This window comes from Carya illinoinensis, chromosome 5, assembly GCF_018687715.1.
Source record: "Carya illinoinensis cultivar Pawnee chromosome 5, C.illinoinensisPawnee_v1, whole genome shotgun sequence".
NCBI classification, from domain to species: Eukaryota; Viridiplantae; Streptophyta; class Magnoliopsida; order Fagales; family Juglandaceae; genus Carya; species Carya illinoinensis.
In genome coordinates, this window is record NC_056756.1 from 35,879,358 (window position 1) to 35,951,446 (window position 72,089).

Sequence of the window (72,089 nt, forward strand, 5' to 3'; positions counted from 1 at the left end):
ATAGAATTTTAGTCTCAAAAATATTTTTATGATGGAAAAACTTCTCCTTAAAGTCGTCCCAATATCTTTGTTTTAAAAGATTTTTTGAGACGAAAATTTTTAAATCTGTTTGGTAGCGTTCGAATGGATATTTTTGGAAGAAATTATCTTTGTCCCTAATAATCGTTCAAGCGTTAGCAATATCATTCGAAAGGACTTTTTGGGACGAAACTCTTTCATTCCAGTAGTAATTCTAAGGCTTAAAATTCCATCCGAATCGATTGTTTGGGACAAAACTCTTTGGTCCATTTGAAGGCCAAAAATTCCATTTGAACGGATTTATTGGGACGAAACTTTTGTCGGTAATACATGTTTAAACAGATAACTTTTGCCACTACTACTGATCAGACTCGTGATTTTGTCCCTTCAAACTTACTACTAGTATTGTAATTGTACATTTTTTTTATTCGTTTTTCTTTTAAACATTTTTTAAAAAATATACTATATTAATAATCACTTATTATTATGAAAAGAAATTAAAATATCTGAATCATGATAATTTTGAAGAGACAAAATATAGACCAAGTATAATTTTCTTTTGGATTATCTTAACAATAACAAGGATTATATATCCCATCGAAACTACGTGGCATGACAAGAACCATATATTAGCAAAGTAGCCCACCAACGACCACGCGTGTGATCTGAAGCTTTGAAAAATGAAGGTATGCATGCATGTATATAACTGATCGATGGCCTAATATTAGCCATTAAAATCAAAGGCCCTAAGCTTCACGTGACATTCCGTGTGTATATGGAAACCATACTTGCGGATAAGTAATCCTTAGAAGAAAGTTTCATCCTCCCCTAATTAATGCATCCAACCATGAATGGCAGGTACTGTAGATTTTTCTGCCCAACCGTATATTTAATTACTCCTTAAAGAAGTTCCTATAATATTTACGAGTAAGAAATATATATATATATATATATATAAATATGTGTGTGTGTGTGTGTCTATACATGCATGAGTGCACGCGCACATACACACAATATTACTAGGTAGGAGCCTACTTACAAGACACGCAAGTATTCTCTGTTAAAAGTGCTACTGAATTTTTGATATTGTAAATTTGAATTTTACGGTGCTAGAGAAACAAGTATGATAAATGTAAATATAATTTTAAATCAATTTAACAAATTTTATAAATATTTATAATTATATTTGGAAAAGAAATGAAGGAAACATAAAATATAAAATCATTGAATACATAACAAATCAAATGTTTAGAATTCCTTATATTCAAAACATACTAGGACATGTATTGCTCCACTAGTTATAAGCTAGACCAATTAAACATGTATATAATAATAATAATAATAATAACAACAACAAGAACAATAATAATAATAATATTTTTCTTATAAATGAAAAATAAAATAATATTATTTGTAAGTTATTAATATTTCATTACGATATTCTAATTAATATTAGACTAACAGAAAGTTCAATTATATTTTCAATGATGAATTAGAGGATAAAAATATACTTGTGCAAATGAGGATAAGAAGTACCTACCTAAGTGCAAATGTGTATATATATTTATAATATATATATATATATATATTTATGTACACACTCTAGAAGAAGACATAACAAGGAAGCCGAGACAAAGGAAATGAAAATAATAAAAAACAACAGCAACGACAAATTACAAAAAGAAATATATATGGAGCAAGAAGTAAAATCCGAACATGGGCCCAATATTGCAGGAAAACCTCATGATCATTTGCCCGTTGTAGCTGACCTAATTCCAAATGTAATTAAAGTACCTACAAGGACACAATATGAGTTATTAATCTCCAGCAGTCGTCTAATGTTCTGTTTTATATTATCAAAAAATTACATACTAACGACTAGTAAAGACCGGCAATATGTGACATGACTGTAGACCCGACTTGATATAAATAGATTCCGATTGAAACAGGTTGATTAAACAGGCTGATGATGACCTGATAAGAAATAGTTAATCAACGTACAGGCTGATGATGACCTGATAAGAAATAGTTAATCAACGTACAGGCTGTCAATTGTGAATACCTGCGAAACCTGCAAGCAGCTCATAAAACACGAAGAAGTTCTATTTTCAACAAGATCAAGGATGATACTCGATTTATTTTCATCTTCAAATTCTATATAAATGTTTAGGTTTATTTCTTTATTGTGGTTGGGATATAATAGTGATATTATTGTTTGCATTCACTATATACTTATTTATCAAAACTATTAATTAATAGTTTTAATTTTTAAGATATGAACTCTTTTTGTTAATACCTAATCTTCTATTTTGAAGAAGTTAGTGTTTTTTTTTTTTTTTAAGTGGTTCCAATATTGAGTATAAAACTCTCTATTATTAATATACATTACAAGAAAACTGCTTATTTATGACTAATTAATTCTAGCGAAATGAATATTTTCAATTAAAATTAATTACAAATAGTCTTTTAATTGCAATAAATTGATCACAAAAACCTATTTTTTTTATAATGAATCTAGTTGTAAACATGAGTAATTTATATAGTTATCTTTGTGTTATATATTAAATTATGTTAATTAGGTAAAAATAATTATACGGGTCACCTAAAACCATTTGTATAAAACAAGTTAAACGGATTCATGAAGCTGGTCATGTTCAAATTAACCCAATTATAAGAGTTTATTATCAAATTGGTCATATCGGCCTTCATGTCGCATCACCTATTATTTATATGGATCATGTTAATATTTAAGAGTCTAACCCATTTAATTAAATGACTTATGTTGTGATCATCTATATAATATCATTCTCATGACTTGGCATACTACAAATAAGACTGAAGAGAACTAGCAACCCTATCTATAATGGCTTGAAACGGTCGCTTCAATATATATATATATATATATAAATCCGGGGTGCGAGGTATTTAAAACCAACCAAAAGTTTCTAATACCTGCATGGGAAATTTAAAAAGAAAATAATTAAAAACCTATAGGAAGATTCTTGTTTCACGTAAACATCGTATGCATGGCCCCCAACCCATTATTTACTTTGAAAACAAGCCCTAACAAGTCTCCAACGTTTAATTTGCCCAACGTACCACCCACGTACTCCCAAATCATGCCCGCCTATATATATTGAACATTTCCTTGCCATCTGCATAGCATTCAGATTTCCAACTACATAAAAAAAATCCCTCGCTCAACAAAACCTGCTTAGGTCTTCATGATGATGAACAAGCATATTGCCCTACCTTTCTCAATTGCATCTCTTGTAATTCTATATCTTAGGCTAGTGCATGGTGCGATGATTACATCATGCAGCCAAACCCCATACCCAAAAGTGTGCAATCACTTCATCAACAAATACGATCTCCCATCAACGTCCCTAGACGAAACCGGGCTCGAATTTCATGACTTAGTGCATAAGGTGACATTGAGCCAAGCTATTGAAGCCCATCGGCTTATCTCGGTCATGGATTTGAATTCATTCCTTAAGCCGGGAAGGTTGGCTTGGAATGATTGTCTGGAGCTCTACGAGAATACGGTTTTCCAGCTTAACCGTTCCATGAGCACCAACAATCCAACCGATGCATTAACCTGGATAAGTGCATCACTCGCAAATCACCACACATGCAAAAATGGTTTCGTCGATCTCAACATGTCTTCTAATTTAGAATCATTTCCAAATATATTGCTAAGCAACTTCTCAAAACTTCTTAGCAATACGCTCGCAGTACGTAAGGCCGCGGCTTTATCATCAACGATGTTAAATGGCAAAAAGAATATAATTGGTGGCCGACGCTTGCTTTCCGGTGGATTATTCCCAACATGGGTTTCTACTGCTGAAAGAAAGCTTCTCCAATCATCAGGTTCTGCAACAAAAGCTGATATTGTGGTGGCCAAAGATGGGTCTGGAGATTACACCACCATTTCCGAAGCCGTGGATGCATCCGCTAGTGGTTCGGGGAGATCTATCATATACGTGAAAGCTGGAACTTACGAAGAAAGTGTTGAGATCAAGAACTCGAATATAATGATTATTGGGGATGGGATTGGAGCCACGATTGTTACCGGTAATAGGAACGCTGTAGGTGGCACGACAACTTTTAGATCAGCGACTTTTGGTAAGTCAAGTTTTTCGATTATGTCATTAATATTGACGTTAATTGAAGTTTCAATGAATGGATATGCAAATTTTCATAATAGTTTTAACTGGAAAATAGTTGCACTTTCAATCATGCATGGTAGACTTTCACAAAAGTTCTTAAAACTTCTTAGAACCTTGCCATGACTAAGTCAATATATATATATATAGTTACACAAACAATTATATTTCTGGGTCGACGTAGTTTGCGCTCGTATGCGTATATGCCACGTGTAAAACTACATCTGCATACACACATATGTATACAACTGTCTTTTCTTTTTTTTTTATCATGTATTGCTTTTTGTATCTAGGTTTCAATCAACAAGACAACCTGCAGCTACACCAAAACGGATTAAAAACGGATTATAAAAGCCAACCCAAAACGGATTAAAAACGAATTTCAACACTCATAGTTAATATTTACCTGGAAGTAAAATTTCAATAAATTTCACCAACAACTGACTGAGAAAAAAAAAAAAAAGAACTGCTGTTGTTAATTTTCCAGATATACATATACATACATATTAATAGTTCTCATTTAAAATCGTTCTCTTCTCAGCAATTACCGGGGACCGCTTCATCGCCCGAGACATAACTTTTGAAAACACGGCAGGACCGCAAAACCACCAAGCCGTTGCACTCCGGTCAGGTGGGGACTTCTCTGTTTTCTACCGATGCAGCTTCAAGGGCTACCAAGACACCTTGTACGTGTACTCGCAGCGCCAGTTCTACCGAGACTGCGACATTTACGGCACCCAAGACTTCATATTCGGGGACGCCGTGGTTGTCCTCCAAAACTGCAACATCTACGTGAGAAAACCCTTAAGCGGTCAAAAAAACACCATCACTGCGCAAGCTAGAACAGACCCTAATGAGAATACCGGCATCATCATCCATAATTCTCGTGTCACGGCTGCAGGAGATTTGAGACCTGTACAAGGCTCGGTTGAGACTTATCTGGGGAGGCCATGGAAAGAATACTCCAGAACTGTATTCATGCAGAGTAATTTAGACAGTTTGATAAACCCTGCAGGTTGGTTTCCATGGAGTGGAAACTTTGCTTTGAGTACCCTTTATTATGGTGAATATAAGAACACTGGGGGTGGTGCTGGCACATCAGGGAGGGTCAACTGGCCTGGATATCGCGTTATAACGAACCCGACAGAGGCTGCACGCTTTACTGTCGGCAACTTTCTGGCTGGACAATCGTGGATTCCGGGGACTGGCGTCCCATTTACGGGTGGTCTTTGATATACAAGTTCGTGTATAAATATCTATATATTATTTATTTATTTTCTAGAAAGAGAAATGGTAGTGCTTCCTCCACTAGTCTATAACAGATTGGCGTATCTTATCTAATGGAGGGAGTATAAGCTAAGAGCTTTCGTTTTCTTGGAAACGATATTGGCCGTGGGCGTCGTAAATGTGTGTACTTTTCATTTTGACCTGAAAAGGGTTGAAGTTGTCATGTAGTTTATGCTGGGTACTACTTTATGGATACTTGTTCTAAGATGCTAGCTTGGGTCAATTTGTACGTTGGGCCATCAGTACGTCTGAAACCATGGAAATTGTGTAATATATTGTATGGTTTGAAAAGTTTCCTAGATTATATATAAATAAAAATAAATTGATTAGAAATTGTTCTCTTTTCTTCACGATTATTCATGAAAAAAATAACGTATTAATTAATATATAGATATATATATATATATACACGCATGGCTTATTTAATTTATATATATATATATAACTATATATATAGTTCCATGAAATCTATTCATCATTTTTTTATTATTGCATTATGTGGTATTAAATTATAAGTTTACAAGTGATTTTTTTGATACATGGGTACGTACGTACCAAATTAATTAAGGAGAGCTTTGGCCATATGATCATGTTTAATTGTCTTCATTAATTATAACGTACTCGTGGCAGCTGAGATTAATTAATGGGTTATTAACAATTGACGTTTTGATCACGATGACATGAAACTGATAAACCTCTTACTAATCAATTAGCTTAATCCAACTTTTAAAAAAAAAAAAAGCTAGTGCTCAACAGTAAGCATGACAAACCAGCTAGCTAGCTAGCAGCTCATTGTCAAGCCAAAAGATTCTCGTCAAAGGTAATATTTTATCTACTTATTTATTTTTCGACTTATTTTAAACTTAATCACTAGCTAGCTACTTCATTAATCTTATAATTGCATAAATGCCATCACTATTTATGAATAGGTAATATTATAGTCAGTCAAATGCAGAGACACCACGCGATCCTTTTAAAAAGGAATCTTTCCAACTTGATTTTCTTTTTTTTTTTTTTGATAGAGAATCCTTCCAACTTGATAGGCATGCTGATGAGGCATTCCAAAAAGTATTGCGTACTTAATGGTTTTTAAGGTCCCATGGACTTATATATAGTACAAGCTCCTATGCCTAAGCCAAAAAGAAAAAAAAACGTCATGATATTGTTATATAGCATAAAATATATACCATCAATAAATTCTTTTATGTGTTACATGTAGTTACAATCTTACTTATAATATCTATTCTGTTGGTTTTTCTTTTAAATTCAAGATTCGAATTTCAAATTTTATAATTTTTAATGTATTAATATCTTACACCAGTATAAATTATTACATAAATAAAAATTATAAGTACGAATATCATTTTTTATGCAAAATACCTTCATAAATAATTGGTGGGTTTGAGTACCATGGCCGTATGAGAAGTACATCTAACTTCTTACACAAGCTCAAGCGTTTTTGTCTACCAAACACGTACCTTGGTAGTACACGATTAGACTTGCACTAAAATTAAATAAAACAAGACAGCTGGCAAAGCAAATGATGTACGTACACAGGCTTTTTCTCAAAAATTAGAGGCTACGTTTTGGAATCTGATCTTTATACAGTGGATTATCTCCTCCTAATCCTTGTTAGTGACGTGGACTTCATAATCTAACCACGTAATTAAGTCCTTGTATGGTTTGTTTCTACATTTGATATCTTTATTCTAGATGATATCATATGTTCACCGGTGATTGTAAAGTCCAAAAAATTACCTTAACAGGATGGATTCTCTTTTAGCAATGCTATTTGAAAATTTTTACACGATATATTATCTACTTAATATAATTTAATTTATAAGATTTAAATTTTTAAAATTTATCTCTAAATCAAATTATATCACGTTAATATTATAAAGACTTTCAAATCAAATTATTCTTTTTAAAATAGGCAAACAAGTTTAAATTTTAAAATAATATAATATAAGAATTGAAGCTAAATAGAAAAAATGGCTCATAAATTTTGAATTTCATATATATATATATATATATACACATATTCAAGGGAAAAAAGAAGATTAAGGTGTAGTTTAAATAATGGGTTGAGATAAAAGTAGATGGTTGAATAAAATATTATTAGAATATTATTTTTTTAATATTATTATTGTTTTATGATTTGAAAAAGTTAAATTTTTTATTATATTTTGTGTGAGAATTTGAAAAAATTGTAATGATGAGATGAGATAAGATGAAACACTTCTAATATCCAAACGGGACATAGTATACTTAGGTAGTGAAGTGATTTCAAATGATGAGTGAATAGTAGTAAAAAATAATTATAAAATATTGAATAGTAATGAATAGTAATAAAAAGTAGTAAAAAGTAAATGAAAAATAATGACAAAATTATAAATAATAATAGAGTGACCTCAAATCACTCCATTGCCCAAACAACACCTAAAAAATCTAAGTAGGGGACTTCTTTTCAGAAAGATAGTCAATGCCATCATGGGTAGGCCATAGCGACTTAAAATTGGGGAAATTGTGATAAGGTAGTTTGTGTCGGGTTCCAATTTGGAGATGGAATTATATATACGGAGAAAGATGATATTGGCTTCATTCATCAATAATTTTTCAACCCAAAGAGACAGAAAATGACGGTCTATTAACTTAACATTTGTTCCAAAATAATTGTGTTTTAGTATGACTTATAGACTTTGAAAATTTCGCATGGTTAAAAATTATCTCCTATCGGTTATATATTCCTATAATAATTAATAATGTATTGAAATTAGGGTTATAAATGAACCAGCATATATCATTACTCGCTTGATGCTCGTTCGAGTAAATTTAAACCGAGCTCGAATGGTGTGAAAAAAATAAAAAAATCGATTGTGAAAGTAGAGACTTGCTCAATTAGTAAATGACAAATACTCGATTAAACTCAACTCAATTTGGTTAAGGCTCGTTAAGGTCCGATTCAGCTCGTTAGCTCAACTCAATTAGAGTTTATCCATAAATAATTGAATATATATAAATATATATTTATAATTTATTCTCATTGTTAATGTCGTATTTCGTACACCTTTGGGTCAAACTCCAGTTACTTGGGTCTTACTCCAGTTACTGGCGTATTTGGTCTTGGACCTGTACACTTAGAAAAAATATAGAGAGTCGAAGGCTTTGGTGGAAGCTAGGCGTCATAGAGGAATGCCGGGCTTATGTCTCCCCTCCTTTCTTACATTTTGGAGACTTTCCGTATGATTATGGCTATGGGCCAACCTCATCTTTAAGACCGAGGACCCTTTATGGCCCGAGGGGCCTCCCAGTCGGGTTGGGCTCTCCATGTTTGGGCTTATCTTCTAGGCTTTTTACCTGAGGGGAAAAGTCCCCTTACAGTTACCCTGTCAATTCCTTCCAGACTAGTCCCTAGCATGTGGCCCTCTTCCCACGTGTTTGGGCTTGTCTTTTGGGCCATGGGAATGGGCAATTGACGATGAGGTTTACTCCTCACATGTGGCCCTCTTCCCTAGCATGTTCTCCTATGGGTTGAGGTTATCCTTTTCTCGCCCTATTCATGACGTACCGGATCGTCTCGGATTAGCCCCCTCTCAACTTCACCCAAATGTTTGGAGGATTTTGATGTGCTGCTACATTCTATGGCAGCGTGCCTTGTTGAAATCTGACCCGGAGTACAATGACCTTATCAGCCGTGAATTCCTTCTGACCACAACCTCATAAAGCGTGAGGGGAACCTTTGCAGTTTCAGGGCAATGCACACCCTCGTCACATTGGAAATGCACTATCGCAAGGTAAAACATTGGACCAACAAATTCTTCTTACTATCGAGCCGAGGATGGGAATTTCCCATTGGGCAAGTAACTCGCAGTGAGTTCCCTATCCAGGCTATATGGAGGGTTGTCCCTGATGACAAGGGAGAATGACCAACGACTTCTCCCAAGGAGCTGCGTTGTATTGCCCTCATTAAGGAATGGGTGAAGAATCATCCGAATGCTGTCCTCTCAAAAGCCCTTCTCGAGGAGGAGAAAATAAGGGCGTATCTATCTCCCCTCAGCCACACTGTTTTTGGCAACCGCACTATCCCTATTTAGTCACAAGCCACCTCGGCCAAGTAGCGTTCCCCCATCTTTCCTCCTATAGGCAAGGGAACAAAACCCTACAGCTACCTAGTGTCCCCTCATCTATTTCCTCTAGGGTAGTGATCAAAGGTGATCGAGGTACGCTGACCACCACCCGTGATGCCTACTCCGATGCCAACTCCCTCAGTTCACCCTTCGAATCCTCCCTCGAGGTGGGAGGGAGAAAGCCCCGCCATTCATGAACTGCCGGCAACTCCTTTGTCTGTTGTCACTTTAGTCTTTTGTCCATCTGAAGATCACGCAGAAGGGCCTAACCCAGACACGAAGAAGGCGCCTTCACTTGAGCCCCCTTGTGCCCAAACCTTAGAAAAGGGTCTTACTCCTATCCCTGCTGCCATTGAGCCTACAGTGGCTTCTACTGAGAAGTTCATCAAGAGAACTCTTGGTTGTGGTCTCTGACCACGCAGCCAAGGTGTCAATTGCTCCAGTCTCCCCATCACCTATCACCAACTCGCCATCTGCCGAAATGGAGGTGGTTGTGGAGAGGAAAGCTAAGGAAGGAGGTCTGCACACTTCCAACGAGAGGAAAGAGCACTCAAATCCTAGGGAGGAGCATCCTTCCGCCACTAAGGTCCTTTCTCATTCCTAAGTTTCCCTAGGCCTTGCAAAGGGGGTCACAGGCACAACCAAGGAGGTGGAGGCTATTGTGTGGCCACCGCTCAAAGGATTGCAAGTGGAGACTGTTATTGCCTCCACTCAATCTACGGCCAGGGGAGCTCGGGCTGAATCTTTGGAACGAGTGACTAAATCTCTGATGAGCTTCTTCTCTAAGATCTGTTTCCCTCTTTTTCCTTTTCCCATTCGAACCCTCTTGGTGTTTTGCTTTCATTAGTGATAAGGAGCAACTCAATTGGCCACCTTTATATTGAGCAACCAGAAGGTAGTCGAATGGTAGAACTAGGCCCTCTACTCTTTGGCGTGGCAAGCCCTTCGATGCACGAGCAGAGAGATGGAGGCCAAAAAGCACCTGGAGGTTGAGCTGGTGGTGGCCTGGCTTTCCTATACATAGAGCCAAGAGCAGGTTGAATACCTTCGCTAGCGAGGAAAGACCTTGAAGACTGAGTTGGCCTCAATGAAGGATCGGGCCAACTTGGCTCATTGTGACATCTTAACTGCTTTGAAGGCGACAAGCTTTGCCTAGGAGCCGGTCGATAAACTGATTGCCAAGGTGACAACCCTTGAAGAGTTATTGAGTTGACTTCAAGGAGAGAATTCCAAGTTGAGGGGCTGCCAAGACTCTGAGGCTCAGTTGCTCAAACTGCTAAAGGAAGACCATCGGTCCCTCTCAGATGCTCTAAAGAGGTGGGGGGACTCATTATCGGATGCTCAGGCTACCATTGATCAAGAGAGAATGAGAGCTGAACAGACATCGATAGAGTTGGAGAAGACCTAACAAAAGGTAGCCGCCCAAGGTATGCGAAATGACTTATCATAAGTCCAAGAGGTTGTTCAACACTTAGAGGGATAGTTGCGGTCGACCACATTTTTCTGCAGCCAAGTTTGGTCATACGAGTACATTGAAGGTCTCAAAAGGAGGTAGGACCATGTTTGGAGGACCCTCAGGTGGATTTGAGGGCGCTTGAGGCACACTTAAAGGCCTTCAACGTCTGCGATCATCCTCCAGACCCTGATGCCCTTGAGCACAGCTGCAACCTGGGCCGAGATATGATCCCCGTCCCCTTTTCCTCTAACTTTGATACTCCCAAGTCTGATCCCGAGGTGCTTGAGGCAAATCCTAACGCTCCTATGCCCATCCCAACGAGCCTGAGGCAGACCCTAATGCTCAAGGGCTAGATCCTGACGCCCTTCTACCTTAGTTTTTATTTGTGCATCTCGCATTGTAATGTTCTTTGTGAAGATGTAATTTTCTCCCTTTTTTCTTTTTGTAAAGACTTCAATCGTAAATAAACATGCATTTTTCTTCATTGTCCCGTTGTGCATATTAACTTACTTTTTTTTTCCTTTACCTTCTCACTGGTTCGCCTGATGGATCTGATGTGCCCCTGATCTCATTGTCAGCCAAGTCCATGAAGATTAGGATTGAGGCAAGTCCATGAAGACACGATACTTGGCTCCTTGATCTTCTCACCAGCCCTTTTTGAATTTGTCTCCTTCGCTTTCCTTGGTATATATGTACTTTGTATATACATTTTGCATGCTTTGAGGGAGCGTACCGGGTGAAGGATGACCTCATCTGCCCTCTTTATGTAGTCGAGTAATCTCGATTTGGTGGAACTCTTAGGGAGTTAAGCTATGCCGTGGAGAGATTGGGCTCCCACACTGTGAGGAGAAAGGCTGGGATGCCTTGGGCTAATCCCTCCTCTTTGATCTCCCCAGGGGGCGAGTTGTCACGTAGGTGGAAAATTTTAAGACATTGTTAGAGTTACGCGAGATGTGGACTCGATCGCATAAAGTGCATGTGAAGGTGGTCACTTGCCTGCCTATTTGGGCACCTAGGAGGCTCGGCTGTCCCTGACCCTTCCCGCTTGTCGAATTGTTATAAAAATGGTGACAAGCTGGGTAACCAAAAGACTAGACCCGCTTCTTTAATGTGACAGAGGTCAAGTAGTTCATAAGACTAGCCTTGCCTCATTATCCCTTGAGCTTGGCAGGGGGAAGGGGAGGGTGCAAGCATCACATTACGACTGAACTCACCCTAAGTCTTTAGAGGAGGTCGAGCAGTGCGCTCAAGCTCGACTTGCCTTGTTGACCCTTGCGCTTGGCAAGAAGGGTCAAGCAGCATGTTAAGGTTGGACTCGCTCTAAGTCTTCAGAGGAGGTTGAGTGGCGCATTTAGACTGGACTCGCCTCATTGACCCTTGCGCTTGGCAAGGCGGGCCAAGCAGCACGTCAAGGCTAAAATCGTCATAAGTCTTTAAATGAGGTCGAGTAGCACATTTAGGTTGGACTTGCCCCATTGACCCTTGCGTTTGGGAAGGGGGGCCAAGTAGCACATTAAAGCTGGACTCGCTCTAAGCAACATCAGGCAATTGAGAAACTAAACATGCACTTTGCCATAAGGTAGGCCGAGTCACCTTACGGTTGGACCAACCTATTGGCCTTCAACAGGAAGGTAAGGAGGCGACATTTTTTTCATGCTGCAAAAGTCAAACCAGTCAGTGTAAACAATCTCTCAAATTCGCAAACCTAATTTATCTTACTGAAGTGTGGCGAAGGTCTGACGTGCTACTTATTTGGCATTCTGTTGCAGGAGATGGAGTTCTAGAGCAATGTCGGGTAGTCAAAGGACTAAACCCACACTCCTCTAGCGAGGGGTAGAGATGCCTCAGGCTGAGCCTCATATTTGGTCCCTCCGGGAAGGTGATTCATTGGTTGGCTAAGAAGTCGATTTGCAGCCATGAGGGGAGTAATGCTCCACTGCACTGCTACGATAGGAGTTGTGCTTGACCACACTACTATGGGGGGAGTCGTACTCAACCGCCATGGTAGGTTTCAGAAGCCAAACTCACTAGCATAAGTAAGATTTAATTAGCGGGTTTGAGAAAAGAAAACCAAGGGAAAGTTAGCCATTGCTTTCAACTTTTCCTTGACTAAGATTGTTCGTTGTTATATTCCACTTGAGTTACCACGTGTTGCCTTACCGCTTGCTTTTTTTGCTGCCTACAAGATTCTTCTTTTCCCACATAGTAAGCGCTACATGACTCTCACCTACCTTGCTCCTCTTGTACATGTTGGTCAATAATTGTGGTGGGCACGTCGCCCTCAACGTCCTATCCATCATTTTGATGGTCTCTAGCTTTACAAAAGTGGCGCACATTACATGGCTCCCTGTGGCGTGTTCCAACAATTCTTAGAGTGAGATTATATGCCAAAATCCAAATCCATTGCTTTACGTTCACAATCGACTTCAATTTCTCCACTATCTTTGCTAACTCAAAGTTGGTACAAGTCCTTGATCGAAAGTACAACTTCTTGAAACTCATATATACTTCAGCATATCAAGCCTTGCCATGCGTAGTGAAATACTTTTTTCAACCAAGACATCCAGTGTTTTGTGGGCCAACTGTCGACTGCAGAGAGAGTGTCCTTTTTGGCTCAGGATGTCGAGATCCTGGCCACCATGAGACTGGCAAGTGATGCTCTGTACGGGTATTATAGAACAGGGGATTGTCGTGGTTTATGTTTGGCACCATGCAGAAAGTTGTGGCAGTCTCACTGTAGTTCAATCTTATAGTAGTTAGTTACAACGGTTGGTCCCTAACCGCAGCTAAGGCAAGCAGTGTCGAGGATGCACTGTGTTACTTGTGTAACCATGAAGAACAAGGGCTATGCATGGGAAAGGTTGCACGTGGATGTGTCCCTGTGCATGGCATGCACAGGTGCTGGATCACAAATCTCCTTGTACATGCATGGTGTGCCTAGTGTGTTAGCGTGACCGTTTTCTCACCAGGAGAAGTCCCTCGCCAAGAGTCATTGCCCACTATGATCACTTCCTACCATGTGAGCTGCTCGAGGTGGTCTCCTTGGGTGAGGACACTTCTATGGGGGGAAAAACTTCCATGGGACTGTAGCTTCTATGGCATGGCAAGTATCACCTTTGTGGCATGGAAAGATGATGCATGGGGTGAGGCTAGCTAGTGGTTGTTTGCCATGAGGCTTGTGAGATGCTTGTTGTTTGTCATGTGTTTTGCATGCTTATTGCCTGCCACAAGGGTGGCGGGATGCTACCAGAGGTGTTTGTAAGGTACACGTTGTCGGCCATGAGGGCGGTGAGCTATAGAGAACACCAACAAACTTTGGTGTGGTAGCTAGTGGCTCCACAAGCTCACTGGTGGTTGTGAGATTCCGTTGGCTTGCACTAGCGAGGGTGGCAAGAAGCTTAGCGGCAGAGCCTTTGTAATCAAATCCTAGCTTTTGGACTTTGGCAGGTCACAAATCCTAGCTTCTGGACTTTAGCAGCATACATTCTCCATTCGCACCACATACGGTGTTGAGGGACTTTGCTCATAGGGGCTTTTGTGTCCATGGGGGTCATGGTGGTGGTTGTCGATAGCAAGCTTCTTGGTGATGAGCATGGGTGATGGCGATGGCTTCCTTGGTGGTAAGTAAAGCTTCTATGGGCAATGGCAGCAACATCCTCAGTGGCAAGCAAAGCTTTTAGGGGCAAGGAACACCTCACCGATAATAAAAAGATGGCAGTTCATTTTCTACTTTATGCAACCTTACTTAGCTCAATGTTTGACTGGAAAAGGTCTTCCAGCTTACTTTTGAACTCCTAACGGCTAGAAATTGGCAAGAAATCTTTTGTCGACTCCCCTGGCTATTTGGCTGGGTCACCAGCCTAGACTTGCGTTAGGAAAAGGAGGTGTCGACCCTCATGCCCACCATCATGAGCTAATGGGTGCATGGTGATGTGCACCCATGACACCGACTATGCATGGCATGCACATTAAGTGCCTTACGTGCATGTGAGTGTCTTATGTGCACATTGTGCACAATGGATGCAAGTGTTACATGCATAGTGCACTTAAGTACACAATGCACAATGACATGCATCTGAGCATGGTTCTCTCACCTTTTCCTTCTCCTTTTGCAAAAATAGTCTTAACTGAATAAAACTGATAGGTGAAAAGTTGAGAAAACTTATCTGAGAGGAGGCTTATCTGGTTCTTCAAAGATGATCCATAAGCTGGAAAATCATCCTTCTCCCATGTCCAATGTCGAGGATAAGTCAACCCACAGACAGTGCCAAATTTTAATGCATAAAATCACATCACAAGTAAGAATTGGAGAAAAAGTCATCCTCAACCCACAGAGACGATTTGGGCTACAATGATGTGGTCGAAAGCCCATGATAATGGTTTGGGTGTTGGTATGGTGCTCGTATGTACATCCATAGTAGTAAATAATAAATGAAATGCAAATAAGAGAGAGATACACAAATTTTTATAGTTCAACATAGAGCCCATGTCCACGAGGTGCTTGGAGGGAAAATCCACTATAATGGGCGTCTCTGGCAATCCCTCGTGGTTGCTCAGATCTCACAGTACAATGGGGATCCCTTTTAGCCCAGAGAAGATCATATCTCTGGAGTTTCTCGTAGTGAGGTTGAAGAAGCCCTCCCAGTAATCCAGCCAGAGTTGCCCAAAAGCTTCTCTTTGATTCCCTCATATTCAAATTCACTCTAATCCATGTTTTAACTCCTAGAGTGGATTATGAAAATTATGAACTGGTGGTTGATTTAATAGACTCTAAAATGAAAACATGGAAAGAATATTCTTTACAACTTTTATTTTCTCCTCAGGAAGTGGATTTGATCAAGTCCATTTCAATTAGCCTTGGGGGCAGGGAAGACAAATTGGTGTGGATCCATTCTAATAATGAGATTTTCTCTGTTAAGAGTGCCTATCACCACTACAAAGATCTTGAGGCCAACACTAAAGGTGAATCATCGAATGGAATGAGGAACCAGGGAGTTTGGAAAGCTATTTGGAAAATGAAGGTTCCTAATGCAATGAAAATATTCACTTGGAGGGCTTGCATTGAAGCACTTCCCACTCTCTCAAATTTAGTGAAGAGGAAGGTGGTAGAGGATGGTGTATGTCCTATTTGTGGCTTGGAATCAGAATCTTCATGACATGTTCTATGGGATTGTGAACCTGCTAGAGATGTTTGGAGCTAGAGTCGCAAAAAAGTTTAAAAAATGGTGTGCCATAGTGAATTTTTTCTAGAAATTTGAAACCACATGGTTAAAACATTGGAGCAAGATGAGCTTCAGGAGGATGCTATGATCACTAGTCTAATATGGACAAGAAGAAATGAACTCACACATGGGAAAGGATTCAAGCACCCAATTGTGCTTCTCAAGAATGCAAGAGATGAGCTATTGTTGTTTAAAAACTCTATTAATCTGCCCTAAACAGAGTCAACTGGGTTGGTTCAATCACCACTCAAATGGCAAAAACCAATAGAGGGAGTTTATAAGTTAGACTGGGAGGCTGCTACTAAAAGTACAGATGGCAAAATTAGCATTGGTGTGATGGCTAGGGGCTTTAAAGGTTAGGTTCTCGGCACCCTTAGAGCTCCTAGAAAAATGACTAAAAAATATTTCATTGCAGAAGCTTACGGACTATTGGTAGCTGTTATTTTCTGTAGAGAAATAGGTCTCACACAGATCATTCTTGAAGGGAATGTGCTACAGGTTGTTAATATGTTGAACGATGATACTACATATTGGAGCTTAAAGGGCTTATGGATCAAGGATGCAAGGAAAGTCCTACAGGCTTTTACTAATTGGTCAACGATTTACACCAATAGAGATGCAACTATGGCTGATCATTATCTTGCCAGAGATGTTTTTAATCTTGATGAAGACGTGTATATTTTGGAAGATTTTTCTCTATGTATTCAGTCCATTGTTATTAGTGAGATGCTATAAGTCTTCAGTATGCAATAAAGATCAGTTTCTTTTCAAAAATATATATATATATATATATATAGAAATCAACAACCGATAGTCATCACCCATAAGTTTAGCAAACTATTTTAATTTGCCTCTAGCCTTTCCCTCATCTAATTCTAGAAAAAAAGGTTTAAAGGTTTTCAATATAATGACCTAGAGGCAAACTTATTCCTAGCGTTGACTGATATTTTAAACTGTCACACTATTTGGACCTCGTTAGATTAATAACAGGAAATGCTGTACCATGTCATAATCAATTAGAAGAGAACATGTCATATTTATACACAATCAACTTATAAAAAGTATTAAAAAAAATAATCAACATAAATATTAAAAAACATAAATTTAAAATTGATCACAAAGAAAAGGGCAGCAGGGTGGCAACCAAGAAAACTGAGGATGACGCAATGAATGCTGAAAAAATACATGATGTTCTATTTCTTACAATGCATAGTTTGGTTGATGATTGGATGTTGGATTCAAGGACTTCGTTGCATACTATTTCACATCGAGAGATCATGCAGAACTATATTGCTGCTAATTTCGTAAGATGCACACAGCTACTAAAGAATCACTTGATGCAGTGAGAGTGGGAGATGTGTGCACTATACTCCCAAACAGGAACGTGTAGACTTTGCAACAAGTCATACATGTTCCAGAGCTAGAAGAAGAAGAAAAAAAAAAAAAAACATGATATCTATGAGGCAACTTGACAATAACGAACATTCAGTAGTAGTTTCAGGAGAAGCGTGGAAGGTCACAAAGGGCACGTTGGTCTTGGTGTGTGGTAAGGGATATGATACTTTGAATTTAACATCAAGGTTCAATGATATGCAGGAAAATATAGATTTGCGACAAAGCAGGCTTGGTCACGCGAATCAAATGGGGAGGCAAAATGGAGTCAATTTTCCTGTTCCTCATGTATCTATAAGCTTGGGGAAATCTCCAGAGACCACAGTGTGAAGAAAAGGTGTGAGAGACGAGGATAGAGCATTTGTTGATCCAGAATCGTCTTCACCTTCAATTGTTGCTAGCAGGATTGCTAAGACGACTAGACCTCCATAGTGGCATTCACCTACCTTGAATTATATCCTACTAGCTGAAGGTGGTGAACCATGAAATAACAATGAAATCTTACGAGAAAGGAGATTGATCAAATGGACCTTAGCTGAGAAGAAGTTGATTGGACTTCCAGGAAGGAAGCATAAATTACACAAAAGATCGGCACGTTGACTAAAGACATAACAGGATGGCAGCAAAAGGTGGGATCGGTCGCCCAAATCAAAGAAGGGGACATCAGTAACAGGTTCTCTTATGTGTACAAGGGTCAGTGCAAGACCATATATCCCCAGTGCAGTGGGAGTTGTGAGTCACCCAGTAGATGGCTAACTGAGGGCAATGTACATGACAGACTAAATTTGTCCTTGACTTCAATTCATCTTCTAGCTTGAAGATGGGAGTTATGAGCTGCTTAGATGATAGGGCTTGTACTGGAGAAAGTGGCTGGCATGTAAGTGAACTAGTCTCCAAATGGGAAATTGTTGGGTTATGGTGCCTGGTTTTATAAGCTCAGAAGCGCTAAGCAAATTGTTCACACAACTTAGCGCTTGAGCAAAGCTTAGACAAATTATTCGTTCGAGGCATGCACGAGAGTGTGTTCAAGCGAAACTCAATACAAGAGTTCGCTCGAGGTGCACTCAATGGTTGGCTTGAGTGAACATCAGGCAAAGAGTTCACTTGAGGCTTGCTCAATAGCGAGCAAATGTTGGACAGAGGGTTCGCTCAAGACGCGCTCGACACTCTGCTCAACCATGAGTATATATATGTTATGTTATTTGTTGAATGAGCAATATATTGAGAACAAAGAGAGAACAAACGACATTGTTTGAGCATCTTTTAGAGACAAAGGCCCTAGAGAGAGAGTGAGAGAGAGTTGAGATTGTGAATAGATGGAAACTCTTGTAACTCACTGTGTTGTAGATCTCCTCTGAATAAAACCTCATGTAGCTTTGTGAATGTAGGCACTTTGCCAAACCAAGTAAATATTGTGTCATGTGATTGTTTGTAATTGTTTCTACATTTATTATTTCACTGTCTGTCTCATTATCATTGTTTGTGGGTGTGCCGTGGTGTTATTGTTTCTCAACACAAGGACCATCTCCTAGGCAATCGGACAACTCAAAGTAGTGGCCAGCCAGGCCACGCCCCTGCCCCTTTTCTTTTTCTTAATTTTTGTATTGATAGTGTATTTTCTAATCTTTTTTATAAGCTGATTGTGTATCAATATTACACATTCAATTCTAATTGGCTATGAAGTTACAATTATGTGCCACGATAGCATTTTCCAACACTGAACTAACAAATCAGATTTGATGGGAGGATCCAATATGAAATATCAGCCTAACCTAAAAGACCAGTTTGAAAAATTTTTAAAGGATGAGCCAATGTATAAAAGAAAAAATCTACTATGCCACCCATTTGTTACCACTCCATTTGACCGCTCGGCAGAACAAATAAAAATTATTTAATGATTAAAAAAATAATTTTTAATATATTAGTGTATTTTTTATATTTTAAAAATATTTAAATATATTAAAAAATATGAAAACAAAAATAACAACAAAAAAATGCACACCCAGCAATCATTGCTAAGCGACAGCCTAACACAGCTCTTTATAAAATGTCCAAACCCAAGGGATACATCCCACCTTATTTTGTCTTAAACTTTTATTGTTAAAAGAGAAATTCTACATACAACCTTGAAGTGTGCAACTACCGCGTAATTGCTTTAAAAAATAGTAAGGTCTACTATTAAAATATTAATTTTTTTCATGTGAATTCTATATATTTTATTCAATTTTTTCAAAATGATTACGTGACCGTTGCACATTTCACGGTTGCAAATATATTTTCTCTGGTCCAAATGTAAGTACGAAACACCAAATTTTTGAGGAGGACCGCGCTAAATTGTCGTTAGAAGTAAGGTTTGATTTAAGGGTTGAACCAAGGAATGGACCACGCATTAGCGGTAGGCTAAAGTGGTTCAACTTCGACCTTTGAGAGCTCTCTCTGTGTCTATATTGAATGAACATCATAGGAAGTGCTCTTGAAATGAAGTCGAGAAACCATCGTAGGGACAAAGAATCTTCTGGCGTGAAGAGAGTCGTCATGATTCCCTGTCCACATTTTGTGCTTTATTTCTTTGATAAGGTTGTGCCTCTTATTAGTCAAGCAAATGGACTTGTGTTTGCATTCCATCCTCAACCTTTGTTATTTTAGGGTACAAGATTATCTATCTATAGAGATCTTTTGTTATTAAAAAAAAAAAAAAAAAATCCACAACTTTTGCGTTCCAAAAAATATCAATCTCTCTCTCTCTCTCTCCAACCTCAACCTCTAGCTCGATAGGCCCAGGAAAGCTCCTTGACATTCCAAGAACCCAAACTATTAAAAATGATTCACATCAACCCCCACCCCCAAAAAAAAAATAGAAAAGAAAAAAAATAATACCGAGTCACCAAAACTTGTAGAAATGTAAAGCTCGAAATATTTAGATGGGGACAATGTAATAGAACGTTCATATATTATTTTAAGGATCAAAAAAGATATTGCATAGTATTTTCAGTACATCATCCACAACTAGTATGAGAGTTCCAGAGAAGTTTTCGAATTGTAAAGGGAACTGCACCGAGACAGGACAGCCACTCTTTCGTTTTCAAGACAACAAACAAACTTACAATGGCACTGAGTCAAAGTGCATCTATGTAATAACAGTAGGTGCAGTTCGGCCAGTGAATTCCTGCAGCTTGGAAAGCTTCAGTGCAACTTCAACCTGTAATTGCATGGATTAAGGTCAGCGCAAATAATAGTACAGGACATAGGATAATCAGGTATGGATTAGGGATATCTCACAAGAGGAGCAAGTGCTTCTTGCGAATCTCGGTTGATTTTTGCTGGATCCTTCTCATATTGCTCAATGTAAAGACGGATTGTTGCACCCTCCGAGCCAGTGCCTGAAAGGCGGAAAACCTGCATGTGCATAGGAAGGTAAAGCATGAATTAGTGTTGTAAGCAACATTGCAACTATTTCCACCATTGCTTTGATCAAGACAAGAACGAATACGTTTAGAGAGCTACAGTGCAATAGTGTCTATAAGAAACAAGATATCAACTAACAAAGACCTGTGATCCAAGTAAACTATTATTTATTTACAAGAAAAGACCATCTCGATTTCCTAAAAATATTTTGAAAGCCAATAGTGGAAGTCCGTCAGCCAATGCACCCCTGTAATTTTTTTTATAGGTAAATGCACCCCTAAAAACTCAACGCAATGTTTACCACAGCTAGTAATTAAAATGTTTCTTCTGGTCAGGTAATAAACAACGAACAGAATCCGTCAGGGTGCAACTTAGTGCTCAAAGGGCAGGCTCGGGATGAGTTGTAAACTCAGAAATTTGGGGTTAGGTTTGGCACTTGGAGTTTTCCTGGACTACTGAATGCACGATTCTGGTAAATAGGGTCACATATCCAAAGTTTACTCTGCAAGGATAGGTCCCAAACAACCCTACCTTGGTGGGAATCCATGTAATTAAAAAAAATAGAATTATAAATGGTAGCAGTATGAGTCAAGTTACCAATCGGGATCCATCCTCGAATAAATATCGAATGCCCTGGTGCTTAGAAATGGAGCCATCAACTGGATCTTTATATTCAAATTCATCAGCATGGACAACTTTTGACACATCTGAGTGCGTTCCTTTGACAATCCTATATGAACGAACAGTAAATAATCTTCAACAGGAAGCATGAACCTTTTAAGATGAATAACTTTAGGATATTATCCCCAAAAATAATACTTAATTCAAGGTCGAGAATGAAATGGATGTGTACACGTTAACCATATATAATTACTGCAGATTCATTGTCCTACAAAAGTTTCACCGTTCATTTTTAACTGAAATCTTGAACCTAAACAATATAGTTTTAACAGAAATCTATGCCAAAGTTTCAGTCAACTGTATGACCACTAATATCAATGGAATGATTTTCCGAGGTTGTTCTTTGGACTGAGACTGTAAATATAAGAAAAATGTGTCACCAGTTTACCAAGTGTCGTGACAACATTCTAGCTCGTATGTACAGTATTCAAGCCGGTAGGCCAATACTCTTCAGAGCACAGCCCACATAAAACAATTGTGTAGTCTCAAAATCAGCACACATCTCTATACAAAGATCAGAAGTGGACTCAAGAAACATCAGCACAGCCAATGATGAATGGGAGATATTTACATGTAAGAGAAAAGAAGGGGTCATTAACAATGAAACATTCAATTTAAAAACTGACCTGTAACAAGAGGGGCATATGGCTTGAGCCAGAAACAAAACGAAAAAACAAACTATTAAAGAGAAATTCTAAATGGAAGCCTTACACCACACACCTCCACCTATCTAATATGTGATTTGTCATTTTTGTCCTTCTATCTTAATGCTTAAATGTGTGGTTAAATAGAAGGGCAAAAATGACAAATCACATGTTGGTTGGGTAGAGGTATGTGCTGCAAGGCTTCCTTGTAATATTTCTCAGTAAACAAACAACAAAACCACACGGGACTCTTGTTAGGCTATCTTCTACGCACAGGTTATGAAAACCTTTAGCCAAGTGAACTGCAGCTTAGACCAGCTGGAATCTAAAATACTTAACATCATGTAGTTTAGTATCTAAAAGCAGGCACCAATAGGGCTGTACAGGAACCGACGCCGCCGACCGCCACCGCACGGAACCAGCCGAAACCGGCAAGGAACCGGTCGGCCGTCGGTGCTACTTATGTAAAACCTATGTCGGTCGGTTCGGCAGCGGTTCACCCCCCTAAAAACCGCTGAACCGGCCGACTATTTATATTTATATTTTTTTTAAAAATATACTTATCTAAACGGCGCCGTTTCACTCATTTAAGTGGAACGGCGCCGTTCAAAACCCGTTTATTAAAAGCATCACCTAATGAAACGGCGCCATTTGGCCTAAGCCAAACAGTGCCGTTTCAATCTAGGGTTAAGAACTTAACCCTTTTGCTTTCAGACTCTCTCAGTCTCTCGAGTCTCGACCCTCACTTGAAATTCTTCTTCCCTTTCCATTGTTCCAGCCGCCTCTCGCTCACGCAGTCACCCTCACCCTCACAGTCACTGAACCGGCCGACTCACTCTCACAGTCTCACTCTCCAGCGACGAGCGGCACACCTCACGGCTCACGTTCCTGTACAGCCCTACCTCACGGAGTGCACCGCCGCACCTCATCGGCTCGCCGCTCACCCCCACGGTAAGATTACCTTTTATTCTTTATTTTAATTTTAGTTTTTCTATTTTATATTTTGTAGTCCAATTTAACAGAGTATTTTAATTTCTATTTATTATAACTACTCATTATAATTTGTGTTTATATAAAATTATAATTCTAACATTTTAATTTGCACTGGACAGTGGACGGTTTGGCATTCTTTTTAATTTATTATCATATTATTTGAAACATTTGTTATCTAAATAATTAATTGTGTATTGTGTATTGTGTATGGACACTGGACAGGGATATTGAAGTTTTGAATCCACGTAGTAGCACTGTGAAGCCTAATCCGAGACTTATTGAATCTAAATTCACTGTGAGTATTCTGTATTCCTGTTAGATTAAAATCAAATGGTTTGGTTGTGAATTAAATTTTTAATATTGTGGAATGTGAGCCAGTGAGGTTATTTATCAAAAAAAAATCTGTGAGCCAGTGAGGTTGATGACTGATGAGTGATCCAAAATATAGATTAGAGTCTTAGACTTGTGATGTTTGCCATGTTGCAAACTAGCTGCTGTGTAATTGACAAATTGTGTTGGTTTTTTTTTTTTGGTTTGTTTTAATTGTTGTGTAATGAGTCATGACGACGATGACGTGATGTATATGATTTTTCATATGGTAGATGGATTCTTCTTCAAGTCCAATTGATCTTGATTCGAACTCCCAAACAGTTAATTTGGAAGAGACCCAAACACCAAGACCCCAAAGTGGCCCTAATAGTAGTAATTGTCCACGTCCTAAGAAACGGAAGGGAAAAGATCCGTCAATTGTTTGGGACCATTTTACAAAAGTTGAGAGTTGTGCGGTAGATGATCCTAAGGCCAAGTGTAATTATTGTGGCAAATTATATGTTTGCCACTCTAAGAGGAATGGAACTTCAACCATGCAAAACCATCTACCTTAATGTCCCAAGAATCCTCATAAACGTGGGCCATTGGATAAATACCAAAAAACACTAGTAGGTGAAGCAACTTCAGAGGGGGTTGGAGAGAGTGAGAGTGTCATAAGGAATCTTGTTACCCATAAATATAGTGAAGAGGCTGTGAGGTTGGCACTTGCAGAGATGGTAATTATTGATGAATTACCATTTAGATTTGTTGAAGGGCAAGGGTTTAAGAAGATTGTTTGGTTGCTTGAACCTAGATTTAAGGTGCCATGTCGAGTAACGGTTGCAAGAGATTATATGAAACTTTTTTCATCTGAAAAGGCCAAACTTAAGAAGTTGTTTAAGGATGGGGGAATGAGGATTTCATTAACTACTGATACGTGGACATCGGTATAAAATCTGAATTATATGTGCCTAACTGCTCATTTCATTGATAATGATTGGAAATTGCAAAAGAAAATCATTAATTTTTGTTTAATCCCTAATCATCGAGGGGATACTATTGGAAAATATATTGAATCATGTCTTCTTCATTGGGGTATTGATAAGATATTTACTGTTACTGTTGATAATGCTAGCTCAAATGATACTGCAATTTTATATTTGAGGCATTTTTTGACGGGGAATGTGTTGGGGGGAAAGTATATGCACATGAGATGTTGTGCTCATATTCTAAACCTTGTCGTGAATGAGGGTCTTAAGGAGTGTAATGACGTCATTACGATGGTTAGAAATGCGGTTAGATATGTGCGCTCCTTCCCTGCAAGGTTAGAGAAGTTTAAGAGATGTGCAGAAAAGAAGAAAATTGATGGTAAAAAAATGTTGTCCCTTGATGTACAAACCCGATGGAATTCAACTTACATAATGTTGGAGGCGGCTGAAAAATTTGAGAAGGCTTTCAGGCGGATGGAGAGTGAGGATCACAATTTTCTCTCTTACTTTAAAGATGGAAACATTGGACCTCCTAGAGCTGAGGAGTGGGAGACAGTGCGGGTATTTGTAAAATTTTTGAAAATGTTTTATGATGCCACTTGTAGATTTTCTGGGTCTTTGTATGTCACGGAAAATACCAGTTTTTTGGAGATTTGTATGCTTCAAAAAGAGTTGGTTAGGCTGAGTGAAAGTGATAATAATTGTTTGATGAATATGGCCGTGAGCATGAGAATTAAATATGATAAATATTGGGGTTCATTGGATAGGATGAACTTGATGTTGTTGATTGCAGTTGTGCTTGATCCACGTGGTAAGTTGGGGCTTCTTACTTTCCACCTGAAAAAAATTCATGATGAGTGTCGGGCTGAGGAGTTGGTGTTGAATGTGAGACAGTTATTATCAGATTTGTATGCGGAGTATAATGATGCTTTCAGTTCTAGCTCGGTTAACTCGACTGAACATGTTTCCCCTCTGCCATCTACATCCACAAAAGTTAGTGAAGACAATCATGAGTCACAATTTTTTGCTGAGTGGTTGCTAGCATCGAGTGCCTCTGGATCTACATCTGCCAAAACAGAGATTGACCGGTATTTTTCAGATGGTTGTGAGGCATTCATCCAATCTTTTGACTTGTTGAACTGGTGGAAAGTTAATGAGCCTAATTATCCTATTCTTGCGAGGATTGCACGAGACTTATTGCCGATGCCTGTTTCCACGGTTGCATCAGAATCAGCATTTAGTACGGGAGGTCGTGTACTTGATCCTTTCCGGAGTTCATTGGCTCCGAGAACTGTTGAGGCACTTATTTGTACTCAGAATTGGTTGCGACATCCATCAACCCCAATTGATATTCGAGAGGCCATAGATAATGTTGAAAGCTTTGTAGTAGAATCTAGTAATGTTTTTCTCATTCAATTTAGTATTTACATATTCATTTGCTTTTATAATTTAATTTAAATTCTTTTTCATTACCATAATTTATTAATATTGATTATTTGATGTTTTTCTATATAGAGTTAGGAGCATCGTGCATCACAACTATTGATGACTGAAGAGTCGAATACTGCATTGGACATCTATTTGGAATCTTGAAGACTTGAAGAATGAAGATTGCTCTCTTATTTTAAGACAATTTGGAATCTATATTTGGAACAATTGTTGCTTATTTGCTTAAGACAATTTGGTTTTGTTTGTAATGTGTATTAAACATTTAGTGGAGTTTTTTATTTATTTGCTTTTAGTTAAGTAGTAAGTATATAAGTAGTATTAGTAGTTAGTTATTAGTTACTAGTAGTATAAATGACATTAAAATAAAAATGAAATTGAATATTTAAATTTAATTTTAAAATTTCAGCAAATAAAAGCCCACAAATGTTGATGATCTTAACTACTGAATTGAGCCCAAAAAGAGGATGAATTGGGCTTTAAAAAGGCCCAAAAGGTCCGGCCCAAACCGCATAGAACCGACCAACCGACCATGAACCGGCCAGCAAGCGGTCCGGCCGGTTTTACCCCCTTATATGGTCGGTTTCGGCCGGTTTCTATGCCTTTGTAAGGTCAGCCGGTCGGTTTCGGTTTCTCTAATAAACCGAACCGTATAGTCGGTTTTTCACCCCTAGGCACCAATTTTGAATACATAAATACTTCACATGCAGCAACCATAGAGATTGACTATGAGTTCATGATTCTGAAAATGATAAAAGCACTGAGACCACATCAGCATCCCCCTTTCCGGGCTAAAATAGTGTTATCACTACTTGATGTAACCATTAGAGAAGCATGTGCAATCTCAGAAATAAAGTTTTTAAAGTATCAAAATGAACATACTCATTAACTTCTGAAAGGGAAGATTGCAGTTTGACCAAACATGCCATTAGTTCCTTGGCCGCACCTGCATCCACGTTCTTCAAGAAACAATTTAAACTAGTTAGAAATAAACCCAAGATTTTGTATGGCTAAAATAGGACAGAACCCACCTCATAGTCATATCGAGTGTAATAGTGGCGACCATAAGTAGCCCAATGCTGGCGCACTATATCTTCAACAGTCACAAGCTTTTCACCACCAAGATTCTCCTTATTTTTGTGAGCAAGAATGGAGAGCCAAGCCAAAACAGCCCAGATTCCGTCCTTTTCACGTATATGGTCTGAGCCTGTCAACAGAAGAAACAAAAGATAATGCAACAACATTGTATTAAGTTTCTAAAAGTCCCAAATATTAATAATTGACTAGATAAAGGAAATGCCAAATACTAACCGGTTCCAAAACTTTCTTCCCCACAAACTGAGCATAACCCAGCATCCATTAGATTGCCAAAGAATTTCCAGCCAGTCGGTACCTATCAATTAATGGAAAAATAATACTCAAGATCAACAGCAAAGGATGAAGAAATTCAACCTTAAAACTGTGCCGAAGTGTACCTCGAAAAATTTTAAATTCAAATGTTTAGCTACAACATCAAGGGCAGCTGAAGTTGGCATGCTCCTACACGAGGCAAAATCAAAAGATGATATTAGTTTTAATATATTAACTGAACAATAAGTATGCATAAATGGCACCTCAAAGCACCATTGGATTGCTTTGCATAAATTAGTGAAAAGTGCAAAGGGTGAAGATCTCCAAGACAGTAATATCAACCTTAAAAGATAGTGTAGCTCTATATTGAATTTAATTAAAAAAAAAAAAAAAAAATTGCAAGTACTCTTAATGGTATGGTTCATATACATTACAAAAGGAAGAAAGTAGCTCAATCCCACGTTATACAATATGTTTCAAGTAGAGTATACCTTTTTGGTACATTAGAGATCCTTCTAATATCCATGATGAAAATTTAAGCTAGCAACTGGATTTTAAAATATATGTTATGCTCAAGAATCTTTTTTTTTTTTTTGATAACCTTGGGTGTCTGGGCCAGCTTACGCGCACCTCAACTAATCCCAAGGGGCCCTGAAGTTAACGACCAGGTAAATCCTCTAGTGGCCCTGAGGGGACTCGAACTAGTGACCATTGGGGAGCAAACCCAAGGCCTGACCAATTGAGCTACCCCTCGGGGTTTATGCTCAAGAATCTTGATGCTACTAATATGTTAGGAGACAAGACTCTGAAACTAGTCCATCAAATTAATATTTAGAGGTTAATAACTTTGCAATGCTGGATTGGGGCATTTTCAGCATAATTTGGATATAAAGAGTGATCAACCTTACTTCAAAAGAAATAATAACCTGAAACTGATTCGTATCTATATCTCCATTGTCAAGATTTGAGAAATTTCAAGAAGTTCAAATATAAATTTTACAAAAAACACTTCAGCTCTAGATACAATCAACAAGCAAACGCGTACTAATATGTTATGCTCAGGAATCTTGATGCTATATACACATATATACATATATGTGTGGGCGTGTGTGTATAAATTGTATGGAAAAATGGACTCTGAAACTAGTCCATCGCATTAATGTTTAAATTCTTATTCAAAAAAAGAAAAAAATCTCTTCACAGCAGTTATGCTATGGATTTACGTGCATCTCGCACATCTCGCACATCAGCACCTGATTTAGTTTCCATGGGCACAAATTGACGTGTACTGCTCAAACAAGAAGTAACATATAACACCACCCCTATATGCACACACACTTGGATACAGTAGAAGTCAAACAACGCAATATAGAACCTGGCAACTCCCTTTAGACCAGCAGAGAAGTAGGGTATGGCGTCAACTGCATTTGCAGCAATGATGGCAACAGAATCCGACGGAGTAACAAAGAACCTAAAAAGACAATAAAAGTTGCCAATTGCTTGTTGTAAACAAAACAAAAGATCTACTCCAACAAATGAGGGGAAAAATAGAAGACAAATGTTGCCGATCCTACCTTTTTCCGAGAATCATGTTACGATCTGCATCACCATCAGCAGCTGCGCCAAATTCTGGGGGTTCGTCTTGAGGATTAGATTTTCCCAGTCCCATTCGAGCAACCAACTCCTTTGCATAAGTGAGATTAGGATCTGGATGCCCTCCACCAAAATCTTCCTGTTTGCATTAAATTGCACATGAATCAGCAAATGGTAAATATGTTAGGATAAAGGGAAAACAGTTTTGTCAAAAAATGAAAGAAAGTTCCAGGAAGACCTTGGGCATGCAGTTCAGTAATGAGCTTTCTTGTGCACCAAGCTCTTCCACAAAAATACGTTTTGCATAAGCTCCAGCGACTCCATGTAGTGCATCATAACTTTCAACATAAAAAAGAGATATAAGTCATACAATTTACCAGAGCTTGTTTTATATGTAATGCAAATTTTATTAAAGGAGCGAGGGGCAGATCCCAAGAAACAGATATTCTCAGACTACTTCACTACTAATCACAAACTATTCACTACTATTACAAATGATCTAAGATACTCTTAGCATCCAAATAGAGCTGAAGTATACAAAGGGATACACCCAACTAGCAAGATGAAGAAAAAGTGCAAAATCCCTAAAGTCTCATTAGCTGGAGAACTGGGAATTGTGAGCAATAATCCAAGCATACAAATTGTTGAATATTATGGCTTTTAATTCTGGCACAATTCTCTCACGGCCTTCAAAACTTTGGGCATTGTGTTCTTGCCAAATGCAACACATTGTTAAGCACATAAGGACCGTCCTTCAAACATCTGAATCTTGTGACCACCACAAGGATTCCACCATAAGTGCAACCAACTCTACCTCCCTTTCGGGCATAACCCATCAATCCAAAGTGCTATATATCATTGCCTAGAAGCTCCTAGCCAGCTCACAATACAAAAATGATCAATATTTTTTCTACACTACTCAAATACTATAATATGCCTCTTTCTCAAATTATCCATAGAAATATGCATAAATACATTCAAATATGCTTGCATATGTGTATCTATACACCCCCACACACACACACAGAATAATACAGTTACATATCTGATGTTATACTCATACCCACACATAGTATGCATGCATGCATGTATATTTGATAAAAAGATAATGCTCTGCACAAATATGTAGATCAGTAGCTTTCAACATACCAAAATGTGAACTTTGAAGATGAGAGTAGCTTCCTGATTGAGTCGAAATCAAAAATGGACCTGAAAATTTGAGAAATAACAATTGAACATTGTTTTCAAGAAACAGAAATATGAAACTGTGTGCAGAGATCAAAGACAGCAAGAATAATGATTAAAAGATTCTTAAGCAAGGGCAAATGGCTTTAACATTCCTACGGTAACCAAAAAAACTGACAAAACATAACAAACCCTACTACCATGAAAGCAAATTTCCTGAGGAATAGTGCCCTTTAGAAGGCACTGCATGATACAGCATTTGGAACAAGAAGCATTATTTAATAAGACTACAATGAATGGAATAACCCATTGCCATCTGTGTTGCTCATGCAAATATAGGAGAGAAATGGAGATCCCGTAGGGAAAACTTACTTCATCAATTTTAAATAATCATTTGCTGAATCAAAAACCTCAACATCAAATTGTCCCTCAGGCCCCTGGAAGCTGGTTACACCTACTGTAGAGATATCCACCTATATGCATATTTTGAAATGTCAGATAAAAACATGATAACTGAAACTACATATGACAGTCTAATAACAACATCACAGGGGGAGTAAAAAGGAAACTCGTGCAGCACAGGAAGCAAGAAATACATCAGGTAGATTTTCTGCATTGAAGTACTCCTTTATTGCTTTTGTGTTCTCATAGATCTTATCGGTGATTCCCTCTGGAGCAGGTCCACCATTTTCCATATTATACTTAATCCCAAAATCCTGCAATCAAACAAGAGAACGAGTAGAGTCTATACTTAACTGAAGTTTCAAAAGGAGCATCCAAATAGGGGGAAAAAAAGAAGGAACATTTTCAATTTTCATTTAGCATATACAAATGTTTGTTCTTAATCTAATTTGACTTTCTGCATGTAACATAGTTTGCTCTTCCAATAGATATGTTTGATGCATCAATGTTTAGTAAATGCATCTTGCTTAGTATATAGTTCAGTTCTAAGGATTGTATGAAAATTCTCAACTTTAGCATTTTCTAGGAATGTGCTATTCCACGAAGACAGATAATAATATAGCTCACCCAATGAAATCTGAGGATTTTGACCTTTGGTCACACAACACACAGAGAAGGGTAACAAGAGTAAGAAATAGAAGATTTGAGTCAAACACATATTGATACACATGCTAAAAGGGGAATGCATCACATATAACAGGTGGAATTAATTGAGACACTCAAGATGATAGTGAGCAAAAATAATATTTATATAAATTTATAGTTCAGAGATGGGCTTTTTTTTTTTTTTTTTGGTTGGATGGTTCCAGAGTTCTTTTTTGGCATGATCCATGGCGTGGTGGTGGTAGGGTTCTTTGCACTGTTTTTCCAGATCTCTTCCGTATTTCTCAATATCCAGATGCTTCGGTGGCTGAGATTTTGGACTCTTCTAGGGGTTCTTCCCATTGGAATGTTCTAGTTTCTAGAGCAGTTAATGACTGGAAAATTGAGGCTGTTTCTGAATTGTTTGCACAGCTTGGGCGGGATGCGAGTGATAAGATGGTCAGGAGGCACGCTGGTAATAAGAAATTTTCAGTTCGTTCTTTGTACAAGTTGCTGTCTAGGCTGAATGGGGTACACTCCTTTCCTTGGAAGAGTGTTTGGAAGAGTAAGGTGCCTTCAAATGTAGCGTTCTTTTGTTGGTCTGCTGCTTTAGGGAAGATTTTCATTTTGGACAATCTCAAGATGGGTGGATTAATTGTTTTGGAGTGGTGCTTCTTATGTAAGAAAGCTGGTGAATAGGTGGATCATTTATTATTACATTGTGAGGTGACTAGGGTATTATGGCATGAAGTGTTTAATAGAAGCGGAATGGCTTGGGTGACACCTAGGAGGGTGGTGGATCTTTTGGAGAGGTTTAAGGGGTAATTTACAAATTGCTGCTGTTTGGAATATGATCCCTTTATGCCTTATGTGGTGTATTTGGGATGAGAGGAATGGCCGATGCTTTGAAGATAAGGAACGCTCAGTAGCTGAACTTAGACATTTTTTCTTTAATACCTTATTTCAATGGGCTTCGGCTATTGTGTTTAGTGGAACTAGTGTACATGATTTCCTTGTTGCTTTTTCTAGCTATTTTCTGACTTGTAACTAGGTTCAGCTTTTGTATACTTCCTGTGTACTTGCCTTTGCCTTGCTGCTTGTCTGAATAAAATTTCTTATTCATTAAAAAAAAAAAAAAAAAAAAAAAGGGAGGGGGATGGGTGGGGATGAGAAAGGACAGAGATCCACAGAAAAGGTCAAAACATCAAACAGAGGCCAATGGGCAACCAACAAGAGCAATTGTTGTCAATACAGATACTCATATGCAAAAATCACTCATTAGACACAGGAAGTGCACTGTACCAATATAAAAGTAGTCAAGCTAAAGGTCATCTCAGACAAGCGACAAGAGATGGATAACAAATTGGAAAGAGAACCTATGCTCACTATTCCAATATTTAAAGCCATCAAGACCTTTGAGCAGTCAAATCCACATTGTCACTTCTCTTAATGCAGAACACATAGAAAGGCAAGGGAATAACCATTAATCTAAACCATATCCAAATATAACAAGATAATATAAAGAGATTGACCCTACCTCATGAGGACCACCTGGATTGTGACTTGCAGTCAATATAAATCCTCCTGATGCCCTGGATCCCTGTTATCAAATGTTATAATTAGAAAGTTACTCCACTGTTTTCCAATGAACAATGCAGTTCTGCAAATAAATTTGAGATCGAGAAAAAGGATATATATATCCATTCAAGCAAAAAACTTACATCTATTCCAACTCTTTCACGAATAACTGCCGATACAGCAGGGGTCGAAAGCAATCCATTTTGACCAACCCAGATGCGCCTTACTCCATTTGCAGCAGCCATCTTAATAATGATCTGCCAATTTATAATAAAGATTAGAAGTAGATGATGGGATAATGTCATTAAGCACCATAGACAAGATCTGAGCAAACTAAATCAAACTTAAAAAGCAGTAAGCACCAAAAGAACAATGCCAGTTCTCCAAGGATCTGTAATTGGGATGGTTCAGATGATTGATGCACTTAATGCAACCACGGATCTCACCAAGCCCAATTCACCAAGCAAGGATTCAAGTCCTAGTGAAGAGCAATGCAAGCAATAACCTTGGACCGCAAAATTAGAATATCATTGACCTAGATCATCCCTAATTAAATATTATTTCCTCTTTGTCATGGACCCGTGGTTTAGCCAATCTGCATCATGGGCTGTTATTTAGGCTTGCAGCAAGGCATTATACTGGCTCGAGACATCCTCCAAAATCCCAGTGATATACTCTTATACCACTGAATTACCAATATTTCTATATCCTGCTAAGGAGAAAACAATACAACCCTAAATATCATACACAAAATGCCATAGGTGAATAAATTATTTCAAGCTGCCCTAGATTTAAAAAATGTGAATTCAGTGCACAGTAAGAGATTAGTTCAGTGACTCAGGAAAAATCCATATTCACAGGAGCACAAACAGCAGTGTCTACTACAAAATATATTGAAGCATGGAGTCATAATTTCCACCATGATTCTTAACGACTAGAAATAATAAAATAAGTCATAATTAACATAATAAATTTTGGTGGAAAGACAAAACAAGATATTAAACATTTAACATAAATTTGACTAACTGCCAACAGATTTAATTTAAACAATTTTTAGTTCCATGGGAGAACGGTGATATAAACTCTCTTTTTATCAGACTGTTCCAAAATAACCTTCTTTTGAGATCTAGGATCAAAGAACCAGAACCAAGTTCTCATTTTCTTCCAGAACAAAATTCCATACTCTCACTTAGCAGATCATGTGAAAATAGGGCATCTTCTATCTTCTCTATGTATGCATGCATGTGTAAAATTCAGATGTACCAAGCACATTCAGAATCAGTTGATTTATAATGTACCTGAATAGCATCTTTTGAGTAGTAGCGGCCATCACCAGAGACAACAAGTGTAGCACCTAGATGAAGGATAGCATAGCAAAACATAGAATTAGATTAGAAACAAATGAAATAGCATTGTATTAGTGGATAAAATCTCATTTAAAAGGAAAGATTGTTGAACTGTTGCAACTATACAATGATGTCATTTGACAGGGGATATTGGTGGCCACTACAAGAACAAAGGACATTACAACATTGTATTGCTGAAGGCAAAGAAAACTTAAAAAATGAGGGAGCCAGATGGATAGATAACCCATGTTATTACACCATATAGAATAATTGAAGATTGCTTCCTTTTGAATTCAACCAAACAGTTAAGATTTAGTCTTGATTCGGTTGAGTTGCGCCCCATCCATTGACTTGTTTTAGTTCTAGTGCACTTTAGAGGATAGCTAAAGCTTTTTAACTTAAAGAATCTCAGGTATGGAAGCATTCTAATCAATATTGTCAGCAGAGTTGGACCATCTTTTCAATGCCCAGAGCACTAGCAAAACTTTGGCAGGATGAAATACGAGTGACAAACCTCGAGGGGTGAGCCGTGCAAAGATAGGGATGACAGGATGAATTAAGGATCTTTGTTTTAGGCCCAACAAAGTACGAGGAACTGCCTTGGCCTAACCCCTAAGTGGACTACGAATTCTAATCTAATTAAGAAAAGTCAAGTAGCACTAGAAGCGTCTGCTCACCGACCCATTAGGTAACCTCTTCCCCTCTAGGATTCTGTCCTAGGTGACCCAGCTCCCATTATGTTTTATTTTTATAATGAGGAATCCTGGGGACTATGTAAACGCGACATATTATCTTTTACTCGGTTAAACCCCAAACCCATATAATGCGCCCACACTACACGGGTGAAGTAAATCATTGACTTTTCACCAATGGGATGTGATCCCGAAAACTTTTTTGTGCCCAAGAGCTCGAACCTGAGACATGGAGGGGAACATACCCTCAATACCAAGGCCCTTACAATTTAAGCCAACCACTCGAACTAGCCTCAAACCAGGGGAGAACCCAAGCTTTTCCCAACACACACTCTGCCATACACCAGAAAACCATACCCAGCTTTATGCCGCCTATTCTCGAGCTTTTCTAAACAAATCTTGAAGGAGATTCTCCCAAAATGCTGCTAACCACTCTAGTTAACTCAAGGGTTCAAGAAACTTAGTTTTCTCCCCCATATTATGACAGTACACCATCAATAACTCACCAGCTCACTGACTGTCCAGGTTATACCAGAACACATTGCAAGCTGCCCTAACTTCGCTGCCGCTGCATCCTAGGTAGTTTGATGTAGTTGCTTACCGAGTATTGAACTCATGTTTTATTTTCAAGTGTTAGCTGTCCCAGATGAAGGACTGTGAGGATGATGCTTCTAAAAAAGACATGGCTAAGGGAAAAGAGGCAACCATTCATGAAGATTTTATTTTATGTTCAAGACAATTGATAAGTGATTTTGTGATTTCGCAAAAGACTTAGAAAAATTTTAATAAGTGATGCCTATGACTCTCTTTTATTTAATGAAGCTTGGTTTAAATTCTATTTTATATGGCTCATTTGAAAATCTTCAAAACGTTAGTAGCATTCCTAATCCCTAGAGGGGGGCTGCTGCATGTGTGCTTTATTCAATTATGCACACATTTGTGCCTTGCACTTTGTGCCTAGGCTCTAGACGGCATTTGCACTTTAGTACACTTGGTACTTTCACCAACACTATATCGGAGTCAATGAAACCTAAGATTTTCTCTTGATGGTAATTGAGAATAAGTTTTTATTGTTGTCATATTTTCAATGACAAGGAATCCCGGATACCGTGCAAACACAATATGTCTTTTACTGAGTTAAACCCTGAACCTGTGTGACACATCCCCATCACACAAACCAAGTAAATAATTGGCTTTTCACCAATGGGAGTGGCCCCTAGAAATTTTTTGCAACCAAAGGTTTGAACCTTAGACCTAAAGAGAACATGTCACCAAGACCAAGACCCTTACCACTTGACCAAGGTAGGTATCTTTCTATCCTCATTATACAGCTTTTTTTTTATTTTAATTATACTTGTTTTGCATCCTATATAACCTAGTGCCACCACAAAAGTTCGACTAGGTATGCAGTCTGTACTTACTTTTATTGTTTTGTATAAGCTAGTGTCACCATAAGTTCAATTAGGTATGTGGTCTACATAAGTTCATTTCGGCATTTAGTCTCAGCTTTTTTCTTTTTGTTCTGTACAGATTGGTACAAAAAAGGGGCATCCAATCTATCCCTAAACCATCCTAGGGGATTCGACCTAGAGTATTGTGGATTTCAACTCTTACTTCCATATATATATATATATATATATTTTTAATGTTTGAATGGATGAAGTACACCATGTAGTCAACCCAATACTCATTTTAACTATACAATTTGAAAAATAAATGTTATGTACTTCAATAGGAATAATGCTAGGAACCATGATAGGTCTATGCTAAAAAATAAGATGCATCATGTAAAGCGAGATTGGTGGTAAGATAGAAATTCAAAGGTATGTTCCTCTTAACATATATATATATAAGTGCTGCAGCCACAAAGAAATCCCAAAAAAGTAAACCCACAGGCTGGCATGACTTCATATGATATGTTAGATCTACTTTACAATAAAAGTAACTTTATAATCTAACGTATCACATCAAGCCACCTCAATTAATGGTTTTACTTTTGTAGGATTTATTTGTGGCTAAAGCATTTCTCATATATATATATATATATATTTGATAAATGATACAAACATTTTCTAATTGCCATCCATAATCGTTATGCTAACTTTCCAAAACCACCACAGGGTTTGTCATCTTATTTTGTGTTGATCATGCATGGATAGTTATGTGCATTCACACCTGGATTTATGTATTTTTGTAGGAAAATACTCTTCCATTGATACTTTCTTTTTTGATAAGTAAAAGGAAATATATTAAATCATAAAAAGGCAAGGCCCGAGTACACAAGGGGTATACAAAGAGCCTTCCATTGATACTAGATACCTAATTGTAATGACCCAAGGAAAGAACAAGTCATATCTGCATCTTTTCTTGAAAAGGACTACTGAATGTTACAATAGTATCCCACTGGAATCATTATAAAGGGCTTAAACTTATCTTTCTTAAGCAGAGTGGGATCTCATTCACCACTTTCATATACACAGTCCAAAGTATTATAATCTCTCTCTTTAAATCCCCAGCATCCTCATCACTCATCAAACCATTCCATCATATAGATAACACAGCTCAAGTCCCACACTTCTTGTTTGGTTTGGGTCAAATACCATTTGTAAGGATTCATAAAAGACCCCAGCCATATCTAGGCCCATACTCCAGAATGACTAGTCAATGTTACAATTGAAGCCGTAAAGATCATTATAAAAGGCTTGAATCTCTCCCTCCCAAACAATGTGAGATCCCCCTTCATCGCCTTCCTATACACAATTCGAGGTACTACCATAATAATGAAAGGCACTTGCCATTTGAAAAAAGGAGAGACACCACCCAAAACTTTTACCATTGAGCAACAATGACAAAACAAATTTTTATTACTCTTACTCATAACAGAAGAGCTTGATTAAGCTCACTTCTGAAGTGTGGAACAATAGATGGTGAATTTTAGGACAATGCCATCTTATCTATTTGCAAAGCAAAAATCACTGTCATTGCTGCCATGGTCATTCATTATTTGAGTACATGATAGGGAGGATACATGGTTTAATGATTATGAAAGTAAACAGTTCATTTGACAAGTAATTATCATAAATCAAGGAGTTAGTAAATAAATTCTAATCTTTAGTCAGGATGGTGTTCCTAGACACCCAGTGCCAATAAAATAAATAAGTTCTAATATAAATTATAAAGAGAAGATTATCGTTCATTATAAGATAGTGCAATCCTTTTGTGGCATGTTAACCACTATTAAATACGTACATTGTTCATAACTATACTACTTTATTTATGTAATCTAAACGTTGCATATGTATTAGATTTTAATTGCTAGACTTTTTCGTTCTGTTCTTGCATGCTACTTAAAAGGGGAATTTAAAATAATAATAATAATAAGAAGAAATATTCAAGGATCCTCTCTCTTTAAATCCCCAGCATCCTCATCACTCATCAAACCATTCCATCATATAGATAACACAGCTCAAGTCCCACACTTCTTGTTTGGTTTGGGTCAAATACCATTTGTAAGGATTCATAAAAGACCCCAGCCATATCTAGGCCCATACTCCAGAATGACTAGTCAATGTTACAATTGAAGCCGTAAAGATCATTATAAAAGGCTTGAATCTCTCCCTCCCAAACAATGTGAGATCCCCCTTCATCGCCTTCCTATACACAATTCGAGGTACTACCATAATAATGAAAGGCACTTGCCATTTGAAAAAAGGAGAGACACCACCCAAAACTTTTACCATTGAGCAACAATGACAAAACAAATTTTTATTACTCTTACTCATAACAGAAGAGCTTGATTAAGCTCACTTCTGGAGTGTGGAACAATAGATGGTGAATTTTAGGACAATGCCATCTTATCTATTTGCAAAGCAAAAATCACTGTCATTGCTGCCATGGTCATTCATTATTTGAGTACATGATAGGGAGGATACATGGTTTAATGATTATGAAAGTAAACAGTTCATTTGACAAGTAATTATCATAAATCAAGGAGTTAGTAAATAAATTCTAATCTTTAGTCAGGATGGTGTTCCTAGACACCCAGTGCCAATAAAATAAATAAGTTCTAATATAAATTATAAAGAGAAGATTATCGTTCATTATAAGATAGTGCAATCCTTTTGTGGCATGTTAACCACTATTAAATACGTACATTGTTCATAACTATACTACTTTATTTATGTAATCTAAACGTTGCATATGTATTAGATTTTAATTGCTAGACTTTTTCGTTCTGTTCTTGCATGCTACTTAAAAGGGGAATTTAAAATAATAATAATAATAATAAGAAATATTCAAGGAATGATACAATTATAAGAAGAACATAAAACAATAGTGATAAATAAATAATAATTAGTATTTCATAGTAGTGATTCTCGTTAGGGCCATAAATTAAGAAGAGTTTTGCTATATACAAGCACAGTCACGTACTAATCTGTGTACTAATACTGATTCATTAATACTTAAAATTTAAATTAACACTGTTTTCAATAAAATCTACTTTTTTACCAATCACGTCACATTGGTGCACAGGTTAGTGCACAATTGTGCTTGCAACTATATTTTTCCAATTAAGAATGCCAAAAAAGATAATGTGCAAGCCCAAGGCATGCATGCCCCTTACAAGCCTTTTGAAAAAAAGTGGACCCATATGAAAAAACTTGCTTTTTATGATGGGTCACACTTTTTTTCAAATGACTTGCATGGAGCTTGCCAGTCCTACGCTTATATCTAGCATTACTTGCCCAAAAAAATAAAACATAACACAACCCCAGCAAACAATAGTTTCTTATTATTTGTTAAGTCAGCCTTCAGATAGCACTTTCAGACCAATGTCAGAAAAACACTCAGAAAATCAGCAGATTTTTCTCGTGGTTATTTTTAAATCAGTTGTTATTGAAATTGCAGATTCTTTGAAATAAAGCATTTTCAGGCAGTTCTATCAAGTAGATCCTTATAACCCAAGAAAACAGGATAATATGACAAAGATTATTTATTCTTTAATGGGATAAACCAATTTTTGCTTGGAACAAAAGCAACCAAGTTGGTTCACCACCTTAAAAGGAAGTCATCGCATCTTTATAACGCCTTTGGTACATGCAAACTTGTAATATGAGTTAGTCTCATCACTCAGGACGTATGTATATCCCAGGTTGTACTTCAAAATGCTTTGTCTTCTAGACTCACCTTATGGCCAATATAAAAAATAGGCCTTAAAAACCGTTCTTATTGAAAGTATATTTTAAACTTTCCTTGTACATGGAGATGCGAAAACTCCATATGCAACATAACCTTTCATTTTCCTCTTTAATAATTCCACATGTAACAGAACAGTCTCATAAAACATAGACCCAAGCCACCCATATCAGATGGAACACTTACCTCTAACCTTTTCTGGAGTAAGGGCATTGAATGTTGACTGAACAAAATTTTCCAAATAATTAGGTTGTACGAAAACTTTCACCTGAAAAAGGTCACCGACAATAACGCTCATGTTAACAAAGTTGAATTAAGCAAATAGGTCCGAAAACTCTTGGAAAATAAATAAATATTTTCTGGCATACAATCTCCCATCTCGTTGCGTTCAATAAAATAGGGCGTTAGTAACTACTTTCTTCGTTTGAACAGCCGAGAATTAAGAGCAAAAACAAAAAAATTGAAGTTCTAGATCTTAACGACACGATGTATCAAACTACCATGCATTAGATCCACATACTACGGAAAAAGACGATAACAGAGCCCATCCATCCAAACATATTCAGAAATATACAAATCAATCAATAAATACACAGCAACTTAGTAAGGGATCAAAGAAGAAACGGCCTTCAATCTGAAACGAAATAGAGAAATCAAGATGCATTTATCAATACATCAAATGCGAAGGCAGAAATTTCAAAGCTTGCTTTGCATTGATACATGCTATGGGTAAACGGAACTGATCCAAATAATTTCTACCACCATTTCCTATGACCATGAACAATATCTGGTTAGATGTGAATCTCAACAAACAAGAAAACAAGTTTTTCGGAAGTAAAAAATCAGAAGCTGCATCTCAATTGAGCGACTCGATCAAAAACGGATCAGATTGGCAGAGTCTCAATTCAAAAGTACAAATTGATCTATTAAATGTAATAGATCCAATCGGAAATTCCGTCGAATTGTAAGAACGGAAATCGAACCTTCTTGCGTAGACCAGATGTGCCGGGCTTCTGGCCATCGATAGGCGTGGTCTCCACTCGAGCAACCTTGAACACCACCATTTTTAGCTTTTAGAACACGCTCGAACGCACGCTCTGACAGAAGGTTGACAAAGAACGAGAGCTCACTGGTTTTGGATTGGTGGGGTGAGGGTGTTATTTATAACGTGGCAAAGCAAGCTGGCCAAACGAGGAGGGACGAGTGTGAGTGTGTGTGTCAGCTTGAGAGGAAGATATGGAAGGATACGAAACGAATATTGGGGAGATGACGTTTTTGCCATGTTTACTGAGCAGTTTTTAAACCGCACGATACGTATCGTGATTCGTTTGGACCGCCCATGAAATTTTGTCCAAAAGAAAAATATTCTACTCTATATAAAATAATTTCAAAAATTAATATGATCACGTCATTATTTTTATTATAAATTAACTATGATAAATTATATAAAATAATATCAATTTATAAATTTATTTTTATATAATTTATTTATGATTGTAGCCCTCTTCAACTGTATTATTATATTTTGAACTTTTTAAATTTTAAATTTTTAAAACTTAACTTTCAAATCAAATTATATTATATAGATAATTTTTGGTGAAAAGATATTTAAATAAAATTATTAAAACTTTATTAGAGACATCTCTTTAGATTACCTTTCTTTTTCAGTCCAAAGTTTGTTGTAATAATTGGGACTTAGCAATTTGTGGTGTTATGTAAAATTCAAGTGATTAAATGAATTTCTGAGCTCGCTAATTAAATTTATATTACCTAATTCGACTCATCTAATTCACATTGAATCAATTACCATTTATATTAATTGGTACTATACAATTTTTTGTAGGAATAATTTATATGTACTTTGGATAAAAGTATATTTAACACATTTATCCTATAATACTTCAGTAAAAAAAATATTTTATTACTAAAAATAGGTAGGGTGATGGATCGGGATTTTTTACCTTTCATTAATTTAAACGCTCTCTACAATTCGAATAGTGAATCCCATTACATTAAATTTAGGAGTTCACATTGCTTACGATTAACATTTGATCCAGTAGAATCTATATAGTATATTTATTTCATTCCAAATTGTAGAAAATATTTAAATTAAAAAATTATGTTACATGAATCTCTAGAGTATGTCCTCCTAGTCTATATATACACTTGGTACTTTCACCAACACTGTTTCAAGAGAGAAGAAGTGAAAGCTACACTTGACCAGATGCATCCTACCAAGGCCCCAAGCCCAGATGGAATAGCACCCATTTTTTTTCCAATAATACTGGCACATTGTTGGTGATGGTTGTCTCTCCTATTTTAATGCCTCCCAAATGTAAAAGGTGTGAGGTTATTTTTAGGGAGAGTCCTAAGGTCGAATTCACAGTTATTAAAGCTTTGAAGAACCAAATTGAATTATTTAGAACTTGCAAAGCGAGAATGTTTTTATTGCTTAAAATCATAGCGTGAGTGGAGGGGAAATCGCAAAGATCAAAGAATGAAAATATTGAAACTCTTCTTAAAACTATTTTCTACCAATTGAATCCACGTATCTCTTCTTGCTAGGTCTCATACAGTATTTGATAAGCAAAATGTTTAAGTTAGTTATCTTCACCAAATAGAATTGCAAACCAGTTTTTAACGTCTAAAACAACTTTTCTCAAACACCTAGGCTGCAGGTACCCTTTTACAGATTGAATTCTCAAGAGTTTAGAGCTTCACACTTTCTTCAAACACCTGTCGGTCAAGAAAACAAGTGTTTTGATGAGATAGACGATTCATGCACACAAAAAAATAATTTCTAAAATATCTTCCATCAAATTAATACCAAACGACCATAAAATGTACTAATAGAAACTAGATTCTTACCGACCCCAAGGATTCATCATGCCCTTTCAATCAATGGTAAATCAAAGGTTAGTAAGCTAAATCTGGAACAACATCATAACATGAATGGTAGAAACTTTATTGGATACTGTTTTCTAAACATAAGGAAAGACTTCAAACCCTAAAAAACACAACCCAACTGAAGGATACCCGAGCCTAGGTTTATAGATTTACTCGCACATAGTAAATATTTTCACCACACAGAACAAACAAGAGATAGTAGACATAGTATTTATTCTCTGGAAAAACATAATGGAAAAACTCTCCAAATAGCTTCAAAAATGAAAACTTCTCTCCAAAAAAATAATGATGGATCCCCTGTCTTCCCCTTCTCCCCATTCTTATCGTGCATTTCCTCCACTTCCTCTCCTGAATCTTCCATTAGTGGGCAGTTATCCTCTCCTATTCTGTGCGGTTCATCACCGGAGGCTAGGGCTAGAAGTGAAACAGAAAAGAGAATGAGAGGTCAAGAGGCATTAGGGAAACACTTGGGATTTTTTTTCTTTTAAGCACATGTTGTCATGTGTCTTAACTTGAACATATACCGCATGTTATTTTAGTCATGACCCAAACTTCCTTACTTCTATTCTAATGTATTAAACAAGCATGTAACATATTTTTTAATCCAAGATTCCATTTTTTATGTTTATTTAATACATTATTGTCACTCTATCGCACACACCAACTAGCTCTTTGCTAGCTTCTAGCAAATGATGTGGAAAAAATTCCTCCTTTCTTTCATTATTTGAACTATTGTTCAGAGTTCTGCCAATTAAGGGTTTGTCAGGAACATAGGTTATCTCACTTTCTCAATTCAGAATGTAGCTTATCTCAAAAATTCATACAATACCCAGTCACTTGCTTATAGGAAACAGACAATACAGGTGTTTTCCTCAAATTGTGATAGTGTGTGACTAGGTTACTAGGGCTGCATACCATCTTCCAGCAGGCCACTTTCCATATTACATCTGCTCATCACTTCAATTCAACACCAATATCATGGTTTAAAAGGGTTTTTTTTTTTTTCCTTTTGGGTTTCCTAGGGGGAGTCAGACCTCTGAATGTGCGTCTACCCACACTTTCACAAATAAGCTCTTACCGCTAGGTTGCCACACCTCTTGGTTTTCTAGAGAGAATCAGACTTATGAATGTGTGCCTACCCACACTTTCACAGGTTTGCCCTTACCACCAGATTACCTAAAGGATTCTTTTTTTCCTGAGACCTTTACCTCTCTTTTATCTATGTTTCTTTCTAAACCATTAAGAAGTGATTCATTAAGACCTAGTCAGATGTAACATCAAGTGATCTCCATGGAACAGATTGCTTCTCGAGTATCCTAGATTGTAAAAGTGGTAGTTTGATAGTCAACAAAGTTTTTGACTATTTCCTTTACTCAAGTGTCAATTTATTCCATGAGCTTCTCAGTAAAGTTATTTCCTTAACTAATCCAGCATCAAAGTACCCATGATCCTAACACTTCCTTTCCAAATTGATACTTCTAAAATATGTTCAAATCTCTGAAAATCAATTTTTAATGTCATCATGCATGTATATATACTTATTTGCGCCCCCAACTAACAATGAACGTTGTCCTCAATGTGTGTACCAATTCAAGTGAGGAGAAAAAAAAAAAGGAACAGAACTGGGAAGATATTACCTAAGATGTAGACTCTAAGACTTTTTGGGCAGTACGGGACTCAAAGAAAAGAAAATAAAAATAACAGATTCTACAAAACAAGTCAATGAGTGCAGAAGAAGGGAGAAAATGCTGTAAATAAAATAAAAATAAAACAAACTGCTCAATTGAAATTATGCTTCACATTCTACAGTCTCAGTGGGTTCCTACAATGGGATGGTGGACATATATGATGAAAAGTGTCCCAAAAATGGCTTAAGTCTCTGGCCATTAACTTTGAATGTATTTCCATTTTATGAGTTCATGATTTCAGTGGCACCATGATGAAAAACTGTTTTGATTAGTTAAGGCTCAATCCAACGAGATCTCAACTTACTAGGGAATAAATGAAGCCTAGAGTTATACAGTAAGACTTGCTGATTTGGTTCAAATGTTTTCCTGAGTATGCTTTTATCATGTAATACTTTCATGTGTGTTTTAGTTAACTTGGAATTTTCATAAGCATCTCTTTTCAATTCTTCCAACTCAGATATTTGTAATCTTTTTAAAGATCCAGCCTTTTCCATATCAAAATTGAATTTTTTCACTACCCAATAAGCTTTATGTTCTAGTTCCATAGGGAGGTGGCAGGCTTTACCATAAACTAACCTATAGGGAGACATACCAAGAATGGTCTTGTATGCAATTTTATAAGCCCACAAGGCATTAATTAACCTCAAAGACCAATCCTTCGTAGTGGGGTTCACTGTTTTCTCAAGGATATGCTTGATCTCCCTATTTGCTAGTTCAACTTGGCCATTTGTTTGTGGGTGGTATGGAGTGGATATCGTGTGCTGAATGCCATATTTTTTTAGAAGGGATTTCATTAGTTTATTGCCGAAATGTGTTCCATTATCACTGAATATAGCTTTAGACATACCAAATCTAGACACTATGTTATCATTTATGAACTTAAGCACCACTTGGTGATCATTCCTTTTACTAGGTATGGCCTCTACCTACTTAGAAACATAGTCTACAGCTATCAAAATATATGCATGCCCAAAAGATGGGGAAAAGGCCCCATAAAGTCCAGACCCCAGCAATCAAAAATTTCTAACACTAGGACTGGGTGTAGAGGCATCATGTTCCTTTTAGTTATCCCTCCTAATTTTTGGCATGGTTCACATCTCTTACAAAACTCAAAGGCATCCTTAAATATTGTTGGCCAATATAACCCAGATTGTAAGATTTTTGTATCAGTTTTCTTTGCTGAAAAGTACCCCCCACAAGCCTCAGTGTGACAAGCACTAAGTATAGATGGTATATCAACATTTGGAACACACTTACGAATTATTTGATCAGAGCAATACTTAAATAAGTAAGGGTCATCATAAAAGAAATACTTAAACCTCTACCCTGAACCTCTTCAAGTCTTGCACCGTCCACTGTGGTGGTGTCTTCCGTTTCACCAGAAAATTTACAATATCAGCATACCAAGGAATAAGTTCTACTGCTAATATGTGTTTATCAGGAAAAAATTCAAAAATAGGTAGCTCAAATTCTGCTTCTATGAAGGTTATTCTAGACAAATGATTAGCCACCATATTTTCTACCCCCTTTTTCTCTTTGACTGTGATGTTAAATTCCTGCAAGAGTAACACCCATCTTATTAGTCTTGGCTGGGCATCTTTTTTTGCTAACAAGTACTTTAGAGCTGCATGGTCAATGAAAATGGCCACGGGTGCCCCAATGATATATGCTTTAAATTTATCTAAGGCAAAAGCAATTGCAAGTAGTTCTTTCTCTGTGGTAGAGTAATTTTTTTGGGCTCCATTCAAGATTTTGCTAGCATAATAAATAGCATAGGGGAGTTTACTTCTACATTGGCCCAGCACAGCCCCTATGGCATAATTACTAGCATCACACATTATTTCAAAGGGAAGAAACCAGTCAGGGGGTTGCATGATGGGAGCCATAGTGAGTATGTGTTTAAGTTGGTCAAAAGGTTTTTGATGTTCTGTTGTCCACTCAAACTCAATATCATGCTTAAGCAATTCACACAAGGGTTTAGAAATGGAACTAAACCCTTGTATAAATCTTCTATAAAATCTAGCATGTCCTAAAAATGACTTAATATCCTTCATAGTTTTAGGTGCAGGCAGTTTATAAATTAGGTCTATTTTTTATTTATTCACTCCAATCCCTTTGAGGACACTATGTGTCTTAATACTATACCCTCATGAGCCATAAAATGGCATTTTTTTCCAATTGAGCAACAAGTTTTTCTCCTTACACCTGGCCAAAACATCTTGCAAGTTAGTCAAACATTTCTCAAAAGTGTCCCCAAAAACAAAGAAATCATCTTTGAAAACTTCTAAACCATTTTCTATTAAATCACTAAAAATACTGAGCATGCACCTTTAAAAAGTTGCTGGGGCATTACACAACCCAAAAGGCATCCTTCTAAATGCAAAGGTTCCAAATGGGCATGTAAAAGTAATTTTTTCTTAGTCCTTAAGTGCTATTTCAATCTGAGAATAACCTGAGAACCCATCTAAAAAACAGTAGAATGCATGTCCAGCTACCTTCTCCAAGACTTGGTCAAGAAATGGCAAGGGGGAATGGTCTTCCATAGTGGAAGCATTAAGCTTCTTATAGTCAATACACATTCTCCAACCTATAGTTACCCTAGTGGGTACTAATTTATTTTCTTCATTTTTAATTATAGTCAGTCCAGATTTTTTTGGAACCACTTGGATGGGGCTGACCATCTGCTATCAGAGATGGGGTAAATAATACCCACATCCAATAGTTTAAGAACCTCATTTTTAACTATTTCTTTCATTGAAGGATTAAGCCTTCTTTGCATTTCTCTAGAAGGCTTAGAATACTCCTCCAAGTAAATCTTATGAGTGCAAATAAGGAGGTTTATGCCCTTAATGTCAGCCAAGGTCTAGCCTATGGCCTTCTTATGTTTTATAAAGACCTTTAATAGCTCATCTTCTTGTCTATTGGTTAGACAAAAAGATATAACTACAGGTAAAGTGCTATTAGGTCCTAGAAAAACACACTTGAGTGTTGTGGGTAGGGGCTTAAGATCCAATACTGGGATCTGCTCCTTTGATGGTCTTAAAGTTGCTGTCACTAGAGGTAATGGTTCAGCCTTTATCTTCCACTGCATCTCAGTTTGAGTCCCTACATATGAAATAGAGGAAATTTCATTAGATGTGTCATTTGGTTCGAGATCATTCTCTAGATCAAGTACTAAATCAGTAAGCTGGTAAGACAGTAGAGATGTTTATGAGATAATGCTTTTTAGCAAGTTTACTTCCTACACTTCTTCTACTTTGTAGGACTACCTACACAAATTGAAAATATTCAGTTCCAAAGTCATATTTCCAAAACTAAGTTTTAGTTTTGGAAAAAAATGGTCTTCTCAAAATTATAGGAGCTTGAAACATAGAATTTGTAGAAAGTTGCATATCAAAGACAACAAAGTCCACTGGGTAGTAGAATTTATTTACCTGGACTAAAACATCCTCCACTACCCCCTGGGTATTTTTATGGATCTATCAGCCAGTTGTAGTGTAATTGAGGTGGGTTGAAGTTCTCCTAGGCCCAGTTTCTCATACATAGTATAAGGTGACAGGTTCACACTAACCTCCCGATCTAACAATGCATATCCAATCTTTGAGTTCCCAATTATGCACGCTATGGTAGGTGACCCTTGGTCCTTATACTTAGGTGGGGTGTTGTTCTAAATGATAGTACTGACCTACTCAATGAGGAAGGCCTTTTTTTTCACATTTAATTTTCTTTTAATAGTGCATAGGTCCTTCAAAAATTTGTCATATGAGGGAATTTGTTGGATAGCATTCAATAGAGGTCTGTTAATCCTTGTTTAAAAACCTCCAATATTTCAGTTTGGTTTTTATCTTTGTTAAGGAAACCAATAGAGTGGGGAAAGGTGCAGGTGTTATGCGGTGCTCTATTTCAACTTCTATACAAGGTGGGTTAGAAGTCTTACTAGTGGTGTCTTGCTTAAAAGGGGGGTTTTACATAGTTTTACTACTTCTCATGCTTGTGACAGCTTTCACTTGTTTCAGGTTTGAGTTAGCCATTTTTGACACTTGGTGAGCATGTCCTTGAGGATTTGATTGTAGCTGTGCAGGGAATTTCCCTTTCTCCTGTACGCTCAAAGTTGTGGTTAGACTTGTTATTGAACCTCTAATATCACTGATAGCTTGTAAATTTTGGTTGTTTATGGTAGCTTGCCCTTATATGAATTGTTGAAGGGTTGCTGCCATTTGGTGGACTGTCTCTTCAAGGTTCTTCCTCTGTCCAAAAGTTGGAGCAGAATATTGAGATGTCCCTTGCCCCACTGGGATAGATGTGTACTAATAAGGTCTAGATGCCTGGGAGGAGGATTGAGCTGGGTGCTCATTCCTCCAGCTGAAATTTGGATGATTCCTCCATTGTGAATTGTAAGTATTGGAAGATGGACCTGCAAAAGATTTAGTCACCATGTTAACAGCATTGGTTTGGTCCAAAAGGACTTCTTTAAATGTTGGAATTGTAGGACATTCACTAGTTGCATGCCCTATATCCTCACAAATTTACATGTTTTAGAAATTTTCTGGACATCTTGAACCTCCTTGATTTTATTCACATCTAAGGTCTCTAGCTTCCTAGACATCGCTGACAGTCTAGCATACAAATCATCAACCTCCCTCAAATTGTGTTTACCCCCTCCAGAAATGGTTTTCAATGGTTCAGTTCTGTCATAAACATCTGAAGTATTCCAAGATTGGGCATTCTCAGATAGGTAGTCAAAATATTCAAAGGCTTCATCTGGTTCTTTATTAAAAAATTCTTCATTGCACATTGTTTCCACAAATTGCCTCATCTTAGGTTGTAAATTCTCGTAGAAAAAACTGATTATTCTCTACTTTTCATACCTATGATGGGGCAAACATTAAGTAAATCTTTGAATCTCTCCCAACTTTGGTAAAAAGTTTTAGTATCTTTTTGTGCAAAGTTCATGATTTGTCTTTTTAATGAAGTAGTTTTGTGCATGGGGAAAAACCTTTTTAAGAACTCAGTTTGCATTTCCTGCCATGTCCCTATGGATTTAGGTCTTAGGGAGTTCCTGATTCCATCCCATGAAAGTGAGGTATTAAAGGGATCATGACAGGTTTTAAGTTGAAGTTGTTTGCATTTACGAGTTGGATGATGCATGAGAGTGAACTAATCTTAACAGGTTGAAGGTAGTCCCTAAGAATCCTGTTATGATTCACCACTTCCCTCCCATTGTGTTCCTCTTCAGCCATGGTACTAAGACTTTTAGAGGATGGCTCAAATGCAAGGGATTCATAGCTTGAATATGTTATAAACTCTATTTTGACCAAACAAGATGTGTGGTCTCGATCCTAAACAGACATACAATAACCCTACCTAACCCACCAACATACACAAGAGGTATGCAACAATAAGCAAATAGTTTTAGCAGCAAAGCGGAATAAGAATATAGCACCATAAAATGAAGATATGAAGAAAACAATTAGAAAAGAAAAGAAATAAGACCAGATGTCACCAGAGTGTGAAGAGGTTCACAACTCGACCAAAAATCCTCACAACAACTTTTGATTGTTCAGTAAAAAGCGTTTAATCCCTGGCAATAGTGTTAAAAACTTGTCTCTCCTATTTTAATGCCTCCCAATTGCAAAAGCTATGAGGTTGTTTCTAGGGAGAGTCCCAAGATCGAATTCACAGGTATGAAAGTTTCTAAGAACCAAATTGAATTGTTTAAAGCTTGCAAAGCGAGAATGTTTTTATTGCTTAAAATCGTAGCATGAGCGGAGGGGAAATAGCAAAGATCAAAGAATGAAAATATTGAAACTCTTCTTAAAACTATTTTTTACCAATTGAAATCCACGTATCTACTCTTGCTAGGTCTCAAACAATATTTGATAAGCAAAATGTTTAAGTTGGTTATCTTCACCAAATAGAATTGCAAACCAGTTTTTAATGTCTAAAACAAATTTTCTCAAACACCTAGAGCTTCACACTTTCTTCAAACACCCTTTCAGTCAAGAAAAAAGTGTTGGGATGACATAGACAATTCATGCATACAAAAATACAATTTCTAAAATATATTTCATCAAATGTGCTAATAGAAACTAGAATCTTACCAACACCCCAAGGATTCATCATTCCCTTTCAGCCAATGGTAAATCAAAGGTTAGTAAGCTAAATATGGAACAACATCATAACATGAATGGTAGAAACCTTACTAGATACCGTTTTCTAAACATAAGGAAATACCTCAAACCCTAAAAAACACAATCCAACCGAAGGATACTTGAGCCTAGGTTTATGGATTTACTTGAACATAGTAAATATTTTCATCACACAGAACAAATAAGACATAGTAGACATAGTATTTATTCTCTAGAAAAACATAATGGAAAAACTCTCCAAATAGCTTCAGAAACAAAAACTTCTCTCCAAAAAAATGATGATGGATCCCCTGTCTTCCCCTTATCCACCTTCTTATCGTCCTTTTCCTCCACTTCCTCTCCTAAATCTTCCATGAGAGGGCGATTATCCTCTCATGTTCTGTGCGATTCATCACCGGAGGCTAGGGCTGGAAGTGAAACAAAAAAGAGAATGAGGGGTCGAGAGGCATTAGGGAAACACTTAGGATTTTTTTTTTTTTTCCTTTTAAGTACATGCTGTCATGTGTCTTAACTTGAGCATATACCGCATGTTATTTTAGTCATGACCCAAACTTCCTTACTTCTATTCTAATGTATTAAACAAGCATGTAACATATTTTTTTGTCCAAAATTCCATTTTTTTATGCTTATTTAATACATTATTGTTACTCTATCAATGGTGTCAGTGGTTCTATTCTTTAGGCCCTGCAAAATGGTACACTTCTCTCTTTTCTTAACCACACTTTTATTACTTTCATTCCAAAGAAAAGGAAGCTTGAGAAAATTACTGAGTTTAGGCCTATTAGCTTGTGTAATGTAGTTTATAAATTGATTTCTAAGGTGTTAGCTAATAGGTTCAAGCTTGTCCTTAATGATATTATATCTAGTTCCCAAAGTGCCTTTGTGTCAAGACGCCCATTACTAACAATGTCTTAGTAGCATATGAAATGATTCACTTCTTGAGGAACAAGAGACAAGGCAAGGATGGTTACATTTCTATTAAGCTGGACATGAGCAAGTCCTATGATCGTATCGAATAGGGCTACTTATAGACTGTTATGGGCAAAATGGGGTTTCAGGCTAAATGGATTGCACTTATAATGATGTGTATCAAATCGGCTACCTTTTCAGTGTTGATAAATAGTGAGCTCAAGGGTTCTATTATCCCCTCATGAGGCATAAGATAAGAGGACCCCTTATCTCCAAACCTCTTTCTGTTGTGCACAGAAAGCCTTATCACTCTGCTTCCCCAAGCTGAAACAACAACTATCTGGAATCCAAATATGTCAAGTGACTCCTAGAATCTCTCGTCTTATCTTTGTTGATGATAGTATCATTTTTTGCTAGGCTACAATAGAAGAAATCAATAGAATTCAACAGTTGCTTGGAAAATATGTGGAGGCTTCAGGGCAAAACGTTAATAGAGAGAAGACTATAATGGTATTCAGTAGGAATGTGGATTCTATCAAGCAAGATGAGCTTATGTCCTTCTGAGTTGTGCTGCAGTTATTACAATATGACAAATATTTAGGCTTGCCTCCCATGGTTGGTAGAGCAAAACTAAAGCATTCTCAAACATCAAACTTAAAGTGTGGAAAAAGTTGCAAAGCTAGAAGGAGAAGATGTTGTCTCAAGGAGGTAAAGAGGTTCTTGTCAAGGGTGTAACTCTCTCAACCCCCACTTACTCTATGAGCTGCTTCAAACTCCCTGATAGTTTGTGTCTTGAGTTTGAATAAATGATGACAAAATTTTGGTGGGGTCAGAAAAAAGAGGAACATAAAATTCACTGGATAGGTTGAGCTAAGATGTGTGAGACTAAACAGGCTAGGGGATTGGTTTTAAGGATCTTAGAACCTTCAATAATGCTATCTTAGCCAAGCAGGGATGGAGAATTATGCAAGAAATCACTACCTTGCTACACCAATTTTTTAAAGCCAAGTACTTTCCAAGGATTCGGTTTTTGGATTCTAAAGTGGGTTACAATCCCTCTTTTGCATGGAAGGGAATATGGAAAGCCAAAAAAATATGGCATTGAGGTATAGATGGAGAGTAGGTATGGGTAAGTCAATTAATATATGGAGGAACAATTGGATTCACAGTCACATTAAACTAGCTAACAGCATGAGAAAAGAGGAAATCATTGACAGTAATGCAACAATGGACAATCTAATTGACCATCATACCAAGTGGTGGGATGTTGAGAAAGTGAGAACAATGTTACCTACAAAAGCAGCTAATGAAATGCTAAAACTGATCCTTAGTCCTGGATCACTAGATGATAAGTTAATTTGGGCCCTTCAAAATAATGAAAATTTTAGTGTGAAAAGTGCATACAGGTTGTTCAAAGAATCCAAAAAGATCAGCATGGAAGGTGAGTGCTCGAAGACTATATCCTTGCAAAAATTGTGGAGAAGTAAATATTGAACCCAAGGTTTCAAGTTTCATGTAATTATATATTTACATATTGATTTTGATGATAACAAATGAATTCAAAGAATAAAGAAATATCAAGCTCAAGTTATCTACACAATAGAATCAAACACATCAAGTAACCAAGCATGAGCAAGAAGAGAACATACTCAAATTAAAGCCCATAGAATAATTTTGTAAATCTCTTAAAAAATTCTAAATTATGATGAATGTTCAAAATTAATATTTTCTCATAAAGCATTAAATTACATTTTCCACATATGCATGATATTTTTGAAATTTAAATGTAAATTTTTAAAAAATGATTGATTATTATCATTCACGTGTGTAAAATATGATTAAAAATTTAAATTTTGAAAATATTAAAAATGATTGATTGTCGTCTTTCGCATGTGCATATTTTATTTGAATATTTTCAAAAGTGATTGATACTCTTTTTGACTTATGCAAAAGGTAGATGGTTTTGTTTGAAAATTTTAAAAAGTAAACAATGCTCCTTTTGTCATATACGAAAAGTAAAAATATTAGGTTTGAATATTATGAAAAGCAAATGATGTTATCTTTGACAATTGCAAAAAGGAGAAACTTTTATTTGAATTTTTTGAAAAGTGAATGATGTTGTCTTTGACATGTGAATCTTTTCAAATTTGAATATGAAATCTCATATGTCTATAAATAGCTCAATTGAGATATTCAAATTCACAACAACAAGAACGTACACATATCATTACAAGTTTTGCAATATTCATTCAAAATTTTCAATCTCTCTTTTTTAAGCATTGAATCTTAACCCTTGTTCATTTTGAGAGAGATATAATTTTTACTGTATTATTCTTATTTCACTCATTGAGGAGTATTTTATGATAACTTACCCACTATCAACTCTTATATCAGTAAAAGGATATGTATAACTCTTGTGTGTTTAAAAAGTATTTTACACAGGGAATAGTTGAATCATTACGTGTAAAGTGATTGCAAGTGTAAAAGGTATTCTACGCGGATTTTTTGTAGCAGCATTGCTCAAATGTGTAATAGGTTTCTATCTTTACTTGAATGAAGTTGAAAGTGAATTTAGGAATCATCAAGGGATAGTTTGACGCAAGGACGTAAGCAGTGGGGTCGAACCTCATTAATATACTGAGTTTGCTTCCTTCTTTCCCTTAATCTTTATATTTATTACTGTTTTGTATTTTGTTCATATTTTATATTGTGTATTTGACTTATAATTGTTAATTTTTTAATACAGCCCAATTCACTCTCATCTCTTGTGTTAGTCATCTAGGCAACAGTATATGGTCTATGTAGCTCCCTAGTATGATTAAAATCCTTGCTTGGAAAGCTTGTAAAGAGAGTCTACCTACCAAGCATAATTTGAGGAGGAGACGGGTATTGACTAAGGTGATGTGTCAATTCACTGGTTTCAAGGTTGAGGATGTGGCCCATGCTCTTTGCTACTGCCCTGCCATCCAAGAATGTTGAGACAAGTATCGGCCTATTGTTAGATCAGAAGACTCCTACAAACAATATAGTGATATTGCAGGCCACCTCAATGGAATAGGGCGCAAGGATGAAATTGAACTTTTCTAATATCTTGGAGTTGTTGGTACAGAAGAAATCTATTGACTTTTGAGAACAAGTGCCTATATCATGAACAAGCTATCAAGCATGCTTTGGCTGTGTAGAAGGCTTTTAAAGAGACTAAGGAGAAACCTTTAACATTAGTGAGACACCACTACCGGTGGGAAAACCCCCCATCCAGGGGTGTTTAAATTAAATGTTGATGGAGCCATGTTTGCAACACATCACAGTGTAGGTATTGGAGCGATTCTTAGAGATTTCTAGGGTGAGGTACTTATGAGATCTAGTAAGAAAGAGAAAGAGGTCAGTGATGCAGTAGGAATTGAGATGCTAGCTATTCTCAGGGGTATTTAGCTGAGTGTCCAATTAAGGATCAATAATCTCATCATTGAAAGTGACTCTCTGATCATGGTGAAGGATTTGCAACAGGTTGAGCCTTCCATGTCTATGTTAGGTAATGTCATAAAGGATACAAAGGAGTTAATGTCACGATTTCAAAACTATGAAGTTAGACATGTGGGAAGGATGTGTAATGAAGCTGCGTATAGACTTGCAAGATTTGCTTGGAATGTCAATGACGTTAGCTTGTGGTGGGGATCTTTCCTTGATGTAATTTCTCAAGTACCTTGGACTGATAAACATTTGTAAGGCTGATGTCTGTTAATAAAGTTCATTTTCTATAAATATATATATATATATATATATCTTAAAGTATTCTAATTTGATAAACCACACTCTCCCTTAATCCTTATAGTTAAAATTGTACTGCATTTCTTATATTTTTATTTATAATAAAAAACACGTTTGATAATGTAAATTGTTAAGAGAATGGTTACGTTTACACAAACATTTTACAAAAGGCCAGCAATTTACATGCTAACTTGATAATAATAATTAGAAAGGCTTTTTTATCTTCGTTAGACTAGCCCAACTATGCCAAGTAAGAGGCTCATATGATGAGCAATGAATTAGAAAATTGTAGGTGCACCATACACTCACTACCATGTGATTATACCATCCAATGGGAGTAATATAGTAACTCTCACCAATCAAAGATATTTACCTCTAAGGAAAGAGCAAGATATTCGAGAAGTTTATCCTCAATATGTTAATAATTTCCTTTTGAAAGGATATCATAAGATTTTGATGATCAAGACCCTGAGATTTGGGGAAGAATTGAACTATCCTTATTAGCAACAATCCACCCCTATATAAAGGACCAATGTTAGCAGTTTAAGGTAATGTATCTCTAACTTAGGCATCGGAGGTGCATTAGGTACACCTGGCTCTTTCCTTATCTCAAATTAGTAGTCGAGATCAGTTGACAGTGAAACACATCCAAAACAGTGGCTCCGTCTGTGGTATCTATGTAGATTTCCTAAAAGTATTTCAATGTGGTTTTCACATGCCTGCTACAACACGCTACCATAAAACCTGTGACCAAGAACCACTTCCACAAATATGGAAGCATGAATTATGGAGATGAACGAACAATTAAAGAAGATGAGTGTAGTAATGGAGGCCATCAAGTGAGAGAATGAGAACCTAAGATGGAAAAACCAAGACAATGGTCAGGGCAAGGTGCATGACCATAGTAAGCATATAGAAGGAGAGGCACATAATGCAGGTGGAATAAATGTCGAGGAAGCAGAAAAAAAGAAGCTACACAATGAAGCTCATGCAGTCTTGTTGATTAATATAAGGAGAAGGCTAGGAAGATTGGAGGGTCATCCTCAGTCGACCAGCTACTTAACCGAACAAATTTACACTATAGCTTAGAGGTGATGGTCGTGCCGCTCCCACCAAAGTTCAAGGTTCTGCAAATAAAGTTGTATGACGGGTCATGAGTACAATAGACCACTTAGAGAACTTCAAAGCACACATGACCCTTCATGGCTTCCCTAGGGAGGTAGCTGGTTGAGCTTTCCCATTGACATTGAAAGGTGTGGCAAAAGATTGGTTCAGGGAGTTACAACCAGGATTGCTCAAGATCTTCAAAGAATTAGCCAAATAGTTTATAATGCAATTTATGGCCAACAGGAGGTGAAGACGACTCGCAGCATACCTCCTAACCATCAAGCAAAAAGAAGGAGAAAGCCTGAAGGCATACCTCACTCGATTCAACAAAGAGCGATTAACTACCAATGATCAAGATGAAGAAATTATATTGGTAGCCCTTCTGGGGGGTGTATGGCCTCTGAGTCCATTCATGGTAGAGTTAGCAAGAAGGAGTCCGTCAACACTAAGAAAGTTCATGGATAGGGGCGACAAGTTTATTAATGCTGAAGACACATTACAAGCCCTAATTTCACCACAGAAAACAAAGAAGAAAGAAGAAGGTAGGGACACTCAAAGGTTGAGCGAATAAAGATCCTTGGAGAAAACTGGGTGAAGCCAACATGATAAAAGGCAAGAAAGGAAAGTGCCCTCTTAAGAACGTCGTTCGAGATCCATTCACAACAATCTGAATGTGCAGTTAGAGTGTAGGTGGCTAGATCGAACAAAAGGCAGTCGGGCGACGAGAGGATGATGTTTTTGTACCTACCACCAGAATGGCACCCATTGGACAGAGGACTGTTATATGATGAAAAGAAGAGTCGAGGAGTTATGGGGAAGCTGTGAGTTGGAGCACTTGGTCATGGAACATTCAAAGCCTAGGAAACAAGCACCTGGGCAAAGAGTAGAGCGAGATCGAGATGCCTGATGAAGCAATAGCCTGAAAAGATGACAACCAATAAAGGGAGATGAGCGAGATGCTCCATGCCAAAACCCAAACCAGGACGAGGCACCTCTAAGTGAAATCCATACTATAGTTAGAGGGTTCACCAAGGGAGGAACCTTTGCATCCAGCAGAAAGTGCATGCCCACAAGGTGAGAGATACAAGGAAGTATACAAGACAGACATACCATCTAAGCAGTCGAGGCAAAAGAGCACAAAGAGAATCTCTTTTGGGGAAGAAGATTGTGAAAAGGTCCTATACTCACATGAAGATACATTGGTGATAACGTTGTTAGTCGCCAACTACACCACTAGAAGGATTTTGATTGACAATGAAGCTCAACAAACATCCTCTTTTGTGATGCATTCACCAAGAGATGCACTACAACCCTTGGGGGCAATAACCCTACTAGTCATAGCCGATAAGGGATTGCAGACCACCACCACGATGACCAACTTCCTAGTGGTCAAGGCCCCCTCATCCTACAATGCTATACTGGGGCATCCATTCTTGAACAACCTCAAAGTAATTAGCTCTAGCTACCATTTGATGATGAAATTCCTGATAGAGGCGGGAATAGGAAAGGTTCAAGGTGAGCAATCCCTAGACTAAGTCTTTACCCACGCCTCCCTGGACTAAGTCTCGTTCTGCAGTTCTACCTTTATAAATATATCGACCTATGGTAGTTTAAAAACATAAAAACAAACTAAAAGAAGTCGTTAACTTAGTAAAAAATCCATCATAATGTAAACATGCTTAATATAAGATTTTTCATAAAATATTTCATGTTGAGAACTTAAAATCATGATCCTTTATACGTATGATCATGTAATGCATGACTTATCTTTAAATTATTTGACTTATCATACTTATCTTGTTGGTCCACACACTTAACTCTGTATGCAAGGTTGTACATAGGGCTCACATCATGTGGCTGTAAAGGGAGCTGCTAATAGTATTTTAGCATACTATGGTGGACCACACTTAAGTCCATGCTTGCACATCCACCCATAAATTGCATTAGTACCATGCATCTTAATGACCATTTAATTAACTGTTCTGAACTTACTTTATACTTGCTCTTATGATAGCTTACTTGTTTTATCAACAAGAGATGTATGAGATAAATAATATACATAACTATAATATGCATAATGAAACATAATGAATAACGTGCTTGCAAATATCATAACATGTGTGGTACATAAACACTGACTTTCAAAGAATTGGCTTTAATAATAATATATATATATATATATATATATAACTAGTTAACATATGCTAATCCTAATTTATGATCAAGCCACTTACCTTGTAGTGTTGCTTTCTAAAATTTTCGACATTAACTCGATCATGTGAACTAGAATGAGGGAGAAAATGTGAGGGATGTTGTGAGAGAAATGAGGCAATCGGCTATTGGAATGGTGAACATGGAACACTCACGGTGTTGGATTAGGTATCTTGGGTTTGGCTGCTGCACTTATTGAGGTTTATGATTTTTAACAAATAACACATGAAATTGAGACATTTATAAAGAGATTTGGGAGATGGTGCTGATGAGTTTTAGTTTGACTCGGTTAATACATATAGTGACACTAATCTACTGAACACTAATCTTGATCATCCAAGAAAATAGTTTAAATCAAGAAATATGATCTAGTAGTTCATTCAACGTAGGAATGGTAGTAATTGAGATTGTATAAGAGACTTCAATCAGTGATGATTTTGAATTAAAATAAATTTCTAATAGCCAATCTTTAAATTCTAAAAGGAGTTTAAATCTTTCAATAAATAATAAAACCTAGTTATTAATCCTAATTAAAACTCCTAATCAATCTTAATAATTTTTCGCTCGTGTGCTAAACCAATATAGCCCATTAATATAATTTAGGCCCAATACAAATTATCAATATTCCAATCTTAGAATTATTGGTCCAGATCATTACACTTTTGTAAGAAAAGCATGGTCTTTCCTTGTTTCACACTGATCAGTCTTACACATATGTACTAAGCTTAATATGTGTAAATGAGGTCCAAATGAAGAGTGGTGATGGTGCCATGTCAAGTGGAAAATCAATAAATTTTTTTATTGCACCTTAAAATCTTAAAAATTCTCACGAATTCAACATTGTAATCAGTTTTGTCCAATTATGATCCTAAATGCCTAAAAAAATTTAAATAGCAAATGTTGCCTTTAAGAATCATAATTCGACTATGTTATCGAGTTGAAATCCTAACTAGCTTTTAATCTATGGAATTTTTTCTAAGTTTGCCACATAGCCAATGTCCAAATTAAATAAGTTATTTTATTCTAACTTCTGTTGTGGCATTACAGTGTAGTTGTGTCAAGCAGGTTAATCACAAACAATTTATTAGTAGCATATGAAACCTTGCACTCTATGGCAATGAAAGTTCTATGGCTTTAAAGTTGGATATAAGTAATGAATATGATAGGGTGAAATGAGCTTTGTTAAAGGCAATAATGAATTGAATGGGGTTTGATAGGTTTGTTAAGAAAGAATTAAATGATTAAATCTATTTTTTCTATTAGCTTAGTTTTGGGACAAGTATGCATTTCACATGGTGTTAGAGTAAAGGTTTTAATTTTAAATCCTGACTCTACACTTTATCTTATTTAATTAAATACTTTACATGTTGGGCTCATGGAAATCTAGCCCATGCATAAGGGGGAGTAAGACAAATATAAATAATTAAGGGCATGTTTGAGAAGTGGGATGAGATGAGAATTCTGTAAATAGTAGTGAAATTGTTTGAGTTAAGACGTTTTATTGGATTTTGAAAAATGAGAGAGAAAAAGTTGGATAAAATATTATAAAGTTAAAAAATTATTTGAATATAATTTTTTAATATTATTTTCGTTTTGAAATTTTAAGAAGTTGTGGTTTTTTCTGTTTTGTTTGAAAATTTGGAAAAATTATAATGATTAGATAAAAAGTTAAAAATTTGAAATTGAATAGCGTTTTATATTTGAATGATATTTGTGAAGGAAATTATTAGAAGTTTTAAGATAAGATGTCTTATCTAACTTCCCAAACATCCCCTAAGGGTACTTTTGGATAATGAGATGTTTTCATCTCATTTCATCTAACTTCTCAAATATCCTTTAAGGATACATTCAGGTGATTAGATGTGCTATTCTCATCTTAAAACTTCTCATAATTTCTTTTCCAAACATCATTCAAATACAAAACACTTTTCAAATTCGAATTTTCAACTTCAAATTTTCAACTTTAGTATCTAATCATAACCTAATCATTACAAATTTTACAAACTTTAAAACAAAATGCAAAAATCAATACAATTTTTCAAACTTTAAAAATTATATTCAAACAATTTTTTATTTTTTATAATATTTTTATTCATTTTTTCCTCTCTCAGTTTCCAAAACCTAATAAAACATCTTTACTCTAACCATTTCACTACTATACTAAATCTATTTCTTCCTATTAATTTAAGCTTTTGAAATAAATGATGATTTTACATGATACTTTTAGACTTTTAGAACTAGCAGTGATTCAACATAATTGATCCTATCTCTCCTACTTCATTATTTGTGCAAAAGTTTTAAGCTCCTTGTTATTTGGAGATTGGCAAATGGCTCGTGTTTTTATTAAGTTTCTTAAAGTTTTTTATGATGCCACGTTGAAAATCTCCGGCTCATCTTACGTGACATATAATATGTTATTTCAACAAATTTCTACAATTGAGCACAATTTGAACAAAATGGGTCAAAGTGAGGATGATTTGTTGAGGAAGATGGCGTCTAATATGAAACTTAAGTTTGATAAATATTGGGGGAATATGAATAAAATGAACATGAATGTTTATGTAGCTTTTGTCCTTGACCCTCGATATAAGATCACAGTCTTGTCATATTGGTTAAAAAAGTGCAAAGGGGATGAATGTGGAGATAGAATTGAGGCCAATGTAAGATTGCTCATGAATCGTTTGATTGAGTAATATCACAAGTTTTATGGGCTAGATAGTGGAAGATCAAATATGGCACAAGTTTCAAGTTCCTCAAGTATCATTGGTGACGACTTGGAATATGAAGATTTTGATACATCTCTAGATCAATATCTTGAGGGGCAAAACAATTCGGTATTTAGCTCGGACTTAGAGAGGTATTTCTCGGATGTGATTGAACCAAAAGTACTCGAATTTGATATTTTGGATTGGTGGAAGAGGAATTCATTTAGATATCCCATCCTTGCGGAGATCGCACGTGATATATTGGTCTTTCCTATTTCGACCGTCACATCCGAGTCCGCATTTAGTACCGGTGGATGTGTAATGGACCCATATCGAAGCTCATTAGCATCGGAGACTGTCCAAACACTAATCTGTACGCAAAATTGGTTGAGTTGTGAACCACTTAGTTCTTGGGAGGTGGAGGAGCATGTAGAAGACGTTGCCATCGAAGGTAAATGCTTTTATTTGTTAATTTTGATTTTTTATTACTAGTTTATCCATTTAACTTAACCTCTGCATTTTTTTCTTCCAAAAGGAAACCCTCTTCCTTTAACTTCAGCAACTTAATTTAGTGGTTCAGCACATTTGACAAACCTTCTGTAACTATAAGTATATTATGCTATCTTGAATACATGTATCTTATTTGCATTTAGGATTTAGTATTATTTTGCTTTTGACCATAAATGGGCTTATTGGATTATAAAATTGTTCTCTGTTCTAATTTTCAGGCTTGTGGCAGCAAGTGTTCTTATTGTTTTTTTTTTTTTTTTTTGTTTACTCTTTGTTGTGAAAATAATAATCTTGGATTCGTGTTTAATTCAGTATTGATCAACATGGGAGTCGATATATTCAGCAACAGCTGGAACATTGCTTGATCATTCAAAGGGTATGCTTTCAAAACTAATAGAAAGCTTGATTAATGATATTTTCAAAATAGTTGGTGATGTACTCTCGATTTGTCTTCTTAAATAGGCTCCAATGACATTAACCTCTTACCTAAAAAAGACACAAAAACACAAAAAATCTTTTAAAATGGCCATGGCCCCATAACGAGAACAAAATTTTCTGGGTGGACTTCAATGATTAAGATGGGCATCAGGGACAGCAATAAAGATTAGTAATTTAGTAGGATATATTATATCTATTGGCTTGTTGCTTGTTCTTCTTCTCCTTTATGGTTTAAATATATATATGCACTTGAAAGAGTTAAGAACTGGTTCCAATCAGATCGAACACGTAGATATGTTTCTGTCACTGTTTGTGATGAACTATGATCAGTTTTTTATGTTTATCAGTTGGGAGTTAAACTTTATACCTTTCTCATATACTGTAGGCCAAACTAATACAAATAGATGGTACTTTCAGACTTTCTGGTGGACCAATGTGACAATACAAATCTCATTGTGGTCTATAATCGATGAAGTTGCATCTAAGCCCAATGGTCTTTCTATCCTTAGCATGACATTCAAGACTTGCAAGTACGTAAAGACATTAGACATTAAAGTGCTTTTACCATCAACAAAGTGACAAGAACAATATCAGTACTAATATTAATTGTGATATTGACTCCTTTTTTATTTTATCTTTCCAGTCCCCTAAACTCAGTTGATGTGCTCAAGAACTATTTGGTGTCAAAGACTTGAAGAAACCATAAATGCCACTGGGTAAGATAAAAATATGCAACAATATGCTTGTGCAGTTGATGCTTGACTGTTCTTGTTTAATTAAATATTAAGATGGATATAATGGCTATATTTCCTGTAATCGGGTTGTTGGATTGTGCTGGTCAATGTCCCTTGTGCAGCTTCCTCAATTCCATATTCAACTTTCAAGATGTGAAGAGCATTGTAATTTTTTTTTTTTAAATAGTAGCAGTATTTTAATGTATTATTATTTATTTTGTTCTTTGTAATGGATTGTATTAGTTTAATTAGTTGTAATGTATTATTATTTATTTTGTTCTTTGTAAATTTATGTTTTGCATTGAGATGTAAACAAAAATATTATCTATTTTTTCATTTTTATTTATTTTGTTCTTTAATTTACTTTTTTTTTTAACTTATAAAATGTGTTTAAATTATTTTTTAAAACAAATTGGGCAATTGAATTAAGATATCAGATTTTTTTTTTTTAAAGTGCTATATATATATTATTTGGAGTTTTAAAGTCTGAAAAAAAAAAAAAAAAAAAAAAAAAAAAAAAAAAAAAAAAACGGGATTAGACCCGAATATCCGGGTTTTAAGGCAAAAATTGCAAAAAAAACTGGATATCCAGTTATAATCCGAATAAGACCCGGTTATCCGCCCAGATTGGAATCCGGGCCAATCCAGGCGGATAACTGTCCGATTTTTAAAATCCGGATCCGGTTGAACACCCCTAATATGAGCCTGCCTCTTTGCTGATAACTACCTCGTATTTACAAAGCCTACTCCTTAGAATGGAGTTGCTCCAAACTTATTATATTGCTTCGAGTGATTAATTGAGCAAAGATAAAAATTCTCTTTCTTAGCATAAATATAAGCATCGAGGGGAGAAGAAACATTTTGGATAGGAAAATGCATGACACAAAATACTATTAGGTACACATTTTCGTACCCTTTCTCGATGTCCCTAGCAAGACCCTTTTGGATATTGCTAGTGTTCGATTTTCAATTTCTTATGAGAAGTAATATTTGGGACTTCATGCTGTAATTGGAAGATCATGAGTCCACTCGTTTAATTAATAGCATCATTGATAGAGTTTGGACTAGAATCAGCAACTAGAAGGTTAATATTTTATTTCAAACAGGGAGAAAAATCTTTACTGAAGGTAGTTATACAATATGATCTCATATATAGCATGGAAGTCTTTTTGCTTCCCAAGACAATCTGCAGAAGGGTTAATAGGTTGATGCAAGGATTCTGGTGGAGAGATTAGGTGAATGTATCAAAGATTCATTGGTTGAGCTCGAATAAAATGGAGAACCCAAAATCAAAGGGAGTCATGGGTTTCTGAGAACTTGAAACTTTCAAATTGGCTATGTTATGGTTAGCCAAACAAGGATTGTGGAATTACAAAATCCCTGGTTTGGGTGTTCCAAAATCATTCATCATAAGAACTTTAACCACGGAAGCTTTCTGCATGTCAAGTTGGGAAGTAAACCATCATTTGTAAGATGGAGTATGATTGCAGGTGGATCACTCTGAAAGCAAGCCTTCTTGTGTAAAGTAGGAAATGAAAATCCATTCATGTAGTACTCAAGGCCCAAGCCCAAGCCCAGACACAGGCCCAGGCCCACAAGGAGCCCAACAGCAGAGGGCCGAAATTGCACCCTGCGGTCAATTTTCGTATCTCTCTCTCCCTCTCTATCATGAGTCCACGACATCTTCTCTCTCGAATTCTTCTCTCTGCACCCCCTCTCCAAATCACCAATCAGTTGCTCCCCCAATATTTCTTCCCCACTTGATCCCACTTTTTCCCCTACGCCTCTTCAGTTTAATGTTTTTTCTCTTCACCCTGTTGGAATATAAATAACCATATCAAGGAATTAGAATTGAAATCACATGCAGCCAAACAGCTTGCTAATGACAGTTAATTTAGTTAGAATATATCAGATGTATAAATAGCACTCATTTCTGTACATTTTAAAGTAATTCAATTCAGTTGATATTCATTCTTCTACAAATACTCTGTTTCCAAGTTCATAGAAAGTTTACATGGTATCATCGTCCATATAGCATCTTCCGCTGCAAACCTCACATTTCTTGATTTGCTTCTATGGCAACTTCTGAAGATACTGATGCTTCTATGGCAGATTCTCCTTGGACACCGATAAATCTATCTGATGATTCATCGAGTCCTTACTATCTTCATCCTTCTGACAATCCTGGAGCACTGTTAGTCTCGGAAATTTTCACTGGAGAAAATTACTTTGCATGGATAGATCAATTTCCATCGCCCTAACTGTGAAGAACAAAATAGCATTCATTGATGGTAGTCTGCCTCATCCAACTTCTGGTAATCACATGATTCAAATTGCTTGGCTAAGAGCAAATAACCTCGTTCTATCTTGGTTGATAAATTCAATAGCAAAAGAAATTCGTGGTAGTTTGCTTTATTTCACCTCAGCTTTTGAAATTTGGGAAGAACTTAAAACCCGCTATCTTCGTAGTGATGGTCCAAGGGTATTTTCCCTGGAAAAATCACTTAGTTCTATATCTCAAGAATCAAAATCTGTCACTGAATATTTCAGTGAATTTAAAGCTTTGTGGGATGAATATATTAGTTACCGGCCAATTCCAGTTTGTCGTTGTGGTAATCTTGATAAATTTTCTTGTCAAATCTTGAAGAATCTCACTGATCGTCAGCAATCCGATTATGTAATGAAGTTTCTGGTAGGATTACATGATTCTTTTGCAGCTCTGCGTAGTCAATTACTATTGCAATCTCCATTACCTTCAATGAGCAAGGTCTTCTCTATATTGTTGCAAGAAGAAAGCCAAAGAACTTTGTCTAACTCTATTGGTGTATCACTTGAGTCACATGCAATGCTTGCTTCTCAACCTCGGAAGCAATACTTGAATAATAATTTCAAGACTCAAAAGCCAAGAACAAAGACAGATGTTGTATGTTCACACTATGGATACTCCGGTCATCTTGTAGACAAATGTTTCCAACTTTTTGGATATCCACCTGGATGGAAGGGTCCTCGAGGCAAAAGATTCACCTCCACTGCACAGCCTGGAAATTATACTCAAAGGTTGCCCACTGCAAACAATGTTTCTACTTTGGAGCATGATGCAAGTAATCCCCATACATTTTTTTCTCAAGAGCAAATCCAAAATTTGATCACTCTTGCAAACAGCTTGTGTAGCTCAAACCTCACTCCAGTAGCTAATGCTGCTTCAACCTCAGGTATAATTTCTATCTGTAACACAGTTTCAACATCAAAGAACTCATCTACATGGATTCTAGATACAGGAGCAACAGATCATATGATTTGTTGTCCTAATTTCTTTACATCGATAAAAATGCCAACTGAATACTCTAAGGTTCATCTTCTAAATGGCCAAACTGTTCCCATAATATTCACTGGTCAGGTTACTCTTTCATCTGATATTACTCTCCATAATGCACTATATGTTCCTGCATTCAATGTCAATCTAATTTCTGTCTCTAGATTGGCAAAAGATAATTCAATTGGCTTGTTTTTCTTTCAATCTAAACGTATTTTGCAGGACCTCAGCAAATGGAAGATGATTGGGCTTGCTGAAGTCAAGTCAGGCCTCTACCAATTACAATGTTCTGCTGCAATAAATACTAAGATGTCAAATTCATTCAATGAATCTTTTTCTATTTCAGCCAATACTTGTAATGTCAATTATGATATATGGCATCTTAGGTTAGGACATATTCCTTTTACAAGATTACAAGTCATTACTTCCATTGATTCTTCTGTAACACCTTCCAAAAATCATGTATGTGAAATCTGTCCACTAGCCAAACAGAAGAAACTCCCTTTCCCTGTATCCAACACTCATTCAAATTAAACTTTTCAGCTTTTGCATTGTGATATTTGGGATCCTTTCTTTACAGTTTCACATTCTGGTTACACATATTTTCTTACAATTGTAGATGATTGTTCAAGATTCAATTGGCTTTACTTAATGAAAGCTAAATCTGATACTCGAGTATTACTTTCCAATTTCATTGCTTATGTTCAAACACAATTCAACACAAATGTTCAAGTCATTCGGACAGACAATGGACAAGAATTTAACATGCCTAAATTCTATCAAAAACATGGCATACTTCATCATTTGTCATGTGTAGAAACTCCCCAACAAAATGGTAGGGTTGAAAGAAAACATCAACACCCATTAGCTATTGCTAGAGCTCTTCTCTTTCAGTCAAAACTGCCGATTACATACTGGTCTGATTCTGTTCTCACTGCTACAGATATTATCAATCGTACCCCTTCAAAGATTCTCAACAACCAGACAACATATTTTCTCTTGTATAAAACCCAACCAAATTATAACTACTTCAAAGTATTTGGGTACCTTTGTTTTGCAAGTACTCTTAGAGCTAATCGAGGGAAATTTCAGCCTAGAGCAACAAAATGCATCTTCCTAGGCTATCCCCCCAACATTAAAGGATATAAAGTTTTAGACTTAACAACTCTCAAAACCTTTATATCTAGAAATGTTGTTTTTCATGAATCAATTTTTCCATCTGTCCCTTATCCTAAGCATACATCCTACATATTTCCTAATGCTCCTGACATTTTTTATTACACAAAAAACCATATCAGTACAAATTCTTCTATACCAGCACCTATAAATGCAGATTTTGATCAAAATCCTTCTTTAGAAAATTTACCTATTTCAAATACTGATCAAAATCCTTCCTCAGAAAATTTACCTATTTCAAATACTGATCAAAATCCTTCCTCAGAAAATTTACGTGTTCTCAGAAGGTCTGAAAGCATTAGACATCCACCTACATATTTGCAGGAATATTACTGTGGTAATTTGACCAAGACAAATGCAGAATCTCAATCATCTTCCTGCTACTGCTCTGGTAAGCCTTATTCCATTTTTTCCTTTCTTTCCAAATCAAAAATGTCACCTAAACATCAAGCTTTCACTGTTGCAATTACTTCCATTTCTGAACCTAAAACATTCAAACAAGCCAATTCTCAATCCGAGTGGCAACATGCTATGGCATAAGAAATAAAAGCTCTTGAAACCAACAAAACTTGGGAACTTGCTATCCTACCTCCAAATAAAATTGCAATAGTTTATAAGTGGGTTTACCAGATTAAATTTAAGGCTGATGGTAGTGTTGAGAGATATAAAGCTAGACTAGTGGCAAAGGGTTATACCCAACAAAAAGGACTTGATTTTTTTGACACATACTCTCCTGTGGCAAAGATGACAACAATGAGGGTTTTATTGGCTGTAGCCGCAATTAAGCATTGGCATTTACATCAACTTGATGTAAACAATGCTTTCTTGCATAGAGATTTGAATGAAAAAGTTTATATGCAGCTACCACCCGGATTTGCTTCTCCTAATGATCCTAGAGTATGCAAACTCAAAAAGAGTTTATATGGATTAAAACAGGCTTTGAGACAATGGTTCTCAAAGTTGTCAACTTCTTTGATTCAATTTGGATTTAGCCAACGAAAATCAGATTCATCTTTATTCATTAAACAGACTGCCAACAGCTTCATGGTACTTCTTATATACGTTGATGATGTGATCTTGGCCTCAGATAGTCTTGAACAGATTGCTATTGTCAAAAAGTACCTACATGATTCATTCATAATAAAGGACTTGGGTGAACTGAAGTATTTTTTGGGCATTGAAGTTGCTAGATCCGAAAAGGGCATTAGTTTATGTCAAAGAAAATATGCTCTTGACATATTACAGGACAGTGGTTTATTTGCCTCTAAACCAATTGCATTCCCCATGGAGTCAAACCTTAAACTGTCAGCTCATGATTCCTCTCCATTACTAACAAACCCTGCTGCATATAAAAGACTTGTAGGTCGTTTGCTGTATCTCACAATTACCAGACCAGATTTGGCTTATTCAGTTCAAGCCTTAAGTCAATTCATGGCTAGTCCAACTACTTGTCATCTTCAAACAGCTATAGAGTTCTCAGATACATCAAAGCCACACCTGGACAGGGCATATTTCTTGCTACCAATTCACAATTACATCTGAAAGGGTACTCGGACAGTGACTGGGGAGGTTGCCTTGACACAAGAAGAAGTATAACTGGGTTTGCAATCTTCATAGGTGACTCACTTATTTCCTGGAAGTCAAAGAAACAACCTACTGTCAGTAGATCCTCTGCTGAAGCTGAATATAGGGTATTGGCTTCTACCACTTGTGAACTACAATGGTTAGTTTATCTTTTGGCTGATTTAAATGTTCAACATTTTGAAACTGCATTACTCTACATGGATAGCAAACCAGCTACTGCTATAGCCTCAAACCCTGTCCAACATGAGAGGACCAAGCACATACAATTGGACTGCCATCTAGTTGGAGAGAAGCTGCAAGAAGGCCTCATCAATATTATCCATATTCCATCCAAACATCAGATTGCAGACATCTTAACCAAGCCTCTTGGTTCTCTAAGTTTTCATCATCTGATTCGCAAGATGGGAATGATTAATATACATTCTCATCTTGAGGGGGGGTGTTGGAATATAAATAACCATATCAAGGAATTAGAATTGAAATCACATGCAGCCAAACAGCTTGCTAATGACAGTTAATTTAGTTAGAATATATCAGATGTATAAATAACGCTCATTTCTGTACATTTTAAAGTAATTCAATTCAGTCGATATTCATTCTTCTACAAATACTCTGTTTCCAAGTTCATAGAAAGTTTACACACCCTCAAATCTCTTCTCAACATGCTCTCTCTCTCTCTCTCTCTCTCTCTCTCTCTCTCTCTCTCTCTCTCTCTCTCTCTCTCTCTCTCTCTCTCTCTCTCTCTCTCTCTCTCTCTCTCTCTCTCTCTCTCTCTCTCCTTACGGTCTCTTAGTTGGCAATTGGCATTGCTCCCTGCCATCCTCTGTATCTCCAAGCTCCATCGCTCACCTCATGGACTTAATCTCTCACAGACCATCTCCACTACCCTCTCCTCCGTGCACGTGGGTTGCTACGAGTTCAATGGCTCGTTCTCGGATCTTTGTTTCCAACAAGCCCCAACACCACTGCCAACACCACCGTTGGTTGTACTCACTAAACGTGAGTTTTTGTGTACTTCTCTCACATCCTCGGCCTCCTTCTTGGTTTCTATGTGCCTCACAAATTCTCATTTACAACTTTATCATTTTAAAGCATTCATTTTTTTGCGGTTCATCGCCCCTGTCCAACGCCATCTTCGATTCTTCCTCTTCTCGTCGGTAAGCACCCCTCACCGTTAGCCCTCTCTCTCTCTCTCTCTCTCTCTCTCTCTCTCTCTCTCTCTCTCTCTCTCTCTCTCTCTCTCTCTCTCTCTGTCTCTCTCTCTCTCTAAAATTTCAGATCTCTCTCACTATTATTCTCTTTTTTTCTATCAGCTCTATTGCTATATTGTTTGTGGTTGCCTTAGTGGGTTCACCTCAGCCGTCACTATAGCAAAATTCTTCCTCTCGGTAAATTCTATCACACGGCCTTTCCTTACAAAGGCCACCTAGTCATGTATTAAACATTGATGTGAATTTCAGTCTAACACCACTAATTTGTATTACAGGATAGTGATCTGATCCTAGACAGCGTTGTGTGCTCATGAAACGAATCGATCACCACTCCGAGACTAGGTAAGGTACACCCGTGTTTTAGCCTTGTATCTATCACTTATGTTATGGTATGACTGTTGGACGGTGTTGCCACTAGTTTAATGATAGAACTGAAAATTTATGTGTGATAGTTTGTGTTGGAAATGGATTTGCATGTGTTGGCTATTTGGTATTAGTTATATAATTGTGGGTTGAGTAATGTACCTACCAGGGTTGTGTTATGGTTATTAAGGGGTGTTGGACTAATTGTGTTGGATGTGCTGTGAGTTGTGTCAATGCTCGGGGTTTGAGGACTGGGTGTTTTTTTATCGTTGGGGTGTATATATATTGATGGTTTGAGTTGACGTGGCTGTTTGGGTCATATATTGGCTATTAAAGTTGACATTCGATTGTTTTTTTATTTATATTTTTTTTGGTGCTTGGTTGATGTTGGTTATGGGATATGTGATATTGTGGTTGTCTGTATTGGAGGGTTTCTTGGCTGCGGTAATTCTCTTGGCGTAAGATTGGACGAGTTGGATGAAGTGAAGAGATATGTTGGACGTGGAGTTAGATATAATGGTTATTTTGAGATGAGTTATGTGGCTGTCCAAGTTTTACTTTATGACTGCTTTTAGGCTTATTTTATTCCATTTTTGAGATCATGGAATTCTTGTTAGTTTAAGTTTAAGTGCTAATATGGATTATTAACATGTTAGCAAATAATTTTTTGTTGGGTTGTGACTTTGATAGAGGTCGAGTTTAAAGCTTAGATAACTCATTGCATGAGTTAGGTAAACGAGATTCCTATGCCAAACTTTTCTTAAAAATATATGGAGTGATTGTGAAAGATATGCATGTTATGTTTTGAAAAGAAATGTGAAAACAACATCAATCATGTATACTACATTATTCATGAAACCTATTGTGACCAATGTCTTTTTCTCTCGATTGGTCACGAGTCTCAAGTTTGTGTTTTAAATCTCGAATCGTTGTTTTTAAATATTGCAGATGTTTTTTAAATGGAACCAAGTGTTTTAAAATATTCCAAACATATTAAATGTTTAAAATTATTTTAAAATTGGGTATTTTTAGTATTATTAAACCAAACCTAATTTTTAAGTAATCCTTTTTATATTTTGAAGTCCCAAAAATAATATAGTTTTAGCAAATCATTTTATTTAAATGATTTTAGTTCCTTAAGAGTATTAGTAATATTCATTATTTTATTTTATGCTAAAAACTCTATTTATTTAGATA

At 36.7% G+C, this 72,089-nt stretch overlaps 2 protein-coding genes across 2 annotated transcripts; one reads left to right on the plus strand and one right to left on the minus strand.

The window, feature by feature from the left end:
• The first annotated feature begins 3,157 nt into the window (after positions 1-3,157).
• LOC122308879 (pectinesterase-like) lies at positions 3,158-5,817 on the plus strand. Its single transcript, XM_043122155.1, has 2 exons — positions 3,158-4,143; positions 4,726-5,817. The coding sequence occupies exons 1-2, from the start codon at positions 3,243-3,245 to the stop codon at positions 5,415-5,417; spliced, it is 1,593 nt and encodes a 530-aa protein (XP_042978089.1). The 5' UTR covers positions 3,158-3,242; the 3' UTR covers positions 5,418-5,817.
• A 14,784-nt stretch (positions 5,818-20,601) lies between these two features.
• On the minus strand, positions 20,602-41,333 carry LOC122309175 (phosphoglucomutase, cytoplasmic). Its single transcript, XM_043122549.1, has 18 exons — positions 41,103-41,333; positions 40,306-40,387; positions 34,184-34,239; positions 33,029-33,142; positions 32,845-32,907; positions 30,860-30,979; positions 30,636-30,736; positions 30,228-30,287; positions 29,317-29,416; positions 29,060-29,217; positions 28,861-28,956; positions 27,611-27,674; positions 27,447-27,528; positions 27,167-27,342; positions 27,018-27,094; positions 21,671-21,803; positions 20,948-21,064; positions 20,602-20,867 (listed from the first exon to the last, which is right to left on the minus strand). The coding sequence occupies exons 1-18, from the start codon at positions 41,181-41,183 to the stop codon at positions 20,796-20,798; spliced, it is 1,752 nt and encodes a 583-aa protein (XP_042978483.1). The 5' UTR covers positions 41,184-41,333; the 3' UTR covers positions 20,602-20,795.
• Between the last annotated feature and the right edge of the window lie 30,756 nt (positions 41,334-72,089).

Bases quoted from the DNA above. Each gene is read 5' to 3' on its own strand.
- LOC122308879 (XM_043122155.1), top strand. From the start codon at position 3,243: ATGATGATGAACAAGCATATTGCCCTACCTTTCTCAATTGCATCTCTT. The intron at 4,144-4,725 runs GTAAGTCAAGTT...TTCTCTTCTCAG, and splicing joins TTTTAGATCAGCGACTTTTG to CAATTACCGGGGACCGCTTC.
- LOC122309175 (XM_043122549.1), bottom strand. From the start codon at position 41,183: ATGGTGGTGTTCAAGGTTGCTCGAGTGGAGACCACGCCTATCGATGGC. The intron at 30,980-32,844 runs GTAGGGTCAATC...GTTTGATTGCAG, and splicing joins ATCCAGGTGGTCCTCATGAG to GATTTTGGGATTAAGTATAA. The intron at 30,288-30,635 runs GTAAGTTTTCCC...TCAAATTTTCAG, and splicing joins GATTATTTAAAATTGATGAA to GTCCATTTTTGATTTCGACT.